The sequence below is a fragment of the Dasypus novemcinctus genome, chromosome 19 (assembly GCF_030445035.2).
Source record: "Dasypus novemcinctus isolate mDasNov1 chromosome 19, mDasNov1.1.hap2, whole genome shotgun sequence".
In the NCBI taxonomy this organism is placed as follows: domain Eukaryota; kingdom Metazoa; phylum Chordata; class Mammalia; order Cingulata; family Dasypodidae; genus Dasypus; species Dasypus novemcinctus.
The window spans coordinates 81,315,084-81,385,128 of NC_080691.1; the positions used below are offsets into that span (position 1 = coordinate 81,315,084).

A 70,045-nucleotide genomic window follows, 5' to 3' on the forward strand; every position below is an offset into this window, starting at 1 on the left:
CCCCCCACCATCATTTGCATTCACTGTCTGCTCTCTGTGTCTGTTCGTTGTGTGCTTTCTGTGTCTGCTTTTCTTCTTCTCAGGAGGGACTGGGAACTGAACCCAGGACGTCCCATGTGGGTGGGAGGCACCCAATCGCTTCAGCCACCTCTGTTCCCTTGCCTGTTGTGTCTGTCATTGTGTTTCCTCGTTGTGTTCTCTTGTCACATTGTCTCATTGTATCTCCTCATTGCATCAGCTCACCGGCCTGTCGCATCAGCCGGCTGTCTTATTTGTCTACTTTAGGATGCACCGGGAATCGAATCCAGGACCTCCCATGTGGTAGGCAGGCACCCAGCCACTTGAGCAACATGGGCTTCCCAATAATTTTTTAAAAAAGCAATCTGTGACATCTTACCTACAATCTAGTATCCCTGCTCTTAGTTCATACCCAAGCTCAATGAAGGCATGAGTCCAGCAAACAACTAGCACACACATGTGCACGGTTATTCATTACAGTCCCAAAGTGCAGTCAACCCAAGTGGCCATCAACTGAGGAATGAATACATCAAATTTGGTGGAGTCACATGGTGGAATATTATGCAGCAGAGAAAAAGAACAAATTACGGGTGGCTCAAAACCACAGAGATAAATCTCACAGGCTTAGTGTTGTGTGAAAGAAGACTGGCACAAAAGAACGCATAGTCTGTGATTTCATTTAGATAAAGTTGAAAAACAGGTGAAACCAAACCTCGGTGGGAGAGACCAGAACAGCAGGTCCGTGGTGGGGGATAGGGGTGAATACTGAGGGAGGCTGCTGGGAATTAGCTACTCGCGATCTAGGTGTTGGTTACAGCAAGTGTAGACCTTGTAAGAACTCATCAAGCTCTTAAGACTTAAATACGAGTGTGTATGAATTAAACTTCAATACCAATTAAAAAAGAAATAGTAACTTGTGACAATTGGGGAAGCAAACCCTTTTGTTCACTGCCAGTGGGAGGGAAAACGGGGAGTGTTCATTTGACAATAGCCCGGTGGTGGTGAGTAAGAATGAGAATGTGTCTGCGCCCTGTGTGAGAAGCCTGAGAAGTTCCTCCTCCTCCGTAGCTGCCCCAGAGAAACAGTGTAGGAGCCAAAACAGTGCGTAGATGATTGTCATCTAATCCTTTTACCAGCCCCAGGAGCAGATGCTGTTATCATCTTCAATTACAGGGTAGGGAAGCTGAGGCACAACTCAGAGTGCTCACCCTCAGCCTTGCCTCACGGCTAGTAAGTGGTGGAGCAAGGATTTGAACCCTTATTATTTTTTTAAAGATTTATTTATTCCTCCCCCTCGTTTACGCTTGCCATCTGCTCTCTGTGTCCATTTGCTCTGTGCGTCCATTTGCCGTGTGCTCGCTCGTCTCCTCTAGGAGGCACCGGGAACCGAACCTGGGACGTCCCGTGTGGGAGTGAGGCGCTCAATCACTTGAGCCACCTCTGCTCCCTGCTTTGTTGTGTCTCTCCTTGTGTTTCCTCTTTGTGTCTCCTTGTTGCATCATCATGCCATGCCAGCCCATTGCGCCAGCTCGCTTTCTTGCTCATCTTCTCCAGGAGGTACTGGGAACCAAAACCGGGACCTCCCGTCTGGTAGGCAGGAGCTCAATTGCTTGAGCCACATCTGTCTCCCACCACCACTTTATACAGGAAGCAGTGCTGATTTTTTCCCCCTCTTTTCACCATTTTATTTTTTTTTAAAGATACATAGATCACACAAAATGTTACATTAAATAACATAAGAGGTTCCCATATACCCCACTCCCCACACCCCCCACTCCTCCCACATCGACAACTTCTTTCATTAGTGTGGTAAGTGCTGATGTTAGGAGATGGAGGAAGCAACCGGAGTGTCCAGTGAGAGGGGACTCAGTAAGTTTGTGACACAGCTGAGCTAAACGAGACCATAAGCAAACTCAGGGTCGGAATCTAGAATACAGGTTACCAGGGGCCGGTTAGGGGTAGGGAACGGGGAGTCAAGGCTTAAAATGTACAGTCTCTATTTGGGACGATGGAAAAGTTCTGATAATGGGTGGGGATGATGGCAGCACGACATTGTGATCATAATTAAATTAACAGCACTGAATTATATATTTGAATGCAGTTAAGAGGGGACATTTTAGGTTGCATATATGTTACTAGAATTAAAAAAAAAGAAATCCATGGAACTGCACAACACAGTGAACCCTAAGTTAAATCATCAACTATAATATAGTCCAATTATAAAAATGTACTTTCATCAGTTGCAATGAATGGACCACACCAATGCAAGGGGTTAATAAAAGGATGGTATATGGGAACACTGTATTTGATGCACAATGTTTCTGTAAACCAACATCTCTAGTAAAAGTAATAAATAAACATTAAATTAAAATTAAAAAGAATGAGTCTGGGGAAGCAGATTTAGGTCAACAGATAGAGGATCTGCCTATAACACGGCAGGGTTCAAACCCAGGGCCTCCTGGCCCGTGTGGAGCTGGCCCACGTGCAGTGCTGATGCATGCAAGGAGTGCCCTGCCACGCAGGGGTGTCCCCCGCGTAGGGGAGCCCCACGTGCAAGGAGTGCACCCCGTAAGGAGAGTCGCCCAGGGTGAAAAAAGCACAGCCTGCCCAGGAATGGTGCCACACACGGAGAGCTGACACAGCAAGATGACACACAGATTCCCGGTGCCGCTGACAAGAATATAAGCGGACACAGAAGAACATACAGCGAATGGATACAGAGAGCAGACAGCTGGGGGGGGGGGGGGGGGAAGAGGAGAGAAATAAAATAAAAATAAAAAATCTTTTTAAAAAAATGTGGGATTGCTTTAACTCCCAATTCATCCTTTAAAAAAAAGAGAAATGAAAAAAAGAATGAGGCTGGACTATGTGTGATGATGGACAAATCGTGAAGACATATTTTTGAGGGGAAAAAGGTTAAATATTGCTACCCTCTGCCAGGGGTCAGCAAAAACCATGGGCCAGGTCCCGTTTGTTGGAATAAATTTTAATTTTTAGAACAGTTTTAGATTTACAGGAAAATTGCAAAGATAGGATGGACTGTTAATAGCCCTCATTTAACATCTTACATTAGGATGGAATATTTGTTACAATTAATGAACTAATACTGATGGATGCTCCAGCGGTAACATTTTTCATTTATTTGTTGCAATTTTACCAAGACACGTTTCCTTTGCCCTATTATTCCGTTACCTGGTGTCGCCGCTCACCTACAAGAAAAGGGTACAGGCTTGCTTCTTTTCAAGCTTTCAGAAAGTGAATGGGTCCTCTATTTCTCTCCACAGGTGACTGATTAATTCCCATAACTTTTAGGCTGAACTCAGGCTTAAAGGCAGTAGATGGGTTTCGACCAGGTGTAATTACCATCATTTTTGAGATTCAAGGTGCCCCATCATTGGCTGACGAGGGTCTCTTCCAACTGGCTCTTGAGTTCTTTCTCCAAGAAGTGCTGGTCACTTTTAGTGTGAAAAGTGTACTTTCCAGACCACAATATTGGGAAACGGATGTGGCTCAGGCAACTGGGCTCCCACCTACCACATGGGAGGTCTCTGGTTCGGATCCCGGTGCCTCCTGAATGAAACCAGGAAGACGGACACACACAGCAAGTAGGAAACAACAAAGGGGTGGGGAGAAATAAGTAAATAAAATAAATCTTTTTTTAAAAAAAGACCATAGTATCTAGGGTGTATAGGGAATACTTAATTACCATTCAGGATTTAAAAGATTATTTGCGCCTCTGCAGACGTCATGAAAGTTTCTCAGGCAGAGAATACACAGCTCTGGTTATACCTCTACAAGGATCTTCTTGACTCTTTTTGAATGTACTCTGTGTGTCTATATATACATAGGACCTCGTTTTATGCAACCAGTCCCTTCATGTAAGTTGAAAATTGTGCATAATCGTGAAACCCACTATCAAATAAGTATTTCTTAGGTGAACATATTTGTCATGCATCTTTTATAAATAAGGCAAACTCTCTAGTAACAATAAACAAAATTGATCCTATAATTTTTTTTCAAATTGTAATTCTCTTTCTCTGCCTTTATTTTTTTCAACAGCCAATCGTGTATACCTGAATTTGCGTGTGTGTTGAGTAAAACAAGGTTCTACTGTGTGTGTAGTAAGACATACAATTTACTCCATTTTTTTAAAGGAATGTTTTTTTTTAAGATTTATTTTATTTATTTTTCCCCACCCTCTCGTTGTTTGCACTTGCTGTGTCTGTTCATCTTTCTTGTTTCTTTAGGAGGCACAGGGAACCAAACCTGGGACCTCTGATGTGGGAGGGAGGTGCCTAATTGCTTGAGCCACCTCTGTTCATTGCTTTGTTGAGTCTCTCATTATGTTTTTCCTCGTGTCTCTCGTTGCGTCAGCTCGCCATGCCTGCTCGCTGCACCTGCCTGCCGTGCCGGTTTGGTTAGCTGTCTCTTTTGGGAGGCACCAGGAACCAAACCAGGGACCTCCCAGGTGGTAAGCGGGAGCCCAATCACTTGAGCCACATCCGCTTCCCCCATTTTTAAGTACATAGTTCAGTGGCATTAGTTACATTCACAGTGTTGTGCTACTGTCACCATCAGCTGTGACCAAAAGACCATTTGGACCATGCTGTCGAAAACGTTTACTACCTGGCTCTTTCAAGAAACAAGTTTGCCAGGCTCTGATCTACGTGAATTAAAAAGCAACTGCCCACCAAAAACAAAAACAAAAAACAATCAAACCACACACACATACACACACACAACAAAACAAAAGCAAAACCCAGACCAAAGAATATTAAATACCAAGTTCACGTAGAAACGCATGTACAAGAGAAAAACAGAATGCTCGACTTCCGAAGGCGGAAGCCAGAGGGCAGAGCAGGGGGCGTTGGAAATCCACGGGACACGGACCGGGATCGCCAGCGGCATGTTTTACTTCTTTCATCAAAGAAGGGAGGCAGGTATCTGTATCTGCCAGAAGGCGGTCAAATTTGTCCGCCTGCTACCCAGACTTTCCCTCGAAACCAGGCTGCTCTATTCTGCAGCTTTCTCTGATCTTCAGTTTTCTCACCCATAAAATGGTGACCAGCATGGGGGAAGTACCTATTTGGCCCTCCAAAACTGGGTGGTAGAAAAGGTGATGACGGTGGAGTGATGGAAAGAGGGATGGGACGGTGGACGTGTGTAATTACATGCCTGGTACACAGTAGGCGCTCCATAAAATCTCCCCCCCACTAGCGACCGCCACTAAGGGGTGCTGTGGGAATTCAGGATCCACATGACTTCCATTTGCACCCACCTCTGGAGATTTACAGGTGAGCTTCCACCTGGGGTCCATGGATCTCCTGGGGGGCGGGGGGCTGATAGAATTCAGGTGGTCCATGTTTTCCCACCAGGGAAAAATCATCTTTATTTTCACCAGCCTCTGCTTTTAGCAGTTCGTTAATTATGAATGAAGGCCACAGAGCAGGGTGAGAGCAGAACCTGTGACTTTGTCCCCAATAGAAACCACAAATACTTTTCATATCAGATTACATCGCTGTAGCTGCGAAAAACCACTTATACTCCCACAAAATTCACCGTGGTCAGGATCACATCTGGTTATTTAAGGTCATTTAACCACGGTGGAAAAAAATCAAGTATAGCACCAAATCGGTTTTTAAAAATAGTTTGATCAATATATTTCAACAGAATGGAATTCCCTGTAACCTCGGTTATTTTATTTTATTTTGAAATACACCTGCGAGGGTTCTTTTTCAGAAGAGGCTCAGAACTTCCTCAGGCTACCAGACCAAGACTTAAGTCAAAGTCTACACACAAGGCATTTTCGCCTTCCTGGGTCCCTGTCTCCATAAAATATATATATAAATAATTTTAAAAATAGTAATAAATTACATTTTACATCTAAGTGGTATGAAGACAAAATGTAGCCCAGGCTGGATTTTGAATTATCTTTTTCCTTCCCGATTTGAAAGCATTTTTGCAGGCACCCTAAAGGATCCTGGACCCTTGGGTATGTGCACCCCGAGGTCAGGGTCCCCAAAAGGTGCCCCCTCCCCACACACTATGGATTCAAAACTGTTCGCGAAATATGCAAACGCAGCTTCGAGGTAAGTCGTCCTGTCGCCCCTCTGCCAACCACCCGGTCGCCGCCAAACCCCTCTGCGGGCGGCCACGACGAATTGCCCCTCCTATCAGTCCAGGGTCGCCGCCCCTCAGCACACCTGTTTCCTTATCCCTGCCCCCCCCCACCCCACTTTATTACCTGCAAAGTGCTCACTAATTGGGAGGATCTGATTTTTAACTGGTGGCCACTGTCTTGGGGACCGTGGGCTCCCCGCCGGGGTCCCGGCGCGAGGCGCGCAGGAAGAGCGCAATCTGACCGAAAGTGGCCCCCGGAGGAGGGGCTGCGGGGCGCCTGGGGGGTTTTCCCGGGCCGGGGGCGGGAAGGGCCCCGAAAGCGTGACCTCAGCGCCGCGGGCTTCCTCCCTTCGCGGCCTGGGGTGCGGAAGAGGCGGGGACCGCGGGGGTGGAGCCGCGGGGCGCCCTGTGCGCGCGGGCCACCTCCTGGCCCCGTCACCAGAAGCCCGGCCCGAGGACTCGAGCGCGCGGCAGGCAGCCCCGGAATGCCCGGTAGGTGGGGAAGGGACGAGGGCTGGCTGGGAAGTGGCCGACACACGCAGGGGGCAGCCCGGCAGGCTTGCAGTTAGCGGGTCGCCCGCTACTCGCCAGCGTCGGAAACCACCTCTTCCACCCTGGAGGGAGCTCCTGGAGTCCTCGCGCCGCGTGTTCATAGCTCCCCTCAATGCTCCAGCTGCCCTCCCCGGCGCCCCCACATTCCTCGCCAGCACCCCCGAGCCTTACCCAACTCCCCGGGCCCCTCCCCGAACCCCAAATTCTCAACACCCCGGATTTCTCCCTAACACTAAAGCTCTCTCTCCAAAGTCCCACAATCCCTTCCCAACTCCCGGATCCCTCCCCCAGAACCTCGGGTTTCCCAAACGGTTTCGATTACTCTGCGAGGCTCCCCATCCCTCCCCCAGCGTTCTCGATTTCGACCCCAAAGTTCCGCGATCCTCATGCTGGTTTCGAACCTTTGTCCGCCCAGGTCCGGGTTCCTCCTGCCCCAAGTGGCGCTTCCCCCCCCCCAAGCCCTGAATTCCCACTTTTCCCTGGGGGTTCCTGGGACATCCCCCCCCCTCCCTGAGACCGAGCCCGGAGCCGCCCACCCCGAGCCCTACCTGCTGGGATTTGGGAACCCTTGCAGGTCTGCGCTCGCCCGGACTCGCCCGGACTCGCCGGAATGCCCGAGCCCAGGCCGTTTTCACCGGATCCCCGTTTCTTCCCTCTCCCTGGGGCCGAGGCAGGGGGTCGGGGTGAGGGAGGGGGGCAGCTTTGTGTGACCCAGGCAGGTCGGGGGAGGACTGGGGTCTTGGGTGAGTGGGTGGGGGGCGGGGCAAGCGCCAGACCCTGCCTGGGCCTCCATTTCCTCTTCCCAAGAGGGGACATTTATTCATTCTTCAGCAGACACCTGCGGTGCGCCCTCCTGGAGCCCGCAGTCAGATGGTCAAAAAAAGAGAGAAGGTTCTAGAAAGGTCCAGGGGAAGAGTGTGAGATGTGAGTGTCCGCACTGGCGGGATTTGCAGAGCCCCCAGCTGCAGGCTGGCGAGGGGCGGGGGCCACCCTGGTTTAAATCCCTGCCCTCCCCCCCCACCTGTCTGACCTGTGGAGCAAGTCATTTTTTTTTTACCTCTCTGGCGCCTCCTTTGGGCGACTGTGAAAGTGCATCAACATCGTCCTACCTCGCAGGTACTTAATCACTGCTTGCTCGATACATGCCCCTCAGTTCCTCCTCTCCGTACATATCAGACACAGTCGCCCGTGCTTTACCTTCCACAGCTTCTTGTAAAAAAGATCTTTTTTCTGAATTAGCCAAAAGGTGTGAATTGGAGCCCTACCTAGCAGTCCTGGCGAGGCAGATAAGACTTAAGGTCTTGTCGGGGAGGAAGGGAGCATTTATTGAGTGCCTAATGCATGCCAGGCCCCGTTCCGCCCATCCAACGATGGATGCAGTTGGCATTTAGTAAGCGCCTAGTGTATACCGGGTAGGTCAGCGCTGCCCTGGGGGCTGGCCCTTCTGTAGGGAAAGGACCGCTCTCCCACAGCGTGACTAAGTCAGATCTGTGGCACGTCAGGCAGTGAGAAATCGGAGGAGGCGAAGTAAAAGCACAGAGTATGCGGTTTTAAGCTGGGAGTTGGGCCTTGCCGAGGAGGTGGCATCTGAGTGGAGACCTGGGGAAGGGCGTCCAGGCTGAGAGGACAAGCAGTGCAAAGGCCCCGGGGCAGGGCCGACCTTGCCCTTGAGGATTAGCCTGGCTGGAACAGAGTGAGCGAGGGGCAAGGGTCGGGAGTGGGCGGAGGGGACCGAGCAGGTTGTACAGAGCTTAGAGCAAGCACTTAATCACATGAATCATTCCTAGAACAACTTAAGATCTACACCCTGCGCACCACCCCCCCTGCCCCCATCTCTCCTCCCTGCAGCAGCCAGAGGGCGCCTGTGAGCCCCTGAGTCAGGGTCTGTTCCTCCTCTGCCTGCAGCCCTCCAGGGCTCCCACCTCCCTGGGGCAGGGGGAGCCCAATTCCTCCCCGCAGCCCACCAGGCCCCGCACTCCGTGCCCCGTCGCCTCCCCTCCTCCCGCTCTCCCCCTCACTCCCGCCTTTCCAGCCCCAGGGGCCTGCTCGAGTTCCTCTAGCATGCCAGCCCCGTCCTGCCTCAGGCCCTTTGCACAGGCTCTCCCCCTCACCTCCTTCATATCTCAGCTCACGGTGCTTGATAAATATCTGCCCGATGCAGGAAGCACCTGCTAGAGAGGGTAGTAGGTGGGTGGGAGGGGTGGATGGGCAACTTCCCGACATCGTTAAATTTTTAAAAAAAAGGAGAGGAAGAGAAAAAAAAAATTCTGCCAATCCTTATTGTTACACAATTACCTTCTTACAGTGAACCCTCGCTCGGTGCTCGGCACCCTTCGAAACCCTGTAGCCTCGTTTTCACCTCGACTCTCCCCCTGGAAGTCCCACGTGGCCCCCGGGGGCTGTTTTCACACACGAGGGGACTGACGTTGGGAAACGGGCCGGCCAGCTGGCGGGGGGCGGAGGCCGCCACCCCCACCTGCCTCTCCCTCTCCAGGGTGCGGCGTGGACTTGGCCCGGGAGGCCACGGGCGGTGGCGCGGACGCAAAGCTGGCCTTCTGGAAGGTGGTGATAGTAAAGGAAAGGGCGAGTGGAGTGGCTGGGCCAGGTCGGGGCAGGGGTGGGAGGGCGAAGCTGAGCAGGCACGAGTTCGGGCTGGCGTGTGGAGAGAGCAGGAAGGAAATACCTGAACTCTGACTTCAGGTATTTGTCAGGAATGCCGGTGAGAGCCGTCTCGGCTGGTGGATTCTGAGCCTGGCTGGCTCCGTGGGCATTTTCCACAAAACTCCCCCAGCCTTAACCCCGGTGGGAGGGTGGGGTTGTCTCTAACTCCAGCGCCTGTAGGGTCCAGGCAGGACCTACTATGTGCTAGATATTCTACACATGCCGGTGCATTTAATCTCACAACAGCTCTGGAAGGCAGGGCTTAGCATTGTATCCATTTTTTTTTTTAAGATTTATTTTTATTGATTGATTTCTCCCCATCCCCTCATTGTTTGCATTTGCTGTGTCTGCTCGTTGTGTGCTCGTCTTCTTTTTAGGAGGCACTGGGAACTGAACCCGGGGACTTCCCGTGTGTGGGAGCGAGGCGCAAATCGCCTGAGCCACCTCCATTCCCTGCTTTGTTGTGTCTCTCATTATGGTTTCCTTGTGTGTGTCTCTCGTTGCGTCAGCTCGCCGTGTCACATCGCTGTCTTGCTCGTCTTCTTTAGGAGGCACCGGAAACCGAACCCGGACCTCCCGTGTGGTAGGTGGGAGCTCAATTACTTGAGCCACGTCCGCTTCCTGCATTGTACCCATTTTATAGATGAAGAGGTGACTGAGGCAGCTGTCAGAATCAGGAGCGCATCCATGGACCGTCCTTCTTCACTGGCCATCAGCCCTGTACGTAGAGGAGGCGCACTGCTGTTCCATTAGAGAACGTGGCAGAGCTGCCGGGATGGGAATTCGGTGTTCTTTCAGTTGTGTGACTCTCTACCCACGGTGGCAATGCCCCAGGAGCGTTTGAACATATCTGTATCCCTCATGCGTGCCCAGGGGTACTCCCTCCATGCCCCCCCGTCGCTCACACCCACGCCAGCGCTCCTGCCCTGCCGCAGCCGAACCCCTCCGTGATCCAACACTTCTTCACAAGTGAAGCCAGAGATATCGCCAAATTCAATTACTAGGAAAATGAGTTAGTTACGACAGGCTTAAACATCAGAGATAAAATGCACAGTAATTTAGAAAAACTAAAATAAAGTAAAAAATTTTGTGTGCTCTATATATCTTCAAAAAAAAGACAAAAAAATTCATTTTCAAAAAAAAGCAAAAAACATTGAGGTATTTTTAAAAAACTGAAAAATATTTTTTAAAATTTGTTTTGCCATTTTGCCTTTCATTGCTTTAATACCTGTTGTGCTGTATGCACAGTGGCATTTTCTTCCATTTCTTCCTCTGTATCTTACTTTTTTTTCATATGTCTTCAAAGAAGTTTTAGGTCACAGTAAATTGACATACAGAATATGGGGGACTCCCATATGCCCAACGTCCTGCCCCTTTTCCCCCTTCCTTAGTAATGATCTTTTAATTTTTAATTTTAATTTTTTAAAGTTATTTATTTATCTCCCCGCTCCTGCCCCATTGCTGCTCTCTGTGTCCATTTGCTGTGTGTTCCTCTGTGTCCACTTGCATTGCATTCTTGTCAGTGGCACCGGGAATCTGTGTTTCTCTTTGTTGCATCATCTTGCTCTGTCAGCTCTCCCTGTGTGCGGTGCCATTCCTGGGCAGGCTGCAGTTTCTTTCGCGCTGGGCGGCTCTCCTTACGGGGCGCACTCCTTGCACATGGGGCTCCCCTACGCAGGGAACACCCCTGCGTGGCAGGGCACTCCTTGCGCGCATCAGCACTGCGCATGGGCCAGCTGCACACGGGTCAAGGAGGCCCGGGGTTTGAACCGCGGACCTCCCATGTGGTAGGCGGACGCCCTATCAGTTAAGCCAAATCCACTTCCCTTAATGACCTTTTTACATGTAGACGGTACAATTGTTACAGCTGATGTAGAAATATTGAAACATAGCTACTAACCACGGTCAGTAGTTTACGTTATGCTTTACATTTTAGACCTAAAAATAAAATAAATTTTTATAATTTTTTTTCTAAAATAAAGTTTTATCAATTTCTGGTGAGCTTCAGCACCGACTGGATCCACCATTGCACCATCAGGCAGAACGCTTCGACGGCCCCCTAGCTACCCCCTCTTCAGTCTACTCTAGTCCACCCCCCTCTGCCCGCAGCGACCACCGGGCTTCACTGCCTGAAGGACAAGACTCTTAGATCCTTGCAGCAACGCGGGGGCCTGACCCGCCCGTCGTCCTCCCGCACTGGGAGCCTCCGGTGCTCTCGAGAGAGCCTCCCCTGCGCTGAGAACGTCAGGCCTCCCAGGACAGGGGGATCACAGCTTCCCACTCGTTACGTGATAGAACGCTAGGACAGGACGAGCCTCACGCCCCCCCAGGAGCCTGCCTGCCCAGGGGCGCCCGGTGCCGGATGCCCCCACCCAGCACCTAAACCCGTCACCTTTCCTTGTCACACGCCAAACAGTTTCCTCAGAGGGGTAGTTTCCACGGCGTACCTGCCAGTCCCCAGCGTTCACCTATCCCTCCCCCAACAGGGACCATCTGACCCCCCGTCAGGCTGCACGGCCCAACCCAACAGGACCCCGGCACCCCGTCCTATCCCTTCCCTGCCCCACTCACTCCCACCTTCTCATAGATTGCGCCCGCGCAGGCGTTGGCTCACAGCCTTCTCCTCTTTCTATTTCCTGTAAACCCAGCTAGCTCCAGCCTCGGGCTCTCTGAGTCAGCTCGATTGGCTTCATTCCCATCAGAGAGCTCATGTACCATTTGTCCAGTTCTATGGATTTAAAAAAAAGATTACATTCTGGTCACATATGCAGCCTAAAACTTCCCCTTTAGCCACATTCAAGTATGTGCTTCAGTGCTGTTAATCAGATCACAATCTTGTGCTACCAGCACCACCGCCCATCACCAAAACTTTTCCCTCCTTCCAGGTAGAAACTCTAATTTAACCCGACTCCCCATTCCCTACCCCCACCTCGTTGGCCTAGTAACCTGTATTTCTAGATTCTGATGCCATGAGGATGCTGATTTTAATTATTTGCTATCAGTGAACTCATACGATATTTGTCCTTTCATGCCTGCTTGATTTCACGCCACAGGATGTCTTCACGGTTCACCCACGTTGTTGCATCCATCAGGTCCTCGTCGTTGCATCCATCAGGTCCTCATTCTTTTTAACGGCTGGATAATATTCCGTTGTGTATCTGTCCCATTTTGTTTATCCATTCGTCAGTTGATGGGCACTTGGGCTGGTTCCATATTTTAGCGATTATGAATAATGCTGCTATGAACATCAGTGTACAAATACCTGCTTTGAGTCCCTTCTTTCAATTCTTCTGGGTATATATCTAGCAGTGGGATTGTTCAGATTGTAATTCTATCCTTAACTCTCTAAGGAACCACCGAACTATCTTCCAGAGGCCGCACCATTTCGCATTCCTGTGAGCAGTGAATGGGACGTTCCTATTTTTCCACATCCTCGCCAACACTTGCAATTTTCCATTTTTTAAAAAAGTAGTAGCCATTCCTACAGAGTGTGACGTGGAATCTCGTTGTGGTTTTACTTTGCATTTCTCTAGTGGCTAATGATGTTGAGCATCTTTCCTTGTGCTTTTTGGCCACTCGTGTATCTTCTTTGGAGAGATGTTTATTCATGTCTTTTGTCCATTTTAAGATTAGTTGTTGAGTTGAAGGATTTCTTGGTAGATATAGTCTGGATATTAGACCCTTATTGGATATGTGGTTTCCAAATATTTTCTCCCATTGTGCAGGTAGCTGTTTTATTTTAGTGATGAAATGTCCTTGAGGCACGAATGTTTTTATTTTGATGAGGTCCCATGTATCTATTTGCACTTTGGTTGCTTGTGCTTTGGGTGTAAAGTCTAAGAAACCATTGACTTACACAAGGTACTGAAGATGCTTTCCAATGTTTTCATCTAAGAGTTTAATAGTTCTGGCTCTTCTGTTTAGGTCTTTGGTCCATTTTGAGGTGATTTTTGTGTTAAGGTGTGTCATAGGGGTCCCCCCCCCCTTCTTTCAAATGGAGAGCCAGTTTTCCCAGCACCGTTTGTTGAAGAGATTATCCTTTCCCAGCTGAGTGGTTTTGAACCCCTTTTCAAAAAATCAGTTGGGCTGTAAATGTGAGGGTTGATCTCTGAGCTCCCAATTAAATTCCATTGGTCCATATGTCTGTCCTCGTGCCAGTACCATGCTGTTTCGATTACAGTGACTTCATAATAAGATTTTTTTTGGTTTGTTTTTTTTTAACCTGGGAACTTGGATGTGGGAAGCTGGAGCTCAATCACTGAGTTTCATCATTTCCCCTGAATTGGTTGTTTCATTTGTTTTGCTTGTTGTTCGTTTGTTTTTTTTAGAAGGCACCAGGAACTGAGCCCAAGGCCTCCCATCGGGGAAGCAGGCGCTCAACTGCCTGAGCCACATCTGCTCCCCATGTAATACGTTTTAAAATTGGGAAGCGTGAGTCGTTCAACTTCACTCACCTTTATCAAGACGGCTTTAGCCATTCAGGGCCCCTCACCCTTCCCTAGAAATTTGATGATTGGCTTTTCCATTTCTGCAAAAACGGTTGTTGGAATTTTGATTGGGATTGTTCTTTTTTTTTTTTTTTGATTGAGATCGTTCATCACCTTGGGTAGAATTAACATCTTAACAATATTTAGTCTTCCACTCCGTACCATGGAATGTTCTTCCCTGTATGTGGGTCTTCTTTGATTTTTCTTAGCGATGTTTTGTAGTTTTCTGGGTATGTCGTTTACATCCTTGGTTAGACTGATTCCTAGGTAGTTGATTCTTTTAGTAGCCGTTGTAAATGGAATTTTTTTATTGATTTTGCCTTCCGGGTTTTTATTGCCTGTGTTTAGAACACTCCTGTTTTTGGGTGTTGACCTTGTATCCTGCCATTTTGCTGAATTCATTTATTCATGCTAGAGGTGTGGATTTTTCATGTGCAAAATTTCACCTCTTCCTTTCCCCTCTGGATGCGTTCTGCTGCTTCCTCTTGCCCGTCGGCTCTGGCCAGCGCTCGCAGGGCAGGGTTGAAGAGTGGCTGTGACCCTGGGCGTCCTGTCCTGTTCCCGGCCCTGGAGGCAAAGCGTGCAGTCTTTCTCCAGCAAGGACAGCGTTAGCTGCGGGTTTTTCATGGATGCCCTTTACCGTGTTAGAACGTTTTCTTCTACTCCTAGTTTTCTAAGGGTTTATTTTTCTATCAAGAAGGGGTGCTGAATTTTGTCAAGTGCCTTTTCTGCGCCAATTGAGATGCTCATGTGTTTTTTCCCTGCGTTCTGTCAATGTGGTGTATTACATTAATTGATTTTCTTACATTGACCCGTCCTGGCATTCCTGGGATAAGTCCCACTCGATCGCGGTGTGTAACTCTTTTAAGGTGCTATTATTGGGGCAGCAGAGGTGGCTTTCACATGGGAGGTCCCGGGTTCGATTCCCCATGCCTCCTAAAAAAAAAAAGACGACGACGAGTACACAACAAACAGACACAGCGAGCAGACAGCAAGCGCAAACAACAAGGAGGAGAGAAAGAAAATAAAATAAATCTTTTTTTTAAAAAGGTGCTATTGGATTTGATTTGCTAGTATTTTGTTGAGGATTTTTGCATCTATATTCATAACAGATATTCACCTGTAATCTTCTCTTCTTGTGGTATCTTTATCTGCCTTTGGTATGAGGGTGATGTTGGTCTCGTAGAATGAATTAGGAAGCACTCCCTCCTCTTCGGTTTTTTTGGAGGATTAGTGTTAGCTCTTCTTGAAATGTTTGGTGCAATGCCAGAGTTTTATACAAAATCTCCTTTATTCACTGTTGGCAACTATTTCAGAAATAATTTGGTTTTCACATCGCTGCCAGGAAGTCCAGGGACCTCCCAACTTTTCTCCTTTCATGTTATATTGATGTTCAGACTGCGTAAGGGAAAGACACAAATCATAGGCGCTGAATGTGATGAATTCTGACAAAGTGAACACAGCTTGAAACAGAAGGTGACGCCATCGCCACTCACGCCCCTCCCAGGAGGGACCACCCTCTCCCGGGCCATGATTTATCAGCCGTGTCCCTAAATCAGTTAAAAGCTGGAGGGCGTACCCGACGTGTCTGTTTTTCTTTTCTTTGTGAGCTGTATACGCAGCTGTTCCTGGGAGGCGTCCGAAGGTGGGAAGAACAGTTGGTCTGACGGTTATTGCCGTTAAGGGTGATTTGGGGCCAGATTTCTAATAGTCGTCTTGATTATTTCAGAATGTTCAGTCGGCTTGTGGTGTGGTCCCACCGGAATGTAAGATCGTCGTCGTCTTTATCCCGCTGTGTGGCTGGCAGCAAGCTCGCACCATAAGGAGCTGTGCGCTGTGCCTCTTTCCTGCTCCCTTGTGCCTGCAACGTCGCCTGGCTCCATCTCTCTTCAGGAGTCCACACGCCAATTTCATGAGAGTTAGTTCAATAAAAACTAGATAATATAGTTGCTCAAGCCATGTAGCTAGGTCCATGCAAGCTGGAATCTGTGGCAGTACACTTTGGAGACCACAGGCTCTGTGGGTTCTGGGGCCAGTAGCCTGGCTTTAAGTCTAGTTTGCCCCTGGCAAGCTATGTGCTTCTGGGCTACTTGCTTAACCTCTCTGTGCCTCCAAAATAACACTAACTCCAACTTAACTGGATGGAAATTTCTAAACCTGCACTGTCCAGAGATAAAATGCGAGGTGTACACATAATTTTAAATTTTCTAGCAGCCACATTAATGAAAGGAAAAACAGGTGAAATTAATTTGAATAAATCTTAGTTAACCAGTATATCCAACATATAACCAATGTAGAAATTATGCACGGGGATCTGACCTTCTCTTTTCGTACTGATTTCTTTGAAATCCCAGTGTGTATTTTACATCCACAGCACATCTCAATTCAGACGCTGACTTTTCAACAGTGAAAGGGAAATGGGTTCCTCCCAAAAGAATAAAGGTTTGTTCAATGGGGGGAAAAAAGTTTTTACACTGCTTCAGCTTTTTTGTTTGTTTTTTAGGCAGTACTGGGGATAGAACCCAGGACCTCAAAGATGGAGGCAGGTGCTCAGCCACTGAGCTACATACGCTCCCCAATGAGAGTAGTTGTTTTCTGTTTACTTGATGGTTTTGTCTTCAGGAGGTACTGGGGATCGAACCTGGGACTTGGTGTATGAGAAGCCGGTGCTCTCCCCCTTGAGCTACATCTGCTCCCTTGCTTCAGCTTTTAAGTTGAAATGTCAGTTAATTAAAATTTGAATAAAAGGTAAAATGTGGTTTCTCCTCGGTAGCAGTGGCCCCAGTTCGAGCACTCAGTAGCCATACGAGGCAGAGGCTACAACGCTGAACCGTACCGATGGAGAACGCGTCCATCGCCCCGGAAAGTTCTCTTGGACGGTGCTGTTGGCCCAGGCAGGGAGAATGTCGTTATACCCCAGAGGAATTACACGGGACCACAGAGATGGTCATATAGGATTGTGGCTTCAGTCACAGGCGTTGGCGCCGAATAGGCGGTCTGCCAGTGATGAACTGTGTCATCTCGGCCAATTTTTATTTTTTTTCCAAATATTTATTTTATTTATTTATTCCTACGCCTCCACCCCAGTTGTTTGCCCTTGCTGTTTGCTCTCTGTATCTGTTTGTTGTGTACCTGTCTTCTTTTTAGGAGGCACCGGGAACTGAACCCGGGACCTCCCGTGTAGGAGGGAGGCACCCAATTGCTTGGGTCATCTCTGTTCTCGCTTGTTGTGTCTCTCATTGTGCTTCCTTGTTGTGTCTCTTCGTTGCGTCATCTCGTTGAACGATATTGGTCGCATTAGCTCGCCGCATCAGCTGTCTTGCTCATCTTCTTTAGGAGGCACCAGGAACCGAACCTGGCACCTCTCATATGGTAGACGGGCCCTCTGCTGCTTGAGCCAGCTCTGCTTCCCATCTTGGCCAATTTTGTCCCTCTATGGCATGGAAAACAAAACCAAAGTTCCCATCTGGTAGCCCTGACAGGAAATATTTTGTTTGGGGGGCCAGATGGCCTTTGTCTTAAATAATCCAGTCTGCTGTCTTAGTGGGAAAGCAACCTCAGGCCATAGGTAAATGAGTGAGTGTGGCTGCGTGCCTCTCACTCATGTACATATGTGTTTGTGTAAACTTTATTTACACAACGAGACGGGGGATTTACTTTTTGACTCCTCCCTGACAAGAGCAATTGTGCAAAAGTTATGATCCCAGCCGGCTGGAACAAAACCCCAAAGTTGGGTTGGGAATCGCCGTGGGCTAAAGGGAGGAACATTCCCCGCTGAGGGAACATGCAGTGCAAAGGTCCTGAGGCAGGGCTGTGCCTCATGAGCTGGCGGAACAAAAGGAAGCTGCCGTGGTAGCTAGTGAGTCCTTATTTCAGGTCAGCTCTTGTTACCCGCTAGACTGTGAGCTCCCAGTCGGAAGGGACTATTTCCTTTTTGTCTCTACAGAATTTCCGATACGTCCTGGGGCTCCTGATACATGGCAGATGCTAAAAAAATTACTTCTTGGATGGATGAATGAATGAATGAATGAATGAGTGAATGAGTGAATGAGTGGAGTGCTGTATCCCTATCCCTTCCTCCTCCTCACACACTTCATTTACTTATTCTTCAACAAACATGTTCCAAGTTTTCACTCTAGGGATTGCGCACTGAACCACAAACGTGCTTTTTTTGAAAAGCTCATCAGGCGTCTTTTAAAATATTTAAATTGTCATCTTGTAAAAATTAGGTATTCCTGAACGTCTGGATTTCTGGTTCCTCCTGAACAATCTGCCCGTTTGCCCTCCTGGCGACAATCGGCGAAAGCTGAGTCACAGACCCTGCATTGACAGGTCCGGGGGGGTGCCAGGTCCTCATGGCCCACCCGATTGGCCGAGGTTCCTGCCCTTGCCTCTCGATCCCCCTGGTCTGACTCCGTCTGAGTCTGTGCAGTCACCTTTGCCCAGGTTCCCATCGCCCCCCCCAGCCCCCCTACAGTCTGTTCTCCCTGCGGCAGGCAGAGGGCGCCTGGGAGCACCAGGTCAGGGCCCGCCCTCCTCTGCCCACAGCCCTCCAGGGCTGCCACCTTCCTTGGGGTAAAAGCCCACGTCCTCCCCGTGGCCCCCCAGGCCCTGTATACACTGTCCCCTCGCTGCCCTCCCCTCCTCCTGCCCTCCACCTCGTTCTCTCTGTTCCAGCCACAAGGGCCTCCTCCCTGTTCCCTCAACACGCCCGGTCCTGCCCCAGGGCCTTGGCTCAGGCTTCCCTGCCTGGGTTGCTTTGCCCTCAGGTATCCCCACGAGACACTCACCAACCTTCTGTCCTGCTTCAATGGCTCTTTCTCATTGATGTTTTCTTGGATCACATTGTTTACAACTGAAAATACCTCCTCCCGCTCCCCGCAAATCTCTGTATTCTTGATCCGCCTTTCCTGCTGCAGGTTCCCTGGAGCATTTCTCACCATCCCATACGCTGTACATTTTACTATTATTATTTTGTATTTATTTCTTCCCCGGCCCCCTCGTTTGTGCTCGCTGTCTGCTCTCTGTGTCTGTTCGTTGTGTGCTCTCTGTGTCTGCCCATCTACTTTTTAGGAGGCACTGGGAGCTGAAATCGGGACCTCCCATGTGGGAGGGAGGCGCCCAATCGCTTGAGCCACCTCTACTCCCTGCTTGTTGAGTCTCTCATTGTGTTTTCCTTGTCGTGTCATCCTGTTGAGTCAGCTTGCCATGCCAGCACGTTGCATCAGCTTGCTGTCTTGCTCGTCTTCTTTAGGGGGCACTGGAAACTGAACCCAGGACCTCCCCCATGGTAGGCGGGCACCCAGCTGCTTAAGCCACATCTGCCCCCACATTTTACTATTTATTTATTTTTTTTAAATAAGCAAAGGATTTTTTTTAAAAATTAAAGTTAATAGATCACAAGGAATGTTACATTAAAAAACATAAAAAAGCAAAAACATAAGAGGTTCCCATATAACCCACTCCCCACCCCCACATCATTTTTGGAAATTGTATTTTTTTGAAGATACATACATCATACACAAAAATGTTACACTGAAAAATATAAGAGGTTCCAGGACACCCCCCACCCCCACCCCACTCCTCCCACACCAACAACCTCCCTCATCACTGCGGCGCACTCATCACACTCGGTGAACACATTTTGGGGCACTTCACAGATAATATTTACTATTTATTTATTTGTTGATTGTCTCTCTTATTAGAAAGTCAATTCCATGAGGGCAGAGTTTTGTCTCTGTTGTCCACTGTGTATCCCCAGCAGTGCCTGCCATTAAGTACACACGTAATGGATGGGTGGCCTCTGCCAGCCTGGCCCCCACAGGCAGCGGCAGTGCAGACCCTGCTCTAGGATATGGGGGTATGCGGGAATGGGGACCCAGCTCTCAGGACGCTTAGTACGGAAGAGACGCTAAGTTCCCATGATGGGAAGAACAAGAGCTATGAGCATACATTAGGGTATGCTTCCTAGAAGAAGGATAAGGTGAGGCAGTCAGGTGAACCCCTTGATGACCCCATCAAGTTGTGCTCAGCTGCGAGTCATTGGAGTATCAGGGACTCAGGTTCCTTCTATCCTGTTGCTCTGCCACCTGGGACTCCAGTCCCAATGTTACTTCACGGTCCATGATGGCTGCTGTGGCTCCAGCCATCACATTCACTTCCTAGCCAGCAGGAAAAATGGGAAAGGAGAACGTGTGTGGGGGGAGCATCTCACGGATCCACTTCCTGTCTCGTGGACTTGCCTGTTCTAGACATGTCGTGTAATGGGCTCATACAACGGCAAGCTCTGAGTCCTGCTTCTTTCACATAGCCTAACGATCTCAAGATCCCTCCAGCTTGAACGTAGCACGAATCAGAGCTGCATTCCTCTTCGTGGCTGAATAATATTCCGCCATCTCTGTTGGTCCGTTGGGGGACACTGGGGCTGTGTCCACGTTTTGAGCGCTGGTGCACAGGGCTCGGCGTGGACGTCTATTATCGGTTCTCTTGGGTGCACGCCCAGGAGTGGAACGGCCCAGTCATGTGACAAGTCTGTAGTTAGCCTTTTGAGGAACTGCCAGGCTGCTATGCAGCCACGCGGCGGGCACTGCGGCGGCCTTTCTCGCTTTCCCCCTCCTTCTCCGTCAACCTCAAACTTCTCCTCTTCTGTGGGTCCCTCCACCGTGGCACTTCCCCAGAGGGTGGCTTCCATTTTCCAGAGCACCCAGACAGCCGCGAGCTTCGTTTCCTGCTTCTCCCTCCAGGACCCCGTCTCTGCACGCCCCCTCCCTGGCTGAGTCACGTCCTCTTGCCCTTTCTGATTCCTGCCCCCGGCGCCCTCCCACGCCCCTCGCTGGTATCATGGACTTTGGCCCCAGTGGCGCCAATTTGCTCAAAAATCCTGAATCATTTGTAAGACGTGGTCTGCAGCTTGTCAGCAAAGGGGCTGGGCGGTCAAAGTCAGCTTTTTCTCCCCAACATCGCAGAGCCGACGTTGACCTTGGGTGCCGGGTCATTCTCTGCGGGCGGGGGCCGACCTGTGCGTTGCAGGCCGCCGACGTGACAATCCAGAATATTTCCAGACACTGCCTGGTGTCCCCTGGGGGACGGGATTGTCCCCGCTGGAGCCCCCCTGGCCCGGGCTGTTGGCTCTTGTCCTGGGTACCAGGTGGGGACAGGCTGAGGGGCACCCAGAAGGCGTACGGTCCCCGAAACAGACCTCAGGATTTGCGTTCGCCTCGAGTCTCACAGTGACACTCATTGGGGCGCTGGCGACTTAAACGACAGGGCTTGGAGCCCTCTCCCCAAGGGTCCTTGCCACGTGCCTTTGGGAAGCGCCTTCTCTTTGGGCCCCCGTTTTCTCCTCCGCAACCTTGGAAGGATAGGAGTAGTGGCCCCATTCATTCATTCATTCATTCATTCACTCAACAAGTAGTGATGAGCTGCCAGCCCTCTGCGTCAGCGATCTGGCAACCACCCAGCTCGCCCACGCCACAGCCCCCTGGGGAAGCGGGGGTAGACGCGGAAGGTTTAATGCACACGCACAAAAGAGGTTACCCAAGGTCAAGGCTCTGTTGTGGGAGGAACAGGGTGACGTGGGAGGAACAGAATGGGAGGAGGAGCTGAGGTGGCGGTCCAGGGCCAGCGCCCTCATCTATGATTCTAATTTAACGAATGATGAAATAAGGTCTTGGGAAAGAGCTTTCCTACCAGAAGAAACAGCTAAGGCGGGGAGCCTCCGCTTGGCTGTTTTTTTTGTGTTTTTTTTTCCATTTTATTTTGAAATACTGAGCTTACAGGACAGTTATAAAAATAGTACAAGCCCCAATCAGAGAACCCCAAAATATTCCCTACTCAGATAACTAGATCCACCAACTTTAACATTTTGTCACATCTGCCACATCATTCTAGCTAGCTAGCTAGCCATCCATCCATCCATCTGGCTGGTTGTCTTTCTGTTTGTCTGTACAGCTGTTTTTATCAAGCCATTTTCCAAACGCATCCTGCTCCTTAAGCACGTAACATGTCCGCGAACATTTCCTAAGAACAAGGATGTTTGCTTGTGGGGCACCTCAAGTGCAGTTACCAAGTTCAAGAACTTTGACACTGACATAAAGCTGATAGTCTGAGTCCAATTTTCCCATAGGTCCCGATCATGTCCATTTGAACCTTTTCTCCTCCCTTGATAGGTCCCATCCAGGATCATGTATTTCATTTACTTGTCATTGTCACCTTAGTTGTCCTTTTTTTTCATTCGTGGGAACCTATCGACAACATAAACTTTCCCGCCTCAGCCACCCCCAAGCACACATTCAACGCGCTTCATTAAATTCGTTAGATTGCGATCCCCTCACCACCTTCCATTCCTAAAACTCTGCCATCTCCCCAAACAGACCCTATACCCATTACGCATTAGCTCCCCAGTCCCCCTGCCCTGACTTGACTTTTCTGAGAAGAGGAAATGACTTCCAAACGGTTTAGCAGCACTCTGAGGCTAGAGCTGGCCCTCAGCCCTAGCGAGCTCATAATATGAGAAATGCTAGCTGTGCGAGTTAGCTATGGCTGCGTAACAAATCGTCCCAGAGTTAGCAGGCTTGAAACCACGAGCGTTGATCAGTTTACCATCCCGCACAATTTCTGAGGCCTGGGGATGGCTTGGCTGGATGGTTGCTTCTCAGATTCTCTCGAGAAGTTGAGTCAAGCTGTCTTCTGGAATGGAATCATCTGAAGGCTCCACCGAGGCTGGAGGACCTAATCCGAGGCGGCGCCCTCACATGGCTGTGGGCCAGGGACTGCCACTGCTACGGCCTCTCCAGTGGACCATCCAGACACAGCGTTCCCAGAAAGAGGGACAGAGAGAGGGTGACCGAGACAGAAGCCACAGGACAGGGTGTTTTAGAATCCAACGTCAGAATGGACAGCCCATCCTTTCTTCCGTATTCAGTCGGTCACGCAGACTAACCCCGGTACCGATGTAAGGGTTATCGGAGACCATCGTGGAGGCCTCCTGCCACTCATGCTGCACGTATTGAGCACCCACTGCTTACCGGTCATCAGGCTCGGAACTTTCCAAGTGTTAACGCAACTTCATTTCCTGAAATGAGCCCATCAAGAGGCTGTTACTATTCTCCTGGGCAATGTGGCCTTATGGTTAGACACAGCCTAATGAGCCACATTGCTTAGGTTCAAATCCCATTCCTCCCTAGCTGTGTGGCTTTAGGCAAGTGGCCTGACCTCTCTGTGCCTCCTTTTCTTCATCGATAAATGGGAAAAATAATAGCATTGTTTTCATTTTCTAGGCTGCTACAAGCAGATACCACGAGAAGGGCTGGGTTTAAACAGTGGGAATTTACTCACGGTTTTTAAGACTTATTTTCTTTATTCCACCCCCTCATTGCTTGTGTTCGCTCTCTCCTGTGTCTGTTCGTTTGTGTGCTCTCTGCGTCTGTTCCTCTTCTTTTTAGGAGGCATGGAAACTGAACCCAGGACCTCCCATGTGGGAAAGAGGCGCCCAGTGGCTTGAGCCACCTCTGCTCCCGCTTGTTGTGTCTCTCATTGGGTTTCCTTGTTGTGTCTCTTCGTTACCACATCTCGTTGCGTCACCTTGCTGTGTCAGCTTGCTGTCTTGGTCATCTTCTTTAGGGGCCCCTGGGAACCAAACCCAGGACTTCCCACGTGGTAGGCGGGCACCCAGCTGCTCAAGCCACATCTGCTTCCCCACGCAATGTTTTGAGGCTGGAAAAAATGTCCAAATCAAGGCATCATCAAGACAATGCTTTCTTCCCAAAGACCAGCTGCCGGTCATTCTTGGCTCCCCTGCCACATGGCCAGGCACAGGGCAGCCTCTTCTGGTCTCTTCTTGTCTGGGTTCTGGTTCAGCTTTTTGCTTCCCGTGGCTCTCTCCCTCTGTCTGAATTTCATTCTCTTAAAAAGGACTCCAATAGTAGGATTAAGACCCATACCACGTGAGCTGGATCACACCTTACCTGAAGCAGCCTCACCCAAAGGTCGTACTTGCAATGGGTCCACGCCCACGGGAATGGGTTAACTTTAAGAACATTTGGTTTTCTGATGTACATACAGTTCCAAACCACCACAAGCGCCTACCTTGTGATAGAACCCAGGACCTCATACCTGGGAGGCAGGCGCTCAACGCCGAGCTCTCTCCGCTCCCCCGCGCCTCCCTCTTCCAGGTCGTTGTGTAAACGAGTTCCGTGCAGGTGAACACCAGGGCACTGGCCAGTTCTTCTCATTCTGCGGTGGCGGGAGCTGTGGTTGGGGGCAGGTGATGCATCTTGCTCCAAGGTCACCTGCCTGGACACAGTGCAGCTGAAAGATGGGCAAGTGGGGAGGCATCCGGGCTGTGCAACGTCTAGCAGTAACCGCCTGCTCCCTTCTCCCCCAGGTCTGACCCGACGGGACCTGGTACAGTGAGGGGACGCCGGGTGCGCAGGTGGCAGGGGGGGCGGAACATGTCTCGGCCACTCTGCGCGTCCCCCGCCGCCGGAGGCCGCGCCCCCCCATGCCCATGGCCGGTCCAGGCCCATCGCTGTCCGGCGCCTTCGACGTGCTAGGCAGGGCAGGCCAGGACAAGCTCTTGTACCTGAAGCACAAACTGAAGACGCGGCGCTGCCCGGGCGCCCACCTCCTGCACGCCATGGTGCTCCTGAGGCTGGGCCAGGAGACCGAGGCGCGCATCTCCCTGGAGGCGCTGCGCGCGGACGAGGTGGCCCGGCTCGTGGCCCGCCGGTGGGCGGGTGTGAACCGCGCCGAGAGCCCCGGGGAGCCGCCCTATCTGGCCTGGACTGTGGCCCACCTGTACCACCTGCTGGCCGAGGAGAAGCTATGCCCCGCGTCTCTGCGGGAAGAGGCCTTCGGGGTGGCCCTCCGGGTCCTGGCATCCAGAGACGACCCTCGGCTGGGCGAGCTCCAGGCGGAGGCCCGGGACCGGTGCGGGTGGGACATGGCCGGGAACCCGGGGGGCTTCCAGCCCCTTCGCTCCGAACTGGGCTGCCTCCCGCCGTCCTCGGCGTCGCCCTCGGCCACCCGGAGCCTTCCACAGCCCATTGAGGGCCTGTCGGGCTGGAGCCAGGGGTGCCCCCTGCGATCCACGGACACCCCGTCCTCCTTGGCCAGCGATTTGGAGATCAGCCAGTCGCCCACCATGCGTTTCATCTCCCAGCACCGCGCCCCACCCGGGCCCAGCAAGCTCTGCGACGAGCCCCTGGTCAGCCCGGTGCCCGAGGAGATGAGCTGGCCCGGCTCCCTGCAGACGGCGGGCGCCCCAGCCGCCGGCCTTCCCACGGTGGCCCCCGATCCCAGCCCCGAGGGCCTCCTGGGCCCCTCGGCTGTCCCCGAAACCAGCTCCCACCGCCCAGTGGATTGCACAGAGGTGTCCGAAGCCCCCAACTCTCTCCCATCGCCCGCTCCCGAGCCCCCCGAAAACCCTCGCCCTGCCAATGCCCGGACACCGCTCCCCCTTTCCGTAGAAGACACTACTTCCCAGGAAGCCATGCTCTGCCCACCTACCCCGTCAGCCCCCAAAACGTCCCCCGTCTCTCCTCCTCTCCCGCCTCCTTGTTCCCCCGCCCCCTTCTCGTCCCCTTGCCCCCCGCCCCCTGAGCTGGAGGCGTGGGAGCAGAAATTCTACAATTTCGTGATCCTCCACGCCCGGGTGGACGAGCACGTCGCCCTGAGGGTGCGCGAGAGGCTCGAGGCCCTCGGGGTGCCCGACGGGGCCACCTTCTGCGAGGACTTCCAGGTGCCCGGGCGCGGCGAGCTGCGCTGTCTCCAGGACGCCATCGACCACTCGGCCTTCACCGTCCTGCTGCTCACCTCCAACTTCGACTGCCGCCTGAGCCTGCACCAGGTCAGCCAGGCCCTGATGGGCAGCCTCACGCGGCACGGCTGGCACGACTCGGTCATCCCCTTCCTGCCCCTGGAGACCTCGCGGGCCCAGCTCGGCCCCGACACGGCCGGCCTGCTCGCCGGCCTGGTGATGTTGGACGAGCACTCCCCCATCTTCGCCAGGAGGGTGGGCAACACCTTCAGGGCCCGGACGCTGCGGGCGCGCAGGGCCACGTGGGAGCGGGAGCAGGAGGCCCGGGCCATGCGCGAGCAGAGCCAGCGCCTGGAGGGGGAGCGGCAGCGGGCGGCGGCCCTGAGCAGTGCCTACTCGGCCTACTGCCGGAGCTACCTGGCCTGGCAGGGCCAGATGGAGGCGCTCCAGGCCGCCTTCGGGGCCCAGATGTCATTTGGGACGCAGGTGCCTTCTGGGGTGCCAGGACCCGGCGGGGGCCAGGGACCCCCGGGGCCCCAGCCACCCTTCCCGGCCTGGCCGGGCTGCCCGCAGCCGCCCCTGCGCCCGTGGGGGCCCCCGCCGCCAGCCTGCCCACCCGCTACCCCTGGGCCCCCTCCCGGCCCCGGGGTGCAGCCCCTCATCATCCACCACGCGCAGATGGTCCAGCTGGGGCTCTACAACCACATGTGGGGGCAGCGCGGGGCGCAGGCCCCCGAGGACAAGCCGGGAGGGGCGGAGTGACCCCTGGGGACGGGGAGGAACGGGCTGGGGGGCCACGGGCGCGGCCTTTTGATGATAATAAATATTTATTGAACGCCGCTCCCGCGCCGCGGGCTTAGTGCTAAAAACGTGGCTCTTGTTTCCGAAATGGGAGCCGGAACGCCCTCGCTTCCGCGTGAAAGGCCGGAACCGGAAGTTACGTAGGCGTCGGCTCGCACCTCGTTGGTCAGTGTGGCCGTAGGCCCGCCCTCCGGCTGCAAGGGAGGCTGGGAAATGTAGTCTGTGCTCGGAGCGGCCATGTGCTTCTCTTAAAGTCAGTTCAGACCGCAGGGAAATGGGAGAGCGTAAATACAGGGGGCATATGCGGCCGTTTCTCCCACAGTCCTTTTTCTTTGGGGTGTGCCTTGATGGGAAGGGCCTTTGGAGGACCACCACCAAGGCTGGGTTCCTGTCCTGTTGTGTGACGTTGGGCAAGTGTCTTGCCCTCTCTCAGCCGGCTTCCTCCTCCGAACATTTGGTGTTTCAGGGTCCTCAACAGATCTCGTGAGACACCACACAAATACAGCGTCCATGCTTGTGAATTGTCTCTGTTCAACGCATTTTAATCCCCCCAAGGACCCCTTGAGGTAGCAGCTCATATTATCACGCCCATTTGACAGATGGGGAAACCGAGGCCCAAAGAGGAGAATTCCAGAGCCCAGAGTCACCCACGCTGGACAACGGAAAAAGCCGACCTACCACGGGCCGAACGGGCTTGAGGGAGGGCTCAGGAGGGGTGGAGCTGAGCCCCACCAGCCTCAAGCCACTCCCGCCGGGGCAGCCCCATTTGAACAATGAATTCTGCCTGCTGTTGCCTCTGCGGGGAGGGCGGGCCTGGCGTGAGTCACCCAAACAGTCACTTCCTGCCACTATTTTCGTCCCTGACTCAGAACTTTGCAGGGCTTTGGGCCCCACCGGCCTCTAGAAAGTGAAACGTCTGGGGGCAGAGTCCAAAGAGCGAATTTTCCGGGGTGTGGTGGGTGGGGCGGCCCTGGGCGCAGACCAGTCTCTGACCCGAGCGAGAGCCAGTGACACGTGGCCCGTTGCAGGGGCCATCTTGTTCTTTGGACTGACGTCTTCGGAGCCTGCTGTGCACCAGACAGGCAGCTGGCAGGGCCAGCGGGTCCCTTGCTCTGTTTTTTAGTTGGGGGCGGAGTGGTGAGGGCGGGCAGTCAGCAGTCATCAGAGAAGGAAGCAAGGTGACTTCAGAAAGCGCAGACGCTTCTGAAGGCATAACCAGGGCGAGGTGACCGGAAGAGTCTCAGGAGGAAAGACTTGAGCTGGGTAGTCAGGGAGGGCCACTTGGAGGAGGTGGCCTTGGAGCCAAGACCTGGAGGAAGAGAAGGAGATGAGCTTAGGCACAACTTGGGGGAGAAATGTCCTGGAGGGTGGGACAGCCAGTGCAAAGGTCCTGAGGCAGACGGGGGCCTGCTGGGCTGGAGTGGAGGGAGCCAGGGGCAGAGCGGGACGAGGGGAGGGCAGGAGGGGCAGGTCCGCAGGGAGGACGTGGACTCGCCTTCCCTGGGGCGGTGGGAGCCATGGAGGGCTGTGGGCAGAGGAGGGACTGGTCCCGCCTCGAGCTCACAGGCGCCCTCTGGCGGCTGGAGGGAGGACACTCCGTGGGAGACCAGGTGAGCAGGGGAGGGGACCCCGCCAGGCAGAGGCAGAAGAGGGGGTGAGATGTGGGCCTGTCAGGACCTCGTGAGTCCCAGAGGACCCCTCCCTGCTCCTCAAAGCCGCTGGACACAAGTTCTGCCTGCACACCTTCACCTGGCCCAGGGGAGCCAGGCCGCGCCGGGGAGCCCCACGGGCGCTGGTGCCAGGCTCGGGCCCCCCACTGCAGACCCGCAGCAGCCCTTTCCTGGGTCTTCCCAGCCCGTCCCCATTTGGACAAAGGACGCAGTGACCTTGGACCTGGAGCCCCGACACGCCCGCGCTTCAGCCCAGCACTCGGGCAAAGGGTGCCCGCCTGGCAGCGCCCCTGCGGCCCAGGCCCTGACCGGGGGTGTTCTGTGCTGGGGAAGGCGCTCTCCGCCTCCCAGCGCGCCGGCTAGACGCGGGCACCCTCCCCCAAACTGCAGGCGCACAAGCCGAGCCCAGGGACACGAGGTCACCCCGCAGTGGCGGGGAAAGGAGCCGGGGGTTCTCCGAGGGATTCCGGGGGGCTGTTCCTTCATCATCTCCGAAATACTCTTCTTCGTGTCGTTTTTTATTAATAGGTGTTTTCTCGGGAAGCGGACTTGGCTCAAAAGATAGAGCGTCCGCCTACCACTTGGGAGGTCCAGGGTTCAAACCCTGGGCCTCCTTGACCTGTGTACAGCTGGCTGATGTGCAGTGCTGATGCACGCAAGGAGTCCCATGCCATGCGGGGGTGTCTCCCATGTAGGGGAGCCCCACGTGCAAGGAGTGCACCCCGTAAAGAGAGCCAACTCACACGAAAAAAGTGCAGCCCGCCCACGAGTGGTGTCGCAACGACAACAACAAAAAAGAAAGAAAATAAATAGGTGGTTTCTCGCGTGCTCTGCCCACCCCAAGAGGGCACAGGGCAGGGCTGTCTCGGTCCTGCATGTTTCCAGGAATCAGCACAGGCGTGGCACACAGTAGGTGCTCAGTGCAGGCATTCCTTTGACTAACAATTGTTGCGCACCTACTGTATGTAGGCCCACAGGACAGGGCTGTCTTGGTCCTGTACGTTTCCCAGAATCAGCACAAGTGTGGCACACAGTAGGTGCTCAGTGCAGGTGTTCCTCTGACTGACAATTATTGAGCACCTACTGGATGCAGGCCTTTGGGACAGGGCTGTCTCAGTCCTGCATGTTTCTGAGAATCAGCACAGCACATGTTTCCGAGAATCAGCGTGGCACACAGTAGGTGCTCGGTTCATGCATTCTTTTGACTAACAATTATTGAGCACCTATGGTAGGCAGGCCCTTTCCTTTGCTGGGCACTGGAAACACAGGCTGTTCCCTGCCCTCGTGGAGCTCACGGGAGAGAAGATGACTCGTCCGTCCACTCACTCAGCCAACATTTATTGAGCTCCGACTGTGTGCAGGTCCCGGCCCTGGGCGCTGGAGGCACGACGCTAGAAACCCACTGCGAGGCGGTGAGGGCTGGGGGGGCGGGACGCTGCAGGCGCCCCCCGCTTGCACGCCCGGGAGGGGGCGCGCAGGGAAGCTTCCGGAAGGAGGAGGTAAGCGGAGCCCGGCGCCGGCAGGAGGGCGGCCTGTCTCGGGAATGTCTTGGAACCTGGCACAGCTTCCTCTCCACGGGGGAGACTCGGGGGGGGGGTACCCCCACTTCTCTCCTGCCTGAAGGGGCTCAGCCCCAATTCACGCCGCCCCAGCGCCCCCCGGTGGCCGCCGCCCGCGTGCGCGCCACGGGCGACCCGGCGCTGCCGGGGAAGTCCCCGGTCCCCTCTGAGCGAAATACCCTACGAGAGAGAGCAAAAAGGGAGGGACGGGAAGTTTCCCCTCCTTTAAAAACTGTGAGCAAATGACGAGGACTCGTTTTCGGAGATGGGCTTTCCCGCAGTCTGGCGGGCAGGGCGCCTGCGCCCTGCTTGGGATTGTCTGAGCCTTTTTGGGATTTTTGGGGGGGCCAGGGAGGGGACAGCGTGGCCGCCGGGCTGGGGTGGGCGCGCTGGGAGGTCCGAGGGCCAGTCTTCTGCAGCCGTCTGGGGGTCCCTTCTGGTGAGACTCTGAGGAGCTGACGGAACCGTCGCCGCACGCGTATTTTTTAAGTATTTTCTGAGCAGGGTGACTTCCACGTGCTCCGGGTTCCTGGAGGCGCCCAAGAGGGGCTCAAGTTGCCCTCCCTCCCCTGTCCCCAGGCACCTGCCCAGTGACCGCTGTGACCGGTTTGTGTCCCACTCCGCACGCACCCCGGCTGAGCTCCCTGCAGCCGCCAGAGGGCGCGGACGAGCACCGGAGCCAGGGCGCGTCCCCCCTCTGCCCACAGCCCTCCGTGGCTCCCACCGCCCTTGGGTGAAAGCCCACGTCCACCCGGGGGCCCACCGGGCCCTGCGCGCCCGTCCCCTCTCCCCCTCGCTTCCTCCGCTCCAGCCCCACGGTCCTGCCTCAGGGCCTTTGCACAGGCCGCTCCCCCTTTTCGAGTAGTCTTCCCCCAGATGCCTCCATCGCTCGCTTCCTCACCCCTCCCAGGTCTTTGCTCCAATGGGGGCTTTCCCGAGCACCCACTTAAAATTCATTGAAAACTGCACCCACCGGCTCCCCCCACCCCCTGCTCTCCGGTATTTTAGGCATAAAATAATAAGAATAACCACAAACACTTAGAGAGCTCTTATTAGGAATGAGGGACTCTTCTACGAGCTCCATATTTAAGCCTTACAACATCCCTAAGAAGGGGATTTTTAAATTCCCATTTTATGGCGGAAGAAACTGAGGCTCAGAGAGGTTGAGAAACCTGGCCAAGGCCGCACAGCTGGAATATGTGCTCTCATCCCCACCCCATCCTCGTCTCCGGGGCGCCTGCCACCCTGTTTGGCACAAAAGCCCCATCCTCATTCTTTTTCACGGCTGCATAGTATTCCAGCCCCCTTCGGCTCCTACACAGTCTAAGGTTTCCAAACGCTCTTAGAATCTCGTTGCTAGAGCAAGAGGGCGCCTCGGGCTGGGGCCAGGTGATCCGCTGGGCCTCCGTTTCTTCCAGAAGCTTCTGGCTCTGAGCCCGGCCTTGACCTGGGGTCCCCTAGACACCAGAGCCGGAAGTCAACATGACCGGGCTCCAGCAGGCCTGGCAGAGAGGCTTGGGGACCCTCAGTGGAGCAGCCTGGAGGGGAGGAAGCTTCTGGGGGCACGTCCTGGCCCCTCTCGGCCCCTCGGCCCCCGCAAAGGGGCTGCCCTTGGAGGGCAGGGGTGCCCAAGCCCCCAAAGGAGGCTTGTTTTCTCGGAGGGTTTGCTGCAGAATGGAATTTAGGGGGTGCGCTCTTTGGGACCCCTCCCATCCGGCTCTTGCCATCCCCCCTCCCACTCGGTGGGGGACCTGGCATCTCCCCAGGCTTCCCCCCACCCCCTCCCACCCCCTCCCACCCCTTTTCACCCCCTCTGTTGGGCTGGGTCTCAGGCCCCTCCCCTTCCCCCAGACACGTGACCGGGGGGGGTCACCACTGGGGGTGTTGGGGGTCCGGGGAGGGTTCCTGGAGGGGGGGCGACGGAGCTTGAGCGCCAAGGGAGGGAAAGTTCCCCAGTTCCCGGGGCGCCCCGGAGTTAGATCTGCGGCCCCCAAGGCGCTGCGATGGGCAGGGGCACCGCCAGGGGGCGCCCCGGGCTCTGCTGCCAGAAGGGTCCAGCTGGGCAGGGCCCCCAAGTGTGCCAAGTCCCGGGCCAGGCCCCCCATTCCCGCAGGGCCCTGCCCCCCGGCTCTGGGCGTTTCGCTCGGCCTCATCTCCCCGAATCGTTGGCTCGTCGCTGTTCTGCCCTTCCCCGCTTTGCAGACCGGGGCACCGAGGCTCAGAGAGGTGCCGACACTTCCCAAGGTCGCACAGCGAGCCTGCAGGGCCCGGGGAAGCAGGTGAGGCAGGCGAGGCACCCAAGGCGCGTTCCAGGGGCGCACGAGAGCCGGGTCTGTGGGAACCGCCCGGCCGAGACGCAGAGACAGTATTCACTTGCCTATGGTCACACAGCAAATCGCACCCTTGCGCAGGCCTGCGGCGCCTCCTCCCAGCCCCGGCCTGGCCTCCGTTGCAAGGGCCATACCAAGTGCCCCCGTTGGCAGGGGCCTTTTCTGTTTTTTTATTTTTTATTTTTTAGGAGGTACCAGGGATTGAACCCTGGACCTCATACATGGGGAGCAGGTGCTCAGCCACTGAGCTACCCCGCTCCCCAGCGGCCTTTTACTTACTTTTATTTTTTTTTGTTTCATAATTTTTTCTTTTTTTTAACTTTCATTGTTTCATTTGTTTTTATTTCTATTTTTCATTATTAGTTTTTTATTTCTTTCCATTTATTTGTTTAATCCATTCTTTTTTTTTTTTTTTCCCCCAGCATTTTCACTTTTGTTTTATTTGACTTTGTTTTCATCCTTGGTCTTTTATTTTTAACCTGTCCCGGCGCCACGGTCTTTTATAGCCCTGGGTTTCTAACTTCCAAGGCACCTTTTAAAATTGTTTCTCTTCCAATAGTATAAAAAGAGATAAAACTTATTATTAAAACCTGGCTTCAGAAAAAAAAAAAAAAAAATTGTTTCTCTTCCCAAGAAAACGCCGGGGAGCCGATTGGAGACTTCCCCACTGCCGGCCCCGTGCAGCTCCTTTCTCAGCTCCGAGCCTGCGCCCTGGAGGCTGGGATGGGGGGCGGGAGGGGGTGGGGCTGGCATGGCGTGTGGGTCCTCTCCCCTCTCTGGGCGTGGAAGTCCACGTCGATTCCGCTGTTTGCTGAACTGGTTTCCCTTTCAGTCCTCAAGAAACTTGCCAGCAATTTGCAACTCTCATTTACTTAGTTTTTTACAACTCAATGCACTTCATCTTTTTCTTCAAATGACCTTTAAATCAACTCGGTTTTTTTTCTTTTCCAGAACCGCATAGTGATGATAGCTGTTCAACCTTAAGAATGGACCAAAACTGCGGAGGGCGAATTTTATTGTGTGTGAATCCCACCTCAACAAAAAGATGCAAAAAATACAACTCATTTTTATTTTATTTTTAAAAACCCGCTTGTTTGTGCTCTCTGCTAGTTGTGTGCTTGGCTTCTTTTTTTAGGAGGCACGGAAAACCGAACCCGGGACCTCCCATGTGGGAGGGAGGCGCCCAACGGCTTGAGCCGCCTCCGCTCCCGCCTGTTATGTCTCTCATTGTGTTTCCTTGTTGTGTCATCTTGTTGCATCAGCTTGCCGTGTCAACTCACTGTCTTGATCATCTTTTTTTAGAGCTTTTTAAAATTCTTTTTTCTTTATTTTCTTTTAAATGTTACATTTAAAAACTATGAGGTCCCCATATACCCCCCACCCCACCCACACCACCCCTCCCACATCAACAGCCTCTTCCATCATTGAGGCACATCCACTGCACCCGGTGAATACGTTCTGGAGCACCGCTGCGGCACATGGACGGTGGTCCACAGTGTAGTCCGCACTCTCCCCCAGGCCACCCAGTGGGCCACGACAGGACACATGACATCCAGCATCCACCCCTGCAGCACCACCTAAGACAACTCCAACTCCTGAAAATGCCCCCACACCGTAGCTCTTCTTCCCTCTCCCGACCATCAGCAGCCGCCGTGGCCCCCCTCTCCACATCACTACTAGTTTCTTCCCTTACTCATCACAATAGTTCCCCAGCAGAACACCAGTAAGTCCACTCTCATCCATACTCTATTCCTCCATCCTGTGGACCTGGGATGGCTATGTCCAGTCCCCCTCTACATCAAGGAGGGGCTTAGATCCCACATGGCTGATGGATGCACTTCTCCTGCTTGCCGCTGTAGGCACTCTCGGCTCCTGGTGTGGTGGCTGACCCTCTTCACCTCCCTGTCAGCTGGCCAGGGTAAGTCCAAGAAACCAGAGGGTAGGTCTTGCTCATCTTTTGTAGGAGACACCGCAAGAGAACCTGGGACCTCCCGCGTGGTAGGCAGGTGCCCAACTGCTTGAGCCACATCCGCTTCCCTCATTTTTTATTTTTAGCGTTCGGTCATCTGCTTTGAGTTTTGTTTTAGTTTGCTAAAGGCTGTCAGTGCAACATACTGGAAACGGGTTGGCTTTTACAATAGGGATGTATTTACTCACAAGCTTACGGTTCTGAGCCTGTTGAAATCAAGGCATCATCAGGACGTGTTTTCTCCCTGCGCTGCCGTGGGCGATCAGCCCCGTGGCAGCGTCTGCCCCTCTCTCCCCTCCCCTCTGAGCCTTGTTGCTTTCGGCTTCTGACTTCCTCCTGCTTCCTCTCTGCTCCTGTGGCTTTCTCGCTCCCGGGTTCTGTTGATTTCAGTTTCTGGAGGTTTCCCTCTGTTTCTGCGGCTCTGCTGATTCCGGTTTATAAAAGGCTCCAGTCAGAGGATTAAGACCCGCCACGGGAAGCGGGTGTGGCTCAGGCGACCGGGCTCCCGTCTACCACACGGGAGGTTGCTGGTTCGGATCCCGGTGCCCCCTAAAGAAGACAGTGAGCTGGCATGACGGGCAGGTGTGGCAAGCTGACGCAACAAGAGACACAAGGAAAAAAACATAATGAGACACAGCAAAGCAGGGAGCAGAGGTTCCTGGCGCCTCCTGAAGAAGACAGTGAGTTGACACAACAAGATGACCCAACAAGAGAGATGTGTGTGTGTGGGGTAAAACATAACGAGACACAACAAAGCAGGGAGTGGAGGAGGCCCAAGTGATTGCACACCTCCCTCCCACATCAGCGGTCCTGGGTCAGCTTCTAGTGCCTCCTAAAGGAATAAGGAAGACGAACAGACACAGCAAGTGAAAATCAATGAGGGGGTGGGGAGAGATAAATAAAAAAAATAAATCTTTGGGGAAAAAAAAGACCCACCCTGGCTATGCCTTACTGGAAAAATCTAATCAACAGTTCACAATAGGTTCACACACACAGGAATGGATCAATTTAAGAATATAATTTTCTGGGGTCAACAAAAGATGCAAACTACCACAACATCCATGAACTCACCATCTGGAAGGGCTAGTTAGACCTTGTTCCCTGAGACACATTCAAGTACATATGTAATACTTTAAGAATTTAAACATTCATCCCATGAGCAGATATAGCTCAAGCAGTTGAGCACCTGCCTCCCACATATGGGGTCCCAGGTTCAGTCCCCACTATGTCCTGAAAACAAAACAAATGAACAAAAAAATCAACTCTCACTGGGGAGCAGATGTAGCTCAGTGGCTGAGCGCCTGCTTCCCACATATGAGGTCCTGGGTTCAATCCCCAATACCTCCTTTAAAAAAAAGGTTCATCCATGTAGGATCTGTATGCACAAGTGTGCAGACAGTAGGTGCCCTATACTTGCAATAGCTCTGTTAACACAAAGTATGTGCCAGGATGTTTTTGTGCATGAGCTCATTTAATCCTTCATGCCATGCTAGTAGGTGCTATATTAATCCATTTATCAGATGAGCACATCGAGGCTCAGGGAACTGCCTCCTTCAGCCAACTAACCACAACCCAACACCATCCACTGACCATGTGTCTTCTTTTTCACGAGTTCTCTGAATGAGGAAACTGGAGTAAATCAAAGGATTGCAAGATTCAGCAGCCTGAACACAATCCCCTGATGGGTTTTGTTCAATCTCATCGCATTTTTAAAGAACCAGTTTTTGGTGTCACCAATTTTTCTCTATTGTTTCTGTTTCACTGGATTTCTGCTCTTTTCACTATTATTTCTTTGCTTCCATTTTCCTCGGCTTTACTTTGCACTTCTTTTTCTAGCTTCCCAAAGTGAAACATTAGGTCAGGGATGGCCAGACTTTTTCTGTAAAGGCTAAATAGCGAATATTCTAGGTTTTGTGGGCCATATGGCCTTTGTCACAATGACACAATTCTGCCACTGTAGCACAGAGGCAGCCAGAGGAAATAAAAAAATGGAAGAGCATGTCTGTGTTCCAATAAAACTTTTTGTCAAAAAACAAGGCTGGATTTGGCCCACGGGCTGCCATTTGCTGACTCCTGCCTTTGATAATTGATTTTCAACATGGAAGCTATGAATTTCCCTCTAGGCACTGCGTTAGCTGCATCTCACGTGTTTTCATAGGTTGTGTTTTATCAGTCAGTTCCAAATATTTTCTAACTTATTTTGTGATTTCATCTGTGGCTGAAGGTGAGTTATAGTTGCCCACTGCCTGCCTCACTCACCTATGTTACCTTCTGGCCCCTAGTATCTGAGTTTGAGGCCCTTTGGAAATCAATGCTAAGCCCCTTCACCAACTCAAAGGCTACCCTTCCTTGGGACCCTTCCTTAGGCCACAAATACTTATTGAGTGCCTACTGCATGCCAGGCAATTTCCTAGGCACTGGGTATATAATAGTGAATGAGACAGCTTTGGCCCCTCATGGGGTTCCCCATGAGGTCCTAGAGGCCCCCCAAACCCAGAACTCTGATCTCTTCTTCCTTAGCCCATTAAACAGCCCCATTATACACCTACTAGGCTCTGGCCCAAAACCCAGGAGGCATCCACCTGTTTCCTCTTGTGCCCGTCTCCACCTCTACATAAAGTCTTCGTAGCTGTACCTGCAAAGCATACCTGAAACCCACCCACTTCTCTCCACCCCACAGGACTGCGCAGTCTGGACAGGCATCATGCTCACCTGGACCCTGCACGGCCTCCCCGCTGCTCTCCTGCAGCCGAGTGAGCATCTCCCACCTCTCCGTGGCTCCCTGTTGCCCTAAGAATAAAACTCAAATCTCTTATTGTGGTCCTGCCCCTCCTTCTTTCCCCTTCACTCCCTCTGCTCCAGCCACAGGCTTCTATCAACAAGACAAGTGAGTGAATTCATTCATTCATTCATTCACTCATTCATTCATTCACTCATTCACTCATTCATTCATTCATTCATTCAACAAACGCTTTGTGAGCACCTACTGCATGCCAGGCTCCGTTCTAGGCACTGAAGACACACCAGGAAACAAACTTGTGGAGTTGACATTCTAGGGAAGGGGACAAAATAAACAAGTGAGGCGGCAAGGGAGGCACCACCGGGCAAACTCAAATGTTCCGTTTGATCTGAGATTGCTGTCTCGGCTGCGATTTATGAGAAACAGCTGCTGACACCACCCGGCAGGACATTTCTCCCCTCCCCACCATGAGGGGTGGAGCCGCCCCCACTTGGCTCAGGCCTTGTCACCCTCTTTGCTTTTTCTGGTTGGAACAGGATCTCCCCGCTGGAGCTCCACAGCCCCCCCCTCCCCGAGTTTGCCTGTCAGGCACAGAATGTGATTCCGAGTTGGGCTATCTTTAAACTCGGGGCAGGGGATGTGATTCCGAGTCGGGCTATCTTTAAACTCGGGGCTGGGATGCTCCGGTCCCTGTGCGCTCAGCTCGGATGACAGTCCTGGAATCTCGTGGGGGGTAGGGGGGGGCGGTGTCAGGAGTTTGGTGTCTGCCAAAGCCATCGAGGTGCTCCCTGGGTGCCCCGCCACCGCCACAAGTAGCCAAAGAGGGGCGCGAATCCTCAGGCAGGAGGCATCGGGGGCTGGACTGGGCGGGGGGTGGGGGGAGGTAGACCAGGGAGACAAGTGACTGAATGTGGAGACGACCGGGCAGGGTGGTTGTGGCTTTAACTGGCTGCCACTCAGCTTGGGGCGGGCTGCATGATTCTGGACACCCGCAAAGCTGGTTCAAGTCCCAGCCCGGCTGCTTCTTGGCTGGGTGGGGCTTGGATGAACCCCGCACCCTTCTCCGGCCTCAGACTCATTTGTGAACCCAGGTCCCTGTCCCGGCTGTGTGGCCTGGGACAGCCCGCTTGACCCCTCTGAGCTTTTGCTTCACTGACAAGTGTCAGATGACTTATTTAGTGTGGACTTCTCTGCTGCCTCCACAGCGTTTGGCCCCTCCATTTTAGAGCCACCCCAATTGCCTTTGGCCCCTTGCGCTGCTCTGGGGAAGTGGGCGCCCACACCCGCCCCCCACCGAGGTGACCGGGATAAGCTGATCAAGCACATCGCATTGCCAGGCAGCCAAGACCGGTCTAGGGATGGCCCTGTGACCCACGCTGGCCCCGTCACCTCAGAACACCCGAGGACGGGAGGAAGATGCTCTCCTCCTGCTGGACGGGAGGGAAGTGGAGCCTCCCATCTGCGGGCTGCTGGCCTGGGGCACCCTGCGGAGACCATCTGGGGTGGGCTGGTCAACCAGGGGTTTTTTAGGAGGTTCCGGGGACTGAACCACTGAGCGACACCCGCTCCCCTCAACCAGGTTTTTAGTAATAGTTTTGAGCTGCTGGATCAACCCTCGCCTGAAGCTTGTGCTAAGACATTCCCAAAGGGGGCCATCTGTGCTGTGGCCTGGACAGCTGGTGCCTGAGAGACAGCGGGGAGCAAGGAAAAGGGGGAACCCAGGTTTCTGCTGTCTGGGATGTGCTCACATTTATTATTTCTCCAAACTTCCCCCGGTGGCAAGAGGTGTGGCGCTGGAGACCTGGGTTCAAACCTAAGCTCCTGCCTGATGCTCTGTATCCACTGCCAAGTCTTGTGGTGGCTCCTGACAGCCTTAGCTCCCCGCACGTGTACTAGGAATAACGACGCGGCGGCTGACGGCGTTATCCGAGGTGGCAGGCGAGAAGAGTGCCCGCCCTACAGCAAGGACCCTGCGCACGCGTCCCCTGGAGCTGCCGCCGAGGTCACCTGCTGACGCAAAACCCACCCTTCCGCGCGATGCCGCGTTCATTCTGGGGCTGGATGGCACCCGTAAGATCAGACAGCAGACACGCGACCAGGCAAGACGAGCCAGGCACCCTGGAGGCGTGATGCCCGGGCAGGAAGGCCTTCCCTTCTCGCCACGGGCAGTGACCCTGACCTCGGGAAGCCTGGCCCCTTGACCCCCGAGGGGGCCAAGAACACACCCGCTGATTCGATTTCCGGGTCCATGGAGGCGGGCTGGCAGAGCTGTGTGGTAGGGGGTCGCGCTGTGCTGATGCGGGGAAGAGGAAAGAAGAAATCCCCAAATTCCCAAGTTGACGCTGAGAAGGGAGAAGGCAGGACGAAGGCATGGGCCGCGGCATCTCACCCTGAGCCTGCCCCAGCTCGAGCGAACCCACCCGGCTCTCAGGAAGGTTTTCTCGGTCCTCACGTCCCGTCATCCAGGGTACTTCCTCAAAGCCAGGCTCGACTTGGCCGTTTAAAAGGGACCGTCCGGTGGCTGTCCACCCCAGGCTAGCCTTCAGGGGCCCTCCGTGTCCCCTTCGCCCCTCCTAGCCTTTCCCCGAGGGTCAGGGCCCCCCTTTACCGCGGCAGCCCCACCCTAACACGGGACTTCAGATGGTTTGTGGTTCGCCTCCCCCCCACCCAGTGGCAATCCATCATCTCCAAATGACATGTCCACAGAGCCCCCAATGCACACAGCAGAGGTGCCTCTCCTGAGGGCGGCCTTCGCGCTCCTCGCTCAGGTGGCTCCCACACACGCGTGGGCACGGCAGCAGCCTTCCCCACCCTCGCCCCTGCCCACCCAGGGCAAAGAAGCGCCAGGCGAGGCTCTTCAAATACCTGCTCTTTTAATGGCTGAAATATCAGTGCTGACTCAGAACTCAAGCCGCCTCGTTGCGTCCTTCCGCGCCGGAAGGGATAGAGCACAGGAACTGCGTTCTCCGCCGCGGCGGAAGTGAAGCTTTCCTAACTAACCACTGCAAACCCAAACGGCAAGCCCTACTTTCCTGAAAGGGGCGCATCAGCCACCCGCGTAGCTCCGGCTGCCGCTCCGCAGTGACTACTGGAGGCTGCCAGGGGGGTGTGGCGCCGGAAGGCTGCTCTTCTGAACTTGACCTTCCTCCTGAGCTGCAGGAGCCGCTGTTTCACCTCCTGCTACCCGCTCTCCAGCCAGGCCAGGCATCTACCACAGGGGGGATGGTGCCCAAGAAAATCTCGCCGCGGCAGGTGCCTGCTTTATCCTGAGTGACGGATAACCTTAACAGACAACTTGGCCTTGACGTCCCCGCCTTACGTGGTTGCCTCGCTGAATACTGCTCTGGAGCTTTCCCCGGAAGACCTGGCCTGGGGTTCTCCGAGCAGCTGAAAAGGTGTCTTGAGTCACCTGCGGTGGGCATGGCCCACGACTCTTTGCATGTGGACTTGGGCAGCTGGGGTTTTAACTTCAGAGCCTGGGAAAAACAAAACCCAAACCAACCACGGTATTTCCTGCTGGATGGGAAATGGCCGTCACACTGTGGCTCCTTCCGCACCGAATCTCATCTTTGCGGGGGGGGGGGGGGGGGGGGGGGGGGGAGGCGGGGAGGAGAACTCTTATGAGAATGGGAACTTGGGGGGCTCGAGTAAAAGGCCCAAGGATAAAGGTTTTGTTCTTTCTTAAAAAAAAAAAAAATACAGTCGCCCACGTCTCAGGGACGGAGGCCACGGCCTTTTATCCCGCTCGCCCGCCCATTCGCAGGCTGAAGCTCATTCCCCGCCGGCCTCGCCGCCTCGGGCCCAAGAAGCAAGTCCTACAAGCAAAACCCTTACAAACCAGCCACCGAACCCCAGCCCGCCCACGCGGCTCCCGCCACCTGCCCGCTCGCCGAGCAAACAAGCCCCAAACCAACCGCGAGCAAGAGGCAGGCAGGCTGTGCTGCTCCGAGGGCCGCCCGGCTCGCTCTGAGCCTACGGCAACGCGGGAGGAGTGCGTGGCGGCGCTGGGAGAAACGAGGGGTGGCCGTGCTTCTGAAGGGCCGTCCTTTTGACCTTGGGAACCCCCCAGTCCTAATACTGCCTGGAGCGGCAGAGAGAGCCAATTCTCAACTTCTTCCTGTGTTTCCGGAAGGGAAGGATGGCAATGGCTTTGACCCCTCTGCCTCTGGGAGGTGCGGGGAGGGGGAAGGCGGAGGCCTGGGACACCCAGGCAGAGGCAGCGTGGAAGGGCCCGTGTCTTTCCCCAGCTGAGGAGGAACGGGTGGGTGCCCGGGAAAAGACAGTCCTCCCAGCCCACAAGCCCAAGGCTTTTGGCACCAGCAGTCTCCACCTCCTTTCCTCTCTCCAAAGAGGCGAAAGGGACGCGAAGGCGGGACAGGCCCCTTCCTGTTCAGTGCCACCGGAAGCGCTCGCCGAGAGAAGGCAAGGATGGGTGTCTGCTGTGCACCCTCCCACCCCGCCCGCCCCGGGAACGAGAGGGGAAGGAGGAGGGGCGCAGGCTCCGGGCAGGTCAGTGCAGCTCGATGAACGCCTCCAGCTCCTCCGGGATGAAGCCCTTGTAGGGGACCTTGTTCTTGTCCAGGGCCCGGGCGGCCAGGCACTGGAGGGTGACGTGGTTGAAGGGCTGCACCGTGCTCCTGGCCAGCAGCTTCTCGTCTAGCAGCTCGTAGGCCGTCTTCTTGAAGGCGTTGGTGGCGTCCATATGGGCGCCCGCCTCGATCAGGGCGTTCATGATCGCCGGGCAGTTGTTCTGGGCCGCGATGTGCAGCGGGGTGTTGTTGTCGAAGTCCCGGCTGTCAGGGTCGGCGCCGCAGGCCAGCAGCACGTGCACGACATGCAGCGAGGGGAACCTGCCCACCGGGTAGCGGCCCACGTGGGTGGTGTCCTTGTCCACGGCCATGTGCAGGGGTGTGAAGCCGTTCTTGCCGCGGGGGGCGCACTTGAGCAGCCGGTAGATGGTCTGGTGCTTCAGGTGCTCCTGGGCCGGGCTGCACTCCACCTTCTCCAGCAGGTAGAGCAGGTGGAGGATGATGGTCAGGGCCTTGGTGAACGGGGCGGAGTCCCCGGGCTCCTTGGGGAGCTGCAGGGCCCGCTCCACTTCCCGGACCCCCTTGCTGAGCACCCCCATGAGATCCGTGAAGCCGATCTGCGTGCCCAGGCTGCCCCTGGCCGCCCGGTCCTGCAGCACGTACGAGAAGAGTTCGGCGAAGGAGAGGAAGCTGCTGGCGGTCATGGGACTCAGAGGCTCCAGGTTGTTCTGCTGCATGTCCAGGGCGTACTTCCACAGGCGGATGCAGCGCTCGAAGTTGCCCGAGTCGGCGTACACGGCCCCCCTGTAACGGATGTAGTAGGAGGTGTCCGGGTGAGACGGGCCCAGGATCCGCTCGCGGATCAGCAGGGCTTGCATGCGCATCTCGTCCGGGTCGGTGATGAGTGCTTCCAGCTCCTCCGCGGTGTTCACCTCCCTGGAATAGTCATAGGCCAGGACCAGCTGCTGGGGCTCCGGCTTGGGCAGATACTCGCCGCCTTGGTGGCGCAGCTCCATCGCCCGTCGCCAGTGTTTGAGTGCCCCCAGCAGGTCCCGCTTCTTATCCACATAGGTGGCGCCCAGCAATTCCAAGGCTTCCACTGCGGCTTCCCGGCTGGTGGGGCAGCAGCTTTCGTAAGATTCGCTGTCAAGGGGTTCCTCTGGCGAAGAGCCGGAGCAACGGGATGGCAGGGGCTGCGCGCCTCCACGGCTGGCAGAGGGGCCTCCCTGGGAGAGCCCCGGCTTTGTCTCTTCCCCAGTGGCCTGCTCCTGTCCGGGCTGCTCCTGGATGAGATACTCCACGATGTTGGTGTGGCCCGTGACACTGGCCGCCAGGAGCGGGGTCATGCCGTAGCCGTCGCGCTCCATGCGGGCCTTGCAGCCCAGCAGCAGCTGCAGGATCTCCAGGCTGCCAGACTCGGCGCAGTCGTGCAGGGCCGTATTGCCCTTGGCGCTGCGCCGGTTCACCTGGGCGCCCTGCTCCAGCAGGTAGCGGGCGATCTCGCGGTGGCCCTTGTAACAGGAGATCATGAGGCACGTGTGCCCGTGCCGGTTGGCGACCTCCAGATCGGCCTGGTGCTCGCCGACCAGGTAGCGCACCACCTCCAGGTGCCCGTCGAAGCAGGCAGCGCGCAGGGGCGTCGAGTTGGTGCGCGTGGTGCGGTTCACCGAGGCCCCGCGGCGCAGCAGGCTCCGCACCACGTCCAGGTGGCCGGCGGCGGAGGCGGCCCACAGCGGCGGCGCGCCCTCGATGGTCTCGCCATCGAAGTGCACCGAGCCGCCGGCCTCCACGCTCGCGCCGCACCGGTCCACCAGGTACTCCACCACGTCCAGGTGGCCGTAGCGGGCGGCGATGAGCAGCGGCGTCCCCCCGGTGGCCACCTCGCCCGTCAGGTCCTCCAGCTCCTCCCGGCTCCGACCGCTCAGCAGCTTCTGGAGCAGCTGCAGCCGGCCGTCGCGGGCGGCGTTGTACACGGCGGTGTGGAGGTCCATGGTGCGGGCCTCCGCCAGGCCATGGGCCGGCCGCGGGGGACGGGGAGACAGTGAACTAGAGCCCGGACGGGCAGGCGGCAACCTTCACCGTCTCCCCCGCCGCCATTTTAGGGCCTCCTCGGGCGGAACAAAATGGCTGCCGCGGCCTGGCGCCGGCGGCGGACGACAACGCGCAGGGAAATGAAGTCCTTTGCACCAGTTCCCTTCGTAGAACAGAGAAGGAGAGGCGGAGACGGAAGACTACAATTCCCAGAAGGCCGCGGGCCAGCCCCAGCGCGCCGTGAGCGTGGTGCATGGCGGGAATGGTCGTTTTACTTCTAGCCGAGCGCAGGGAGAGCCAGGCCCAAGAGGACTACAATTCCTGTCATACAATACGATGAACCTCATCTTGTGAGACCAGGGGAAATTTGATGACGTACTTCCGGTTGCTGTCACTGCACCGGGGCCAATAGCGAAAGCAGGCGCGGACCAAGAGACTACATTCCCCAGAAAGCTGCGCGGCCGGCTCGGAGCCAATCAGGAGCGAGGGCGAAGGCTCAGCCGGCCTCGTGGGTGTGATTCCGGCATGGTGTGGCTGAGTCGATTACCGGCAGGGGGCGCCTCGCTTCTCAGGCACTCATTCATTCACTCATTCCTTCATTCCTTCATTCCCTCATTTCTTCATTCACTCACTCGCTCATTAATACTCTATTAAAATTTTAATTTTCTTTCCTTCACCTTCAATGCAAAGTCCAGACTGGTTTGCCAAATTCCCTTGCTGATGTGGTCCCCAGACTTCTCCCGTTTCATCATGTGCGAAACCTCTGCGGTCAGGGGTTTCGAGAATTCGTTTCTTGCCCAGGATGGCAGGCTGGGGATTAGAATGCAGGCAGGGCCAGCTACAAAATTTGCGGGGCCGAGGGCAAAATGAATATGCGGGGCACCTCGTTTGAAAGTTATTTAAAAATTCACAACATGGACATCAGAGCAATAAGCCACGGGGTGGGGTGGGAACCCTACTGAGCCTGGGACCCTGGGTCAACACACCTGAGCCCAGGTGGGCCCCGTCACCCAACTCAGACTCTTCATTTTCATATTTTTTTAAAGGAGGTACGGGGACCTTGTCAGTGAGCAGGTGCTCAACCCCTGAACTGCACCTGCTCCTTAACTCAGACTCTTTTCTTTTTTCTTTTTTCATCTCAGACTCTTGATCCCAATCCTCTCCCGCCTCCACTTTGCTGCTGCCTGCCCCAGAGTTACCATGAATTATGGGAAAGCTGAAGGCTGTTGCTGTCCTGGATTGTTCAAGGAACACGGTGCTCTCTTCCACCTCCCGACCTTGGCATGTTCTGTTCCTTCTGCTTGGAACACTGTTCCACGCCCTCTTCACTTGACTAACTCTCGGGCATCCTTCAGGTTTCCGCTGAGACGTCAGGTTCTCTGAGCTGTTTCTCTGGCCCCTGACCCTTCCCAGGCGTCTTTTCCGGCACCCATTTCTCCTGCCAGCCCCAGCACGTAGTGATTCGGTCGACTCTATTTATTGAGCACCTACTATATGCCAGGCCCTGAGCCAGGTGCTGGGGATACAGACGCAAATAGTGCCTGCTCCCAAGAAACTAACCTTCGTGTGCAAAAATAAACAAAACACGATCAGAACAATTTTAGTTCCAGACGAGAGCTGCAAAGGAAATAGAAGAGAGTGACAGCCCTCAGGAGGGGAGGGCAGCAAAGGTGCCTCTGACACGGTGACACACGGGACTTTGTGAAGCAGAAAAGGGAAGGCTGTTGTGGGCAGAAGGGATAGAAGGTGAAGCAGGTTCACCTATCAAGAGTGGAAGGTTCTAGCAGCATGTTCTGGCAACTAGAGTGGAAGGAATGAAGGAACAAGGTGGGAAGAGGAGGGCAGAGAGGTGGGCTTGGTTTTGGGGGACTGGGTGCAGATTTGGGATTTTATCCTAAAAGAAACATGGAACTCGTGGAGGGTTTTTTTCCCAAAATAAAATTTTATTGAAGCATATCATACACACACACAACACATACACAAATAAGAAATGTCGAGCAAAAGCTGCAAACTTACAAAACAAACATGCATACTGGGCTCCCATACATCTCCCCACCACCTCGAATTGTTGTGAAACATTTGTTACAAACGATGTGTGGCAGTTTGATATGGTTATGAATTCCAAAAATAGATATTGGATTATGTTTGTCATCTGGTCTGTACCTGGGCGTGATTGAGTTATGATGAGGGCTTTGATTGGGCCACATCATTAGGGCGTTGAGTCCCCATCCCTTAGTTGGGGGGTTTTAAAAGTGGATTTTTGATGTTGGAGTTTGATGCTAAAGTCTTCAGCTGCAGCCCCAGGGAGAGAGACAGAGCCGTTCGCCTGATAGTCTGTATCTGACCTTGTGGAGAGAGGCAAAGCCCAGAGAGCCTCAGTCTACAGCTGACCTCGTGGAGAAAACAGAGGAGCTGAGCCCAGAAGAGCCCAGGAAACCTGAGCCCTCGCAGATGTCAGCAGCCACCTTGCTCCAACACGTGGAAATAGACTTTGGTGAGGGAAGGAACTGATGCTTTATGGCCTGGTATCTGTAAGCTCCTACCCCAAACAAATACCCTTCATAAAAACCAACCAGCTTCTGGTATTTTGCATCAGCACCACTTTGGCTGGCTGAAACTGTCCCCCATGCAGATACAGCACCTGCAAATGACCTCAAGAACACAGAGACTGGTAGCATGCCCTAAAATAATTAGGAGGTGATGAGTTTCGAGTATTTACCTGCTTTGCTTTTATATGATGCGTTTTGTCCTCGGTCTCCATGCCGTAATTTTCAAATATGACTGTATCTCATAACCGGTTGACCAAAATCCTGCCAATTTAGCAGTTGGCCCTTGAGGCTGGTACCCGCCGGTGCCAGCAACATCTGGAGGGGAAGATGCTGAACGAGATTTAGGTCCAGACGGGCGGCCAGGAGCACGGACTAGAGAAACCAGAACTGCTGTCCCTCTTGGGCCCTCACTGCGCTCAACAGCAGAGCAGAGCTGGGGAAACTTACTGGGAGCAAAGAAGAGGCCGAGCCCCCAGCTCTCCGGGTGCAGCCCACGTCTTCCAAAGGAATTGGAGACCTCGAGGCTTAGGCAGGGTGTGCTTTGTTCCACAGATATTTATGGGGCATCTCACTTTTCCCTGGTGGGTAGATGAGCCTACGTCATGCTCCTCCAGCTTTCTGGGTCCCCACCCCCCAAATTTCCTCCAGTATCTTGCTCTATCGATTACCCCCAGTCCCATCTGACCTTGCCCCTCTTCCCCTGTGGTTCTCTTCCCTCATGTTGTGCCAGTTCTGATCACGTTCCCACTGGGTGTCAGAAGCCCCCAAATTATAGGGGACTAAAGAAGACAGAAGCCACGCCAGGGATGGACCTTGAAAACCTGATGCTGAAAGAAGCCAGACCACAGATCGTAAGATGCCACTTGCATGAAATGTCCAGAAGAGGTAAATCCAAATGTAGAGCAGATTAGAGGTCACCAGGGGATGGGGGGGGGGGGGCGGGGAGTCAGTGGCACAGGGTTCCTTCTGGAGTGACAGAAATGTTCTGGAATTAGATAGTGGTGATGGTAGCACAGCATTGTGAAAATATTTTTTAAAAAACACTGCAGAGCAGGTGTAGCTCGGTGGTTGAGTGCCTGCTTCCCACGTACAAGATCCCAGGTTTAATCCCTGGTACCGCCTTAAAATTAAAAAGTTAAGGGAAGCGGATGTGGCTCAACTGATAGAGCGTCCCCCTACCATATAGGAGGGCCAGGGTTCAAACCCAGGGCCTCCTGCCCCATGAAGTGAGCTGATCCATGCGCAGTGTTGCCGTGCACAAGGAGTGCCCTGCCACGCAGGGGTGTCCCCCGCCTAGGGGAGCCCCATGTGCAAGGAGTGCGCCCTGTAAGGAGAGCCGCTCTGCGTGAAAAGCGCAGCCTGCCCAGGAGTGGCGCCGCACCCACGGAGAGCTGACGCACCAAGATGATGCAACAAAAAGAGACACAGATTCCTTGTGCCACTTACAAGAATGCAAGAGGACACAGAAGAACACTCAGCAAGTGGCCACAGAGAACAGTCAATGGGGGAATAGGGGTGGGGAGAAATAAATAAAATAAATCTTTAAAAAAAATTTAAAGGAGTGAGTCTGGCAGTTGAGCATCCACTTCCCACATGGGAGGCCCCCCGTTCAGTTCCCAGTGCCTCCCAAAGAAAACAGACAACGGGCAGACAACGAGCAAAAACAAGGAGCAGAAAATGAGTGAAAACAAGGAACAGACGTCGAGCAAACAATGAGCAGACAATGAGCAAACTGACAAGGGAGCCAACTCAGGGCAGCAAGCGTGGCTCAGCGGTTCAGTGCTAGCCTCCTGCATACGAGGTCCCAGGTTCAGTCCCTGGTACCTCAGAAACAAAAACACAAACAAACAAAGAAACACATGGAAATTTGCACCTTAAAATGGTTAAAATGATGAGCTTTGAATTTCTTATTAAACTCCATGATCACTGATGGGTTATTAACTTGCAGCCAAAAATATCCTTTCTGACATCCAATCTAAAGGGGAATCTGGAGGCTGGCTGGGCAAATCCTTCTCAACACCCTGGTAAGACCAAGAAGTATAACAAGACTCAGCTCGCCTACTAGACCCTCCTTGTGGGCTGTGAAATGATAAGTAAAGGATTCCTCAAAAATACATAAACCAACCGTGGTCCGCTCCTTTTAAAAACCCTCCACTGGATGGGAGGGGAAGCTCAATGTATGTAGAATTGTAAAAACGGTTATTGTGAAAGTGTGGGAATGAATAAAGTTGATGGTAACACATTATAGTGAGTGTATTAGTCAGCCAAAGGATGCTGATGCAAGATACCAGAAATGGGCTGGCTTTTATAAAGGGTATTTATTTGGGCAGGAGCTTACAGACACCAGGCCATAAAGCATCAGTTACTTCCCTCACCAAAGCCTATTTCCACGCGTTGGAGCAAGACGGCTGCCGACGTCTGCGAGGGCTCAGGCTTCCTGGATTCCTCTCTTCCCAGGGCTCATTTCTCTTCGGACTCAGCTTCTCTGTTTTCTCCCAAGGCTAGCTGTAGGTGACCAGCTCTGTCTCTCTCCCCGGGGCTTGATTCTCTCCAGGTTCAGTTGCTCTGCTCCTCTGTGTGCTTATTTCCTGGCCTCCAGCTCAAAACTCCAGCATCAAAACTCCAACTAACTCCTCTGCTCTGCCATGTCGTTTTATCTGTGCATCCTACTGGCCTGGCCCATTCAAAGCCCTGATCATAATTTAGTCATGCCCAGGTACAGAACAGTTTACAAACATAATCCAGTATCTATTTTTGGAATTCATGAACCATATCAGACCGCTACAGTGAGTCTAGCAAACATAAATGAGATTGTGGCTGAAAGGGGTAATTTGTGGATTAAACGTCAATTGAAAGACGATAAAGAAAATAAGAAAAAGACTAAACCAAAAAAAAAGTCAATTGAAAGGAAGCTGGAGAATGATCTAGGGAATGCACAGCAGTGATTTCAATGGTGGATGAAGATTGTGGTTAGTATAAATAAAAGAATGTTCTTATTTTACAAAGTGCAAGAATATGGTGATACATGGGGAAATTACAACTAAGGAAGCTTATGGATGATGGTTAACAGTAATATTATAATATTTTAGCAGCAATGGCATAGAAGAGGCTATATCCATTCTAAGGGACAATGGGAGAATGTAAGGGGGGATGGGTTTTTCTTTTTGGAGTAATGCGAACATTCCAGAACTGACTGAGGTGATGACAGCTCTGCCCTGTGATGAAAACGAGAGCCACTGCGAGTGGACGGAACCAGGCGTGGGACCAAGGGTATCACACAGGGAAGCCGGTGGCGGAAGCTGGACTGAGGTTAACAGAACAGATATGAGAATGTCTTCTCATGAACAAATATCTAATACTAATACGTGGTGTTAATACTTGGATTATTATTAACACCGGATTGGTGTTAGTAATACCACTGGATTGGGGGGAAAATACACCAACGTGAGCTATGGGCTGTAGTTAGTAGTAATATTTTAACAGTGTCCTTTCATAGTGCGTCCTAAAGAGAAGAGGACTATCACTGATGTGGAGACAGCGGCCGCTGGAGGTGCTGAGGGCAGCGAGAGGAAGAAGAGGTGTGACGTGGGGGCATTTGTGGGACTTGGAGTTGTCCTGAATGATATTGCAGGGACAGCTGCAGGACATCATATGTCCTGCCATAACCTGCCAGACGGACTGGGAGAGCGTGTAAACTACAATGTAAACTATAAACCCCGCTGTGCAGCAGCGCTCCAAGGTGTAGTCACCAAATACCACGAATGTGCCGCACATGAAAGAGGGTGCTGATGTGGGAAAAGCGGGGTGGGGGTGGGGAGGGGCATATGGGAATCCCCTATATTTATTTATGTAACATTTTGTGTGATCTCTGTATCTTTTAAAAATAAACAAAAAAAAATATATATATATATATAAAGGTGATGAGCAGACAGAGAGAGCACACAGCAAATGGACACAGAGAGCAGACGGCGAGTGCAAACCAGCCAGGGGGTGGGAATAAATCAATAAAATAAATCTTTTGAAAATATGCAGGACGTCCTGGAGCCACCGTGACAGGGCCCTCCAGAATCGTTTCACTGCCCTAAAAACGCCGCGCTCACCTCCTGCGGGCCCCCAGCCACCACTGCCCTTTTCGCTTCCTCTAGAGCTTTGCCCTTTCCAGGAGACGGTCGTGTTGGAGCTGGACAGTAGACGCCTTTGCAGACTCCCTGCCTTCACTGAGCAAGGGGCATCGCAGGTCCCGCCAGGTCTTTCCGTGGCTCAGCAACTTTTTTTTTAAAGATTTATTTTATTTCACTGGCCCCCCCATCTGTTCTTCTGTGTCCACTTGCATTCTGGCCAGCAGCACGGGAATCTGTGTCTCTTTTTGTTGCATCATCTTGCTGTGTCAGCTCTCCCTGTGTGCAGCGCCACTCCTGGGCAGGCTGCATTTTTTTCATGTGGGGCAGCTCTCCTTGCGCGTGGGGCTCCCCTACGCGGGGGACACCCCTGCGTGGAACGGCACTCCTTGCGCGCATCAGCACTGCGCATGGGACAGCTCCACACGGGTCAGGAGACCCTGGGTTTGAACCCTGGACCTCCCATGTGGTAGGCGGCTGCTCTAGCAGTTGAGCCACGTCTGCTTCCCAGCAACTTTCTTTTTATCACTGGATAACATTCCAGCATATTCTGTTCGCCTGTTGGAAGAAATCATGTGCGTCTAAGTTCGCACAACGATGCCTCAAGCTGCAGCCAGCACGCTGGGCGGGGTCCCGCCTAGACATTTTAACCCAAGGCGGGTAAAAACGCAGGAGCCCGATGGCGCCTCAGAGGCAAAGAGCAGGGTTAGCCCCGAAACCTGCCAGGCCCCTGCCAGGCCCCTCCCCAAGCGCCGGACCCCGCGGCCTTCCCGCCCGCCTCCTGTCGCTAAGGCGAGGATGTCAGCCTGCCCCTTCTCCTCGTCTCCACGCCCGGGCACACAGTAGGCGCATAATTATTGGTGGAACAATTAAAGGGCTCATTCCAAGAAACGCCCTCGAAGCACGCCACCCCGCCTAAGCCTGGTCTAACTCTTCGGGCGCTGGAACATTCCGGGTCCCCCCCCCATCTCCTGCATTCTGATTTATTTCAGACGCCCCCGCGCGGGCCTGCGGGGAGGAAGCCACGCGGGGGTGCGGGGCCGGGGGTGCGGCTTGGTTTGACCCGGCGACCCCGCCCAGCCCCTGTGCCGCGCGGGCGCCCTTCTCCGGGCACCCCTCCCGCGCGCCGGGGTCCGGGGCGCAGAGGCCGCACACGCCCGCGCGCCGCGCGTGGGCCCACCCCCCGCCGCCCCCCGGGCGCGCCCCCCGCGGGGCCTCCTTAGCGGCGGTGACAGCCCCGCGTCGCCCAAACGCGGCCGCCGAGGCGGTGCCACGGCCGCGCCACCCGCGCGAGGCCTGCGCTCCGGGCGCCCCAGCGCACCGGGAGGCGACGGCACCTCCTGGGGGCGCGTCGCGCACCACCGCCCCCCCGAACCCCGCCAGGAACGTCCAGCCCAGGGCGCTCAAGAATTTAAAAAAAAAAAAAAATTGAAAATGTATTTTAAATACTCATAAAAATAGGGGAAATAAAAGAACAGATCTCCAGCTAGCATTGGCTTGAGGCGATCGTTCCATGCGTAGTTATTGAGCAGCTGCTGTGGCAGGCACTGTGATAAGGGCTGGGATGGAGCAGGGAGCCAAACAGACAAAAAACAGCAAAAAAACCACACAACACACTGAACTTGGGATTGTGATGTGTAAGCGGAGGAGGCTGGCAATAAATTATTCGGTAAAAGAAAAGAAAACGTAGAGCAGGGGCTGGTAACGGCTAAGGAAAAGAGGGACGGCTAAAATTTGAGAAAGGATAGCCAGAAAGATGCCTAGAGAGGTGTCCTTTGAGTAAAGAAGGAGAGAGAGGTGCGATGATTTGGGAAAAGGGTGTCTTAGGCAGAGAGTAGAGGCCGTGCAAAGGTCCTGGGGCAGGACGGGCTGGGGGTGTTTGGCCAGCGGACCTGTGTGGAGTGAAGAGGGTGGGGAGTGGGAGGCGGTGAAGGCAGGGAGCTTGGGGGAGAGCGTTCCAGGCATGTGCAAAGGCCCTGGGGCAGGCATGGTGGAGGAGCAGCCAGGAGACCTGAGTAGCTGGAGCAGAGAGAACGAGGAGCAGAGCCGCAGGCGATGGGGCCACCGTGCAGGGTGGCGTGCCACGTTTGCACGCCCGCCCGCAGATGGGAGTCATGTTTCCCACAGCAGGGCCAGCGCATGGGGTTGTGAAATGTTTGCCCTTCTGCTGACCCGGTGGGGAAGGAAAGCTCCCTTGGCGTGGTTTAATTTATATTTCTCTTTCCACGGGGAAGCCCTGGACACCTTTTCCCCTAAGAGGCATTTTTGGGTTTGAAACCATCCTCGGGGCACCAGCGGTGATGAGTGCCCGCAGTCACCACTCGCAGGGAGACGGGGATGAGGTGATGGGTGCGTGTGGGTTGTCCTAGCTCCCCCCCGGGGAAGTGCTCCCTTCGATAAGTAGGAGTTTTAAAATAAGCTAATTTATCACTTCTGTCACTTACGGTTATTGCTTTCTTGGCCTTGTACAAGCAATCTTTACCTCCCCCGGAGTTTCTGTACCAGGCAGAGTTCTCCAGAGTGACAGAGCCAACGGGGATATATGTATGAGCATATGTGCTGAGAGATTTATCATAAGGACTTGGCTCATGTCAGACTTACTGTAAGGAACTGGCAAGTCCAAACTCCCTACGGCAGGTCGGAGCCTGGAGGTTCTGGGAGGCGTGATGGGAGGTCTTCAGACTTGTGTGTGGAGGAGACCGAGACGGAGCCGAGGGTGCAGGCTCCAGACAAAATCCCTTCCAGTTCTTGAAACCCTCAGTTCTCACTTTTTTGTTTTAAAGATGTATTTTATTTATTTCTCTCCCCTTCCCCCCATTGTCTGCTCTCTTCTCTCTGTCCCTTCGCTGTGTGTTCTTCTGTGTCTGTTGCATTCTTGGCGGCGGCACGGGAATCTGTGTCTCTTCTTGTTGCGTCATCTTGCCGCGTCAGCTCTCTGTTGCGTGTGGCACCATTCCTGGGCAGGCTGTGCTTTTTTCACGTGGGGCAGCTCTCCTTGAGGGGCACCTTCCTTGCGTGTGGGGCTCCCCTACCTGGGGACACCCGTGAGTAGCACAGCACTCCTTGAGCGCATCAGCACCGTGCATGGGCCAGCTCACCACACGGGCCAGGAGGCCCTGGGGATTGAACCCTGGACCCTCCACGTGGTAGGTGGACGCTCTATCAGTTGAGCCACGTCCACTTCCCAGTTCTCATTTTAAGGCCTCCAAACTGATTGGGTGAGGCCCACCTACTTAGGGGGAGGCGTCTCCTTTACTTGAAGTCAACCGATTGTGAATGCTAGTCCCATCTACAAAATACCCTCACGGCATCATCTAGTCAAATTGGATCAAACCACCATTCCCTAGCCAAGAGGGCACTTCAAATTAACCATTGTGGTCGTGAGATACTGCCCCTGGTTTCCTTCTAGAAGCTTGTACAGTCTTAGCTTCTACTTTTAGGGATATGACCCAGTTTGAGTGACTTCTTCTATATGGTGTGAGGTAGGGATTAAAGCTGGTTTCCCCCGTTCCATTATCTCTTTGTTTCAGTATCATCTCTTTGAAAAAGACTTTGCTTTCCCCATCAGTTTACTTTGGCTCTTTATGCAAAAGTCAACTGCTTTACAAGAATGGATATAGATATATGTAGTGCTCTGATCTGTTCCACAGATCTATTTTTCCATCTTTACCCCCACTTTATTCAGTTTTTTAGAAGATTCATTTATTTATTTACCTCCCTTGCCCCCCCACCATTGTCTACTTTCTGTGTCCATTTTCTGTGTGTTCTTCTGTGTCTGTTTGTCTTCTCTTTAGGTGGCACCAGGAACCGATCCTGGGACCTTCTGGAGTGGGAGAGAGGTCCTCAGTCTCTTGTGCCACCTCAGCTCCCTGGTCTGCTGCGTCTCTTATTGTCTCTCCTCTGTGCCACTTTTTGTTGCATCATCTTGCTGCACCAGCTTTCTGCTCTGGACAGCTTGCTGTGTGGGCCAGCTTGCCCTCACCAGGAGGCCCTGGGAATCGAACCCTGGATCTCCCATATGGTAGACGGGAGCCCAAGGACTTGAGCCACAACTACTTTCCATTTGCAGTTTTATAGTAAGTCTTGAAATCAGATAGTGTACATAATCCAAATTTGTTCTTTGTCAGGATGGCTTTGGATATTCTGTATTCTGTACATGTCCATGAAAATTTAGAGCAGACTTGTAAATTTCCTAAAACAACAACAACAAACTCGGTGAGATTTGGACCAGAATGGGAAACAATGGAAATTTTTAGTAGTTGTTTTATCATCCATGCAATTTTCTCACCTCTCTCTAACTTATTCTCACAGGGCACAGCAAGTAGCAGAGCTTGGACTCGAACTTGGGGCTCTCAGACTTCAGCACCAGGTCCCAAGCCACTGCAGTTCGTCCCATTGCCTGCTTTTCTTCTGCTCTCTCCCACCCAGAGACACAGCCCCAATAGAAATAACAATAGAAATTAACAACAACTCCAATTCAATGAACACTTACTATGTGCAAGTTTTGTGCAGAAGGTTTACATATATTACCTAACTTAATCTTTACAACAATCTTTTGAGGAAGGCAAGGTCATGATCCCATTTTTTTAAATTGAGATGTAATTGACAAAACATAAAATTCATCCTTTTGGGAAGTGGATTTGGCTCAACTGATAGAGCATCCGCCTACCACCTGGGAGGTGCAGGGTTCAAGCCCCGGGCCTCCTGACCCGTGTGGGGCTGGCCCATGCGCAGTGCTGATGCGCGCAAGGAGTGCCCTGCCATGCAGGGGTGTCCCCTGCATAGGGGAGCCCCATGCGTGAGGAGTGCGCCCCTCAAGGAGAGCCGCCCCAAAAGCGCAGCCAGCCCAGGAGTGGCGCCACACACACGGAGAGCTGATGCAGCAAGATGACGCAACAAAAAAAGACACAGATTCCCAGTGCCACTGACAAGAATGCAAGCGGACACAGAAGAACACACAGTGAATGGACACAGAGAGCAGACAACAGGGCGTGGGGGAGGGGAGAGAAATACATACATACATACATACATACGTAAATAAAATCTTTTAAAAAATGGGGTAAGAGTAACCAATCTCTAGAGTTTGGAGAAAATTAAGTAGATAATATTAAAAAAAAATCACCCTTTTAAAGAGTTCACTTCAGTGGATTTTGGTTTGTTCACTAAACTGTACAACCATCGCCACTAATTCCAGAACATTTTCATCACCGCAGAAAGGAACTCTGTATCTGTTAGAATTCACTCCCTCTTCCCTCTCCTCTCCCCAGCTCTGGGCAACCAGTAATTAACTTTCTACCTACTCTCGATGAGGTTGCCTATTCCGGACGTTTCGTATACGTGGAATCTCGCTGCTTGCAGCTGGCTGTGTCTAGCTGCTTCCACTCAGCACGTCGTCCTCCAGGCTGATCATTGCTGTAGCGTGCACCAGAGCTGCATCCCTTTTTATGGCTGTATAATATTCCATGGTGGAGCTGGGCCCTGTTTTGTTTATCCACTCATCGTTTGTTGGACCATTGCTTTGTTTTCGCATTTTTGGCTATTATGAATACTGCTACGCTGCACAATTATGTACGGGCTATAGTCCATAGTTTACAGATAAAAAAAACTGAGCTTCAGAGAGGTGGAGGGATTCACCCAAGGCCACGCAGCAGGGAGGTGACTGAGCTGGGTTCGCACTCGGGACGCCTGGCTCCGGAGTTGATACCCTTGACCACTAGACTCCGCCTATTTTATTAATTCATGTATCCAACCGCCATGTCACAGCAATTATTCTAATCAGACCCTCCCTGTGTTGGTTGATGGGGGTGTAGAAGTGACCGAGCCGGAGCAAGTGTCCTGTTCCAATCGGGTTTTACAGAGGAAAGAAAACAACAGTGATGGACAGACTCTGAAACGTCCCCCGTGATCTGCACCTCCTGGCACTGAAGCCCTGATGTGGTCCCTGTCCCTTCTGTCCCTTGAGTGGGCGTGGATCTTTGACTTGCCTCTTTTTTTCTTTTTTAGCAGGTACCAGGGATTGAACCTGGGACCTCATACGTGGGAAGCAGGTGCTCAACCACTGAGCTATGCCTGCTCCCCTGACTTGCTTCTTTTATTTTAAAGATTTATTTTTATTTATTTCTCCCCCTGTTCCCCATTCCCCCCATTGTCTGCCCTCTGTGGCCATTCGCTGTGTGTTCTTTTGTGTCTGCTTGTCTTCTTATTTGGCGGCTCCGGGAACTGATCCTGGGATCTTCTAGGGCAGGAGAGAGGCGATTACTCTCTTGCACCACCTCAGCTCCCCTGTTCTGCTACATTTTATTTTCTCTCCTCTGTGTCTCTTGTCGTGTCATCCGGCTGCGCCAGCTCCCCGCGCTGGCCGACACTCCTGCGCAGGGAGGCTTATCCCATGCAAGGCGACGTTCCCACGCAGGGCGGCTCTCCAGCGCAGGGCCGCATTCCTGCGTGGGCTGACACGCTGCGTGGGCCGGCTCGCCCTCACCAGGAGGCCCTGGGCATCGGACCCTGGACCTCTTATATGGTAGACGGGAGCCCAGTCATTTGAGCCACATGCATTTCCCCCCAGCTTGCTTCTAACCATAGACTACGGCACTGTGATGGGATGTACTGATTCTGTGCATGTGACTCTGTGACACATGACATAAGGCTGCCATGCCCATGCCTGATGACTTTGAGGGGGCCGGGGGCCATTTTGAGGAACCCCACATGGCAAGGGGCCAGGAGAGGGCTCAGGGAGCTCAAGGTGGCCTCCAGTCAGCACCCAGCAAGAAACTGCAGCAATCACTCTCAAGCCACAAGGATCCGAATCCTGCCAGCAACCACGTGTGTTTATTTATTTATTTTTTTTAAAAAAAGATTTATTTATTTATTTATTCCCCCCCGGTTGTCTGTTCTCTGTGTCTATTTGCTGCGTCTTGTTTCTTTGTCCGCTTCTGTTGTCGTCAGCGGCACGGGAAGTGTGGGCGGCGTCATTCCTGGTCAGGCTGCACTTTCTTTGACGCTGGGCGGCTCTCCTTACGGGGCACACTCCTTGCGCGTGGGGCTCCCCTACGCGGGGGACATCCCTGCGTGGCAGGGCACTCCTTGCGCGCATCAGCACTGCGCATGGGCCAGCTCCACACGGGTCAAGGAGGCCGGGGGTTTGAACCGCAGACCTCCCATGTGGTAGACGGACACCCTAACCACTGGGCCAAGTCCGCTTCCCAACCACGTGTGTTTAGAAGCACATCTTTCCCCGGTCGAGCCTCAGATGAGCCCTCAGCTCCAGCTGACACTTTGGTCGAGTTCCTGCAGGGAACCCAGCTAAGCTGTGCCCAGATTCCTGACCCACAGAAACTTTGTGAGCTAATAAATATGAGTTGTTTCAAACCATTAATTTGTTGGTTGTATTGTATTATGGCAATAGCAAACAAATGCAGCCAATCACACCAATCATTAGGGGTATATTTTTTTAGATGTGGCTCAACCAGTTGTGCACCTGCCTACCACGTGGGAGTCCTGGGTTTGGGTTCCGGTGCCTCATAAGTAAGATAAGCAGATGCTGCGCACACTGAAATGAGCTAGATGCCTAAATGAGCAGATGTCACAAGCCAGCAAACGCTGAACCTCTTGGGGAACTGTTGGGCACTCGCCTCTCATGTGGGAGGTCCTGGGTTTGGTTTCAGTGCCTCCTGGAGAAGGTGAGCAAACAATAAGCAGACAGACAGGAGAACCATCTGGGAGGAGGATAAATTTTTTAAAAAGCAAATAAATAAATCTGAAAAAAAAAATCAACAACAATGAAAGTAGGAAACAGATTCTCCTCAGTGAGCACTTACTCTATTCCAGGTACTGTTCCAAACAATCTTTTGCAGTCATAATATTTTTTTGTCCTTGATGTACAGAGAAGCAAACTGAGGCACAGTGAGGTCAGGTCACGTGGCCATGGATACAGAGCTGGGGCATGATCAATGCAACAGAGCCCCAGATTACAGTTTTTGACCACCATGACATTTTGTCTCTAGGATCTCAATCACCACACAACGTTGCCTCCGTATAAATACTGCAAGGCAGGATAACATAAAAGGTCTGATATTTAAGCTGAAGCCTGAAGAAGGGGGAGGAGTTAGTGAGGTAAATGAACTTGGGGGAGAGAAAAGAGTGTTTCAGGCAAGGGGGAACAGCATGTGCTAAGGCCCTGAGGTGGAAAGGATCTTGGTGTATTTTGGGATCTATAAAGAAAGCCACTGTGGCTGGAGCAGGTCCTTCGGCTCCTGGCTTAACAGAGCTCTACCTGTCACCCTGCAGCCTTCTCAAGATGAGGCCACTTTCCTGCACCCCACATACCTCAGCACCGAGGGACTCTACATTGCTGCTTCCACATCGTTGTGCTCCTGTCACAAGCACTGCAGCAATTTTGAGACTTCTGCCATCTGACTAGATTGATCTGCACTGCTGTCACCGACAACCCCCTAGTCATCACACCCCCACATCCTCGAGAGCATGGCACCTGCCTTGTGGTGACTTCCTGCCCCCTATTTGCTGGAGGACCCGTCTCCACACACACCTTGGGTGATACAGCCCACCTTGCAAAGTAGAAGCAGAAAATACCAGACTCCCTTGCAGCTAGGAGGGGCACATGACCTGGGATCCTCCAATCAGATGCAGCGGCTCCGACCTGGCCTCAGGAGCAGGGATGGACCGATTCTAGTCTATTGAGGTGGGGGGTGGGGCAGGGGTGCCAGAGTCTCCATAGCTGTGGTCTGGATCGCTCTTTGGGACATGGTTGTACCCATTTTCATGTCTGCTCAGCACCAGTCACAGAAGGGTCGTCATGGGAGGGTGTCAGTGATTCTTGGGTCCCTGCTGGGATTCTACAAACCCGTTAATAAACCTTCCAGCACCACCAATAAATCTCGTTTGCTATTTAAATGAGGCAGAGTCAATTTTTGTTGTGTGTAAATAAGGATTCTGGTTGGGATGCATCACCTGGATTTTAAAAATTGAGATATAATTCACACTCCATAAAATGCACCTCTTTTAAAGCATGTGATTCAGCAGTTTTAAACGTTCTCACAAAGTTGTGCAGCCATCATTATTCTCTCATTTCAGAACCTTTCCACCAACCTCAAAAGAAATCCAGAACCCACGATCGGTCCCTTCCCATTCCCCACTCCCCCCAGACCATGGATATTTCTGGATATTTCATATAAATGGAATTATACAATATGTGACTTTTTCTGTTGGGCTTCTTTCACTGAGCATAACGTTATTAAGTTCATCATGTATCAGAACTTCATTCCGTTTTACAGCTAAATAACATTCCTTGGTATGGATATACCACATGTTGTTCATCCTTTCATCAAGTGGACATCTCTGTCTTGTTACCAATCTTAGGTGGAAGCAATTGTTACCATAAGCACAGCTATTTCTAATAACAGGGCTTGCCCGATCCGGCACTACAAAGGAGAATCGTATCTTTCAGCAAGAAGATGATTTATTGTGAGTACACAAGCAGTGAGTGGGGGAAATCCACCCCAAACCAGTTCAAAGTGAGAAGGGGGGGCTAGGGTTTTTCTAGGCAAAGGAGAAGGGTAGGAGAAAAGAAAAACAAGTGATGCCAGGGGTCTTGTGAGGAGGGTATGTGCAATTTCTCAGTCCTGCTTTTCTCAAATACATCAAACTTGACCTTGGTTTCAGTGGCTAATATATCACAGTTTATTTTATTTTTTTAAAAGATATTTGTTTGGTTATTTCTCTCCCCCATCTCCCCTGTTGTTTTCATTCACAGTCTGCTCTGTGTCTGTTTGTTGAGTGCTCATCTTCTTTTTTAGGAGGCACTGGGAACCGAGCCCGGGACCTCTTTTGTGAGAGGAAGGTGCCCGACGGCTTGAGCCACCTCTGCTCCCGCTTGTTGTGTCTCTCATTGTGTTTCCTCGTTGTGTCTCTTCATTGCATCATCTCATCAATGCCAGCCCATCATGTGAACTTGCTGTCTTGCTCGTCTTCTTTAGGAGGCACCAGGAAATGAACCTGCGGCCTCCCATGTGGTAGGTGGGTGCCCAACTTCTTGAGCCACATCTGCTTCCCTAAACCACAGTTTAGCAAGGTCCTCATGATTCTTTTCTCAGTAAACTACACAAAACTGTCAAGCTTTTTGTCTCTGAGAAAAGTTACAGATTTACTGGGTGATAAGGCTCCTGACACCATTCTGTCTCTTTTGCTTTGAGACATTATCTTATTCTTGTAAGCAAAACTGAGAAGGTTTAGTTAGTATCCTTGAGGGAAGTACAAGCAAAGAGTAAACTTCTAAAATTAGATGAAAAAAAAAAACCCAGCTCAATTAGCATATTAGAATTTTCAGACCTGCTTAATTGAAGAAATTTTTAGAAAGCACATTTTCCAGGTATCCCTTTCAGTCTTTCACCATTAAGTATGAAGTTGGCTCTGAGTTTTTGTGGATGCCCTTTATTAGGTTGAGGAAGTTCCCTTCTGTTCCTGGTTTGTTGAGTGTTTTATCATGAATGAATGTTGAATTTATAAGAAGCTTTTTCTGTTTCTCAAGATGATCATGGGGGTTTGTCCTTCATTCTATCAATATGGTATATTATATTGACTATTTTCTGTGATTGAACCAACCTTGCATTGCTGGGATAAACCCCACATGATCATGGTGTATAATCCTTTTATACGTGGTTGGATTTGGTTTGCTAGTATTTTGTTGAACATCCCCTGGATATTAATTTAGTGTTTTCTGATGACTTTCAGACGGCTATTGCCAGCCTCAAACTCTCCTATGACAACTTCTGTGGTCTCTCCAGTTTCAACAAAAATCCACTTGTTCACATAAACAAAAACCTAGGCATTAGGCAAGACTGTCTCCGTATTTCCATTCTCATTTTCCCCCACTTGTGACAGTTTGAAGCTGAGGGGATCCCAGAAAATCCTCTTCTTTAAGCTAATCCATTCCTGTGCATGTAAATTATTGTAGATGGGTCCTTTTGATCAGGTTCAGTTAAGAGAACTTCCTTTGGATTAATCACTTCAGTGAAGGGTCTTTGATGAGACTGTGGGACCCGGGGTGGGTCTTTTTTTTTTTAAACAAAGATTTATTTATTTATTTCTCCCTCCCTCCATTGTCTGCTCTCTGTATCCATTCACTGTATGTTCTGTGTCTGCTTGTATTCTCATTAGGCGGCTCCAGGAACTGATCCTGGGATCTTCTGGAGTGGGAGAGAGGCGATCATTCTCTTGCACCACCTCAGCTCCCTGATCCGCTGTGTCCCTTATTCTCTCTCCTCTGTGTCTCTTCTTGTTGCGTCCTCTGGCTGCACCAGCTCACCGTGTGGGCCAGTACTCCTGCGTGGGGGAGCACTCCTGCACGGGGCAGTACTCTGCACAAGCCAGCACTCTTTGTTAGCCAGCTCGCCATATGGACCAGCTCACCTTCACCAGGAGGCCCTGGACCTCCCATATGGTAGAAAGGAGCCCAATTGCTTGAGCCACATCTGCTTCCCCCAGGGATCTTAATCATCCTACTGGAGTACTACGTAAATGGAAAAATAAAGTCACAGACACAGAAAAAGCTGCAGGGGCAGAAAGAAGCCTCCAGAAGCTGACAAACCTGGGAGAGAGAAAGGCTGCAGATGGGGCAGCCTGAAGCTGAAAGCAACAAAGTCCAGAGGAGAAGGCAGAGGGATGCCATCACTGTGCCTGGAGCAGCCAGTCCTCAGGCAGAAAAGCGGCACTGATGATGCCTCAATGTGACACTTTCACAGCCTCACAACTGTAAGTCTTGACTTAATAAAATCCCATTGCAAAAGCCAGCCCAGTTCTAGCATAGTCCTTTGACAGCATTTAGCGAATGAAAACACCCCTGTAGCACTGAAGTAACAATTTTCAGCTGGACTCAGTGCATCACGCCAAAAGTTTAAATTTCCCAACCTTCCCTTCAGGTGGCTGTGGTCATGTGACTAAGTTCTGGCCAAGGACATGTGAGCGGAAGGGGTGTGGAGGGTTTCTGGGAAGTCTCCTTAATGGGAGAGAGTTCTTCATTCTTCCTTACATCCCGCTGCCTGAAGTGTGGGTTTGATTGCTGGAGCTCTAGCAGCCACCTTGGAACATGAGGGCAAAGGGGCAGTCCAGGGATGGAGGGTGGGGACGAGAGGAAGGACCCTGGGAGAAGTCCTTCTGGACTCCTACATGACAAAGGAATACACTTTTACCTTGTCAGTATTTTCTAGGTCTCTGTCACTCACTGACAGATGCAGTCCTAGTTGATTCTCTCTGTTTCCCTTACCTCCCCAGCAGTAAGTCGTGTTTGCCTTATCTCTAAAATATACCGTTAGCTCAGTGGCTTCCCATTCCTTCTATTGCTACCACTGCAGTCCAAGCCCCATCATCTCTCTCTTAGAAACAACCAGAAATCTCTTCTGAAGCTGGGGTACCCATCCAGAACCAAGCATCATATTTAGCTTCTCATCTTGGCTCTCCTGTCCACACTGGCACCTCCTGGGATGTCCACTGACCCAGCTACACCCCAGAGTTGTTTACGTCATCTTGGATCAGGCCAAATGACCATGTTCCACTGTATCTCTTTCACACCAGAGCCTGCCACCCTCTCACAAGTCACTTCTGCACCCTTTTTTGGGCGGCACAAGAGATATTAACAGATTACTCTGACGTCACCAGACACCCATCAGGACTGATTGGGGTCTCCCCTGACTTGATACCCCGCATGTCCATCTCTTCCCCTGCATGCCTTTGTCTCAGAAGATGCCTGTGGGAACAAGTTATAGCGACGCCAGCTTGAAGCAGCCTAACTAATAAGGACATTTGCTATTTTGTGAAGAAAGCTCCTTGGGTTTTATCCCTTGCCATTTTTCTTTCGTGTGTTTGTGGCTAGTTTGAAACACAGGGCCCCCAAACTCCCTGACCTGCTTCCCATTAGCTTGAATGTGGGCAAGCACGTGATTGCTTCGACCAGTAGAGTTTGGTAAAGTTGATTCGGCGAGTGCTGAAACTGGGGCGTAAGAGGTGCTCGGCTTCCTCCAAGTTCCCCTAGAGGGGAAGCCAGCCGCCACAGAAGATGTCCAGGCACCCCACTAAGACCCCCCCAGCTGACCCCACCTTCACATCCGCCGTGTGCCTGACACCGTCTTGGGACTTTCCCCACCGGCCATCCAGGAGAAGCCCACCCGGCGACCCCAGCTAACGTGATCCTTTTGTAACAGAAGAATCCCCTGACTGAGCCCTGCCCAAATTCCTGACCTTTACAATCCATCAGATGTAACAATGGGATTATTTTTCAAACCCGTACCTTTCGGCGCAGTTTGCAGTGTAGCAATAGTCATCGAAACAACATTAAATGGCTGGCCTGCAGCTTTAATTTCTGTTTCTATAATTGCTAACAAGATCACACAGCTCCCCCGAGAGTTTGTTTGCTACGTCGTCGGTTTCCTCTTTCTAGAAGTTCATCGGGAAAGTGTGCCTTGGTTGAATTTCTAAGAAACAGCCTCCAAGTGCCCTCTGAAGTGACTAGACACATTCGTGTCATTAAGCACAGCCTGATGAGGTCTCTGTCTTTGTTGCGTTAATCATTTATTCAGCGGCATTTATTTCCAGTCTGAGTGATGACTAAGAGCAGGGCTGAGTCCTGGGAGTACGGCAGTGAGTAGAAGCCCTGCTGGCCAGGAGCCCCGAGTCTGACGTGGTCAGGGGCTCGCCAGGCTGCGCGGGCAGGGGTGTGGGCTCCCAGGGGAGAGAGGATCGGACCAGGCTGGCGCGGGCTCGAGGTATCAGGAGATGCCGCGTGGGTGAGGCTGGGCCTCGAGGCATGGGATTGCGTTTTTCAGGTAGAGCGGCCGAAGGCAGCGGTCTCTGGGAGTGCTCCCGTCATCACGTATTTCTGCTCTACAAACGACCCGCACGCAAGGTGGCCATCTTCGTGGGCTAGACCTGCGCATACCAGACCATGGCTTTGGCTTAACAACAGGAATTTATCAGCTCATGGTTTTGAGGCTAGAAGTCCAAAATCAAGGTATCGCCCAGGGCTAGCAGATTTGGCTCAACTGATAGAGCATCCGCCTACCATATGGGAGGTCCGGGGTTCAGACCCAGGGCCTCCTGACCCGTGCGGTGAGCTGGCCCCTGTGCAGTGCTGAGGTGCACGAGGAGTGCTGTGCCATGCAGGGGTGTCCCCTGCCTAGGGGAATCCCACGTGCAAGGCGTGCGCCCTGCAAGGAGAGCCGCTCCGTGTGAAAAAAGCGCAGCCCGCCCTGGAGCGGCGTCGCCCACACGGAGAGCTGATGCAGCGAGATGATGCAACACAAAAGAGACGCAGATTCCTGGTGCCACTGACAAGAATGCAAGTGGACACAGAAGAACACAGCGAGTGGACACAGAGGGCAGACAATGGGGGGAGGCAGGGGAGAGAAATAAATAAAACAAATCTTTTAAAAAATAAAATAAAAGAAACAGGTCAGGCTTGCTTTCTCCCTGAAGTCTGTGATGCTGGCTCCCACCGATACTTGGAATTCCTTGACTTTCTCGTCACACGTCAATGTCCTCTCCTTTACGGCTTCTGCAACTTCTGGGTTCTCTCTGTCAGTCCGTGTTTCAGTTTCCTTGTCGCGAAAGCAAATACCGTGCAAGGAGCTGGCTTAAACGCTGGGAACTCCCTGGCTCACCGTTTTGCCGCTGCAAGTCCGACACTGAGGCGCGTCGGGCGATGCCCTCTTCCTGAGGACAGGCGTTGGGGGCTGGCCGCGGGGGGCTGGCCCTGGGCTCCCGTGTCACCTGGCAGCGCACGTGGCGGCCTCTCCTGGCCTCTGCCTCCGCTTCCAGGTTCTTCTGAGCTGCAGCGTCTTGCTTCCTGGGGCCCTCTCTGTCTGAATTTCATTCTGCTTATAAAGGACCCCGGGAATTGGATGACGACCCTCCTGACTGAGGGGGCCACGGCTTAACTGACGTGGCCTCCTCCACAGGTCCCGCCTGCAATGGGATCACAGCCCGTAGGAACGGATTAAATTTAAAAACACGATTTTTCTGGGGGACCTGCAGCTCCGAACCACCGGACCTAGGAATACAGACGAACGCCCGCCCTGGCTGAGACGGGGACAGCTTCACTGAAAATAACATCTTCAAGACGTCCCATTTTGGGGTGCATTGTGCAAAAAAGCGTCCAAAACCACAGCCTGTTATGATGACCTGTCCCGGTTCTCAGAGTTGACTCGGCGCGTTGCTCTCACGGGGCATCTGTCACGGGGAGCTGGAGTCATCGCAAAGGCTCGGCCTGGGACCCCCGGCAGGAACCCGGCTGGAACCCCGCGTGAGGCCTGGGCTCCCTCTCAGCACGGCAGCCGGGCCACACGAGCCAGCGCCTTTTGAGAGGACCCTGTGTCGCCTCCATCCCCCGGAAGCGCGCCTGCCACGTTTTTATTTGACCTGCTTTCCAGGGGAGGGGGATTAGACTCCAGCTCCCAATGGGGAGAAGGAAAAAAGGGACACGAGCAACGGGAGGGACAGCAGGACAGGTACGGCAGGATCGGTGCTTTGTGAAATCCACGCCACACCTGCAGGAGGGCATTTTAGGGGGATACTTCACCAAAGATGGGGGGAGACTCCCTTCTCTCTAAAAATCCCTAAATTAGTTACACGGTTCGGGTCTTTTTAAAAAATTGTAACATAGTGAATGTGAGACTCCAAGTTAAAAGAGAGAGAGATCAAAAGTATGTTTCAGGAAGGGGATATGGCTCAATGGACAGAGCTTCCGCCTACCATGTAGGAGGTCCAGGGTTCGATACCCAGGGCCTCCTGGCCCATGTGGCGAGCTGGCCCACGCGGAGTGCAGCCGCGCGCCAGGAGTGTCGCGCCACACAGGGGTGCCCCCGCACAAGGAGAGCAGCCCCACGCGGGAGTGATGCTGCCCACACGGAGAGCTGACGCAGCAGGACGACGCAACAAAGAGAGACACGGAGACAATGTGAGAGGCAGCCAACTAGGGAGCTGAGGTGGAGCAAGGGAATGATCGCCTCTCTGCCCCTCGGGAAGGTCCCAGGATGAGAAAAAAAAATAGTTAAAAAAAAAAAAAGTACATTTCAAGGGAGCAGACATAGCTCAGTGGTTGAGCACCTGCTTCCCATGTAGGAGGTCCTGGGTTCAATTCCTGGTGCCTCATAAAAGGAAAAAAAAAGAGTGTATCTCAAAACGCTGTGCTGGTGCATGCTGTTAACACAATGTGGATGAACCTTGAAGACATTATGTTTAGTGAAACAAAGCCAGACACAAAAGGACAAATACAGTATGACTTCTCCTAGATGAAATACTTAGAATAAGCAAATTCATAGAGACAGAAATCAGAAGCAGAATAGTGATTACCGGCAGTGGTGGAAGGGGGAGAACGGGGAATTACTGCTTAATCGGAATGAATTTCTGTTGGGGATGATGGAAATAGAATGTGATAAAAGTTACACGATATTGTCAACATACTTCATGTTATGGAATTTTTACTTAAAAATAGTTAAAATGATTATGTTATGTCTATTTAACCACCTTTTTTTTTTAAAAAAAAGGCAATATAAAAAGCATATTTTAAGTGATGAATGCACAACTCAGTAATTTTACCAAATATTATTGATTGTACATTTTGGGTGGACTGTACATTTTATGAGTTTGTATCAATAAAATTGATTTTAAAAAGTGTACTTTAATAAATTCCTCTTAATTTTTCCCTTAAGATGAGACATCACTCAGTCATAAAGAGATATTATCAACGACTTTCTCAGTCACCTGTGGTGAAGTATCTTTTTTTTTTAAGATTTAAAAAAAAAATTATTTCTCTTCCCTTCCCCCTGCCCCAGTTGTCTGCTCTGTGTCCATTCACCGTGAGTTCTTCTGTATCCGCTTCTATTCTTGTCAGTGGCCTGGGAATCTGTGTCTCTTTTTGTTGTGTCATCTTGCTGTGTCAGCTCCATGTGTGCGGTGCCACTCCTGGGCAGGCTGGACTCCTTGCGCGTGGGGCTCCCCTACGCGGGGCACACCCCTGCGTGGCAGGGCACTCCTTGTGTGCATCAGCACTGCGCGTGGGCCAGCTCCACACGGGGCAAGGAGGCCCCGGGTTGGAACCGCGGACCTCCCATGTGGTAGGTGGATGCTCTATCAGTTGAGCCAAGTCCGCTTCCCGAAGTATCTTTTTTTATTTCAAAATTCTGAAATGTGAGCACATCCCAAACCTGAAGTTTGGGGCGAGAAAGAGTGTGTCTGCCATGCTGGAGCTGCATGGAGACATTCGCATCACTGCTTGGCCAGGTAGGGATGTTTGGCTGTGGTGGCATCCAATGACAGCTTGCTTTCTTTTTGGAGAGCTTAAGAGGTGACCCTCCTTTAAGCTGTAACAAAAATGCTATTGGGCAGCAGGCATATCTGCTTTCTTATGACAATAAGCAAGAGAGAAATATTTTCATGGCTGTGATTTAAAAAAAACACCTTGATTGAGGTACAATCAACATTCAGTAAACTACACGTCTTTAAAGTGCATGTTTAATAAGTCTGGCATATGTGTACACCCGTGAAGCCTTCAACACCATCTAAATAATGAACGAAGCCCCCGTCTCCCAAAGTTGCCTCCTGCCCACGGGTCGCCGCTGCTTCCCGCCCAGTGCGTGAGTCTCCCTCTGCCCCCAGGCAACCACTCTACCTCTTTCTCTTTCCATGGATTAGTTCACATTTTCTAGAATTTTACATAATGGAAATCGTACAGTCTGTTCTCTTTTTTGTTGTTGTTATTGGTCTGGCTTCTTTCATGCAGAATAATTATTATGGGATTCACCCAGATGGTTGCATCTCCTGGTACTTCATTCCTTTTCATGAAGTTGTCTTCCGTGGCATGGAGGCACCACAGTTTACCTATTCTGTTGAGAAATGTGACCTGTTTCCAGGTCTTCTGTGACACCTGAAGCTGATCTGAACATCCTCACACAAGTCTTTCAGGGGACCTTTGCTTTCCCTTCTCTTGGGTAAATACCTGGGAGTGAACTGGCAGGTTCACCTGGTAAGTGTGCGTTTCACCATTGAAGAAATTCCCAAGCTGTTTTCCAAAGTGGTTGTACCATTTGATATTCCCCCCTGGCTCTTGACAAGTGTTCCAGTTTCCTCATGTCCTCTCCAACTCTTGAGATGGTCAGCCTTTTGGAACTTTTAGACAGTTCAATAGTTGTGGATGCATTTCCTCGTGGTATTGATTTTCCTTTCCCTGCTGGTTCGCAATGCTGAGCATCTTTTCGTTTCGCTTCTTTTCCATCCATGAATCCCTTCCTTCCTTCCTTCCTTCCTTCCTTCCTTCCTTCCTTCCTTCCTTCCTTCCTTCCTTCCTTCCTTCCTTCCTTCCTTCCTTCCTTCCTTCCTTTCTCCCTCCCTCCCTTCCTTCCCTCTCTCTCTCTTTCTCCCTCCCTCCCTCCCTTCCTTCTTTCCTTTCGTCAGAGCTGGGGAATGAACCCAAGAATTCATATGTGGGAAGCCGGTGCTCAACTGCTGATCCACTTCAGCTCCCCTGTGTTAGTTTTTCCATTTGTTTGCTTGTTGTTTGTTTTTGTTTTCAGGAGGCGCCAGGATCTGAACCTTGGGACCTCCTGTGTAGGAAGCAGGCACTCAGCTGCTTGAGCCACATTCGCTCCCCCATATATTTCTTTTTTTTTTTTTTGCAGTTTTTATGTCTTTTTTTTTAAAGATACGTAGATCACCAGAAAAAGTTACATTAAAAAGTATAAGAGGTTCCCATACACCCCCCACCCCCCACTCCTCCCACATCAACACCCTCTTTCATCGTTGTGACACATCCATTGCATTTGGTGAACACATCTTGGAGCCCTGCTGCGCCGCATGGATCATAGTTGACATTGTAGCTCACACTCTCCCCCAGTCCATTCGGTGCGTTGTGGCAGGATATATCATGTCCAGCCTCTGCTCCTGCAGTATCATTCAGGACAACTCCAAGTCCTGAAAATGCCGCATGTATTTCTTTGGTGACATGCATGTTCAGTTGTTTTGCCCATTAAAAAACGTGTTACTTATTTGCTTTCTTACTGTTGAGTCCTGAGAGGTCTTTATATATTCTGCGTACAAGTCCTTTAGCAGATAATGAGATTTGCAACTATTTTCTCCCAGGCTGTGGTTTTCTAAGGGCAGAAGTTCTTTGTATCGATGAAATCCACTTTATCCATTATCCCAACGGATAGGGCTATTGGCGTTATGAGAAATATTTGCGACAGAAGACTTTCTCCTCTGCTTTCCTTTAGAAGTGTTACAGTTTTGGCTTTTACGTTCAGGCCGATGGTCTGTTTTGAGTCATTTCTGTATGTAGTGCAGGGATGGGGCAAATCTGTATAAACGTCAGCCAGCATTTCTTAAGACAGATGGACATTCTATAGAACTCCAGCACAATGTTCAAAATCGAGAAAGTTAGTGGTGATAAGAACTTTTATTGGAAAGTGGATGTAGCTCAAGTGGTTGAGCGCCTGCTTCCCAAGCACGAGGCCCTGCGTTCAGTCCCTGGTACCTCCTAAAAACAAAACAAGCAAACACACAACCAAAAAACCACCTCTCATTGGGGGAGCTGATGGAGCTCCATGGTTGAGCGCCTGCGTCCCACGCATGAGGTCCTGTGTTCAATCTCCAGTACCTCCTAAAAAAAAAAGTGAATCCTCGTGATACAGTATCAACATTGTACACTGCCACAAACGTACCACACGAATGCAAGATGTTAATAGCAGAGGAAATTGGGGAGAGAAGGGGTAGGAGAGGAAGTCTACGGGGACTCTCTGTACTTTCTGCTCAATTTCTCTGTACACCTAAAAATACTCTAAAAATAATGTCATTATTTTTTTAAAAAGCGAACTAACCCAGGCCAGCCTGTCCAAAACTCCCATCTCCTCCATGATGGGAAGTTTTCTCCACTCCCTTTCTCGGCTGGCCATGTGCCTGGGAGAATTCGGGGTGGAGGCTCCTGGGGGGGCCCCCTCCGTGCCCTGTGCCCCCTGCCTCGCCTTGCCCATGCCCTGTATCTGCCTGGCCATCTCTTCCTGGCAGGGGAGGTGGGCAGGCTCAGGCAACTTCCATCCCAGGGGGCTGCAGAGGGAGAGCAAGTCAGAGGGTGGCGGTGCTCCGGGAATGGCGGGGAC

The 70,045-nt window shown here is 52.6% G+C and overlaps 2 protein-coding genes, 1 long non-coding RNA gene and 1 other non-coding gene across 6 annotated transcripts; 2 read left to right on the forward strand and 2 right to left on the reverse strand.

Annotated features, from left to right (window-relative positions):
• The first annotated feature begins 6,536 nt into the window (after positions 1-6,536).
• On the forward strand, positions 6,537-27,144 carry TICAM1 (TIR domain containing adaptor molecule 1). Of its 2 annotated transcripts, XM_058282040.2 has the most exons (3): positions 6,538-6,630; positions 9,900-10,071; positions 24,223-27,144. In XM_058282040.2, the coding sequence occupies exon 3, from the start codon at positions 24,340-24,342 to the stop codon at positions 26,356-26,358; it is 2,019 nt and encodes a 672-aa protein (XP_058138023.1). In that variant the 5' UTR covers positions 6,538-6,630; positions 9,900-10,071; positions 24,223-24,339; the 3' UTR covers positions 26,359-27,144. The 2 variants fall into 2 exon arrangements, with proteins under 2 accessions (XP_004464287.2, XP_058138023.1); XM_004464230.5 differs by lacking the exon at positions 9,900-10,071 and having other exon boundaries at positions 6,537-6,630.
• Positions 27,145-32,275: 5,131 nt separating this feature from the next.
• On the forward strand, positions 32,276-36,738 carry LOC131274648 (uncharacterized). Of its 2 annotated transcripts, XR_009181955.2 has the most exons (3): positions 32,276-32,974; positions 33,816-33,874; positions 36,606-36,738. It is a non-coding gene; the product is annotated as an uncharacterized lncRNA (long non-coding RNA). The 2 variants fall into 2 exon arrangements; XR_011646567.1 differs by lacking the exon at positions 33,816-33,874.
• Positions 36,739-39,521: 2,783 nt separating this feature from the next.
• On the reverse strand, positions 39,522-43,329 carry FEM1A (fem-1 homolog A). The gene has a single exon (XM_004464228.5). It carries the CDS (start codon positions 43,183-43,185, stop codon positions 41,176-41,178), a length of 2,010 nt encoding a protein of 669 aa, XP_004464285.2. The 5' UTR covers positions 43,186-43,329; the 3' UTR covers positions 39,522-41,175.
• A 12,564-nt stretch (positions 43,330-55,893) lies between these two features.
• TRNAG-CCC (transfer RNA glycine (anticodon CCC)) lies at positions 55,894-55,965 on the reverse strand. Its single transcript has one exon. It is a non-coding gene; the product is annotated as a tRNA-Gly (tRNA).
• Positions 55,966-70,045: the final 14,080 nt, after the last annotated feature.

Coding starts and splice junctions, on each gene's coding strand:
- TICAM1 (XM_004464230.5), top strand. CDS start 24,340: ATGCCCATGGCCGGTCCAGGCCCATCGCTGTCCGGCGCCTTCGACGTG.
- FEM1A (XM_004464228.5), bottom strand. CDS start 43,185: ATGGACCTCCACACCGCCGTGTACAACGCCGCCCGCGACGGCCGGCTG.